This window comes from Strongylocentrotus purpuratus, unplaced genomic scaffold (assembly GCF_000002235.5).
Source record: "Strongylocentrotus purpuratus isolate Spur 01 unplaced genomic scaffold, Spur_5.0 spur5_contig_839, whole genome shotgun sequence".
NCBI classification, from domain to species: domain Eukaryota; kingdom Metazoa; phylum Echinodermata; class Echinoidea; order Camarodonta; family Strongylocentrotidae; genus Strongylocentrotus; species Strongylocentrotus purpuratus.
Window position 1 is genome coordinate 556,382 of NW_022145545.1, and position 72,089 is coordinate 628,470.

Below are 72,089 nucleotides of genomic sequence, written 5' to 3' on the forward strand. Positions count from 1 at the left end.
ACATGTAATTTTCTTTGCTTGTTACTGGCGAGAAATAAAACACCTTGCATACCTGTTCAAGGTTGTTTCATGGTCTGTCTGAAAACATTGATTGCTTACTTCATTGCTCCAAGTTTCTACATGATGTTTGATAGTACTTTTTAAGAGGTAGCATCTTTTTTTATTAATGCTTTTCTGTTTTTAAATGTAACCAGTCAGACAGAAACAGAAGTAATTGAAATTACTTTAAAAAAGTAAAAGCACTAAAAACTAAGGCATGAATATCTACAGTTATTCAATTTGCGTCACTCCTACATAATTATATATATCATATACTTTTCAAATCTAAATCGATAGCATGATTGTATATGATGATGAAATGTTTAATCATCTCTGTTAAAAGTATAACCAGCCTTTTAGAATGTATATATATCAAGTTATAAATGTGATCATTTACTTATTTATTGATGTATTGTAAATTTATTTGTCCTTTTCTAGGTCCTTCCACTGAGAATGAGAATTTTCATTATACCATGTGTGCACGTATGTTAATAAATAAGTTATTGTGGCCTTTTACCTGCAAATCAACTCAACCCTTTAAAAAATTTATATCTATGAATGTAGTTTATGATGGCTTTGCCGGTTGGTTGAAAGGGAGGCATTTTGATGTACAAGGAAAATATCTAAAAAGTTATGCTTTGTAGATTATACATGTCTGGGGTTTACTCACCAAAATAAGTATGCATGGCCTACAGATTCTGAAGAAAATGGGATCTTTAAAAAAAAAATCTGCATTTTGCATTTTGTGATATCAATTAATTGTTATTTATTGTAAAAAATTAATGTAGGTATGGTTTGGGTGGGTAGTATGGGTTTTTAAAATTTTGTTATAACGGGTTTGAATGCAAGATGGCAAGCGCATGACCCTTGACCTATACCAATTGTTGCTCCATCCTCCAGCCCACCCTCCTCCAACCCACCCTCCTCCAAAACCTTGTTCAGTTAGTTTGGTTATATTACTCTATATCCAGGTTTTGCAAGAGCAACATATATTGTAAGCATGAATGATTTAATGAATGGTGGTGATGGTAATACAATTTGGGTATCTATATATCTCAAATTTGTCATGATTTTGCCAGGAAATTGCTGTGGAGTTAAGTAATATTTTGTGTGCTTCTTTTGCAAATTTAATTGTATGTGTTTGTATGGTGTAGGCAACTCTTTTGATGCTCCAGTTTTAAAATCACCATGTCATTTTTGTTTCTGTACAGAAGGTTACATATTGTTTGCTGAGAGCAAGAAGAGCATTAATTGACAAACTATTACATGGAGTTAATGCACTTCTGACTCTCACCAGATAATGATATGGTTTTATTATTCATCCATAAATTGTGAAGACTTATTCTTGAGAAAATTGTTAATGCATGTAGATTTGTTTTCCTTTTTGGTAAACTTCCTTTAAAAAAAATTAATCATATTTTACCTTCTAACTTTCAACTATATTATCTAATTGTGCTTCCTTCATCCTAAATCTACATTAAACATTCTTTGTTGGCAGAACAGTATCAAATGTCTTGTTAAGCTGATTTGGGTGTAAATTGAAAGTTATTAAGTGTCAAGTTATCAGAATATTTACCCTGAATCTGTTCTTTCCTTTTTTCTACATCCAGGTGTTATGGGTGTGCAAGCTTTGCCGTAAGAAGCAGGAATACCTGACCAAGACAGGACAATGGTATCACGGTGGGACAAAGACACCCCCTTCTACTCCAGGAGACAAACTCAAGAAATTGGCCATGTCAACAGAATCCCTCTCTGCTGTCTTATCATCGGCACCAAGCACTCCTGGGGCAGGAGGTCCTCCAAGCACTCCATCTTCATCGACTACGGCAAGAGCCGGAACAAGGACGACAACGACAAGCCCAGCAACAACGACAACGGTGACAACGACAAGCAAGACAGTATCACCAGCATCATCGACATCATCAAGTCTGAACCTTAGGGACAGAGAAAGACTGAGTGATAGCAAAGCGCCTTCCTTACGTGGACAACTTGGTAAAGATGGGACACCTCCTAGTGGAGGCCAGTCCAAGGGTTTGACGAGAGGTGGTAGCCAACATGCGCCTTTAACACGCCAGCTTTCAAAGGATGATGACTCTGGACCAGGCACTACTAGACCGGTGCATAGACCACACGGTAGAGACAGTCTGAGACATGTGGATGATAGGGATATACGAGGGAATAGAGGGGCAAGGCGTGAGCCTCTCTATGGCTCTAGTGGGGACTTGAACCACAGGGATCAAGATAGACATAGGGATAGGTACCCTCGCAGGGACCGACCAGGCGACCGTGACCGGTCGATTAGTGGTGATAGATATGGACCCAGGCAGGCTGGGGATCGTGCCAACTATGCAGGAAGGGGAAAGCTTCCAGGGCCCGAACAAGAGCCCGACAGTCGCAAGTACCCTGAACCAGATCAATACAGAGATCGTCGGGAACGTTACCCCGAGAATGACAGGTACCCTCCCAGATACCATGAAGGCGATAGGCCAGGAAGGGGCTTTCCTCCTGAAGAACGATTCTACTCTGATGATCCAGAGAGGGATAGGCATAATTACCACAAGGAGCCTGTGTCCAGGACAGCAAGTGGACGTTCCCTGGACCGACAAAGACGGATGTACGACGATCCTCCGCAGGATTTCCTGCCGGATGGATACCCTGACTCTTCTAGTGTTGTAGGTAAACGAGATTCACTCAATAGAATAGAAGGAATGGAACCCCCTTCAGGACCTAGTGAGATTGAGCCTCATATAGAGAGGAGACCTCGTGAGCGAGATAGGAGAGACCACATAACTCATACAGTGCCATCAAATGTTCGCGAGAAAGAGCGTATCCCAAGTGACTTTGGGCCACCACCTGTGCAATATGGAATGCAACGATCCTCTAACTACGGCAGCTCGGCCGGGAAGCGGGGAAACCACGGTCATAGACACGCAAACGCAGGGGAGGACATTCCCGACGCACTATCGCAGGATTTATATGGAGTACGGACTGATGTGACGCCGAAGCAACATCTAGACCCCAGTTCCGCGGCGGGGAAAGCGAGCGCAAAAGATTCGCGCAAGACGGACTCCATGATACGCAATGACTCTCTTAGTTCTGACCAAAGCGAGTGTGTACGCCCGCCGCCGCCTAAGCCGCACAAAGGAAAGGGGATGAGGAAGAGACGTGATTACTCATTGAGCAGTTCCGAGGAGGAAATAAGATCAACGCCAGACTATACCAGCTGTGACGAGGGAGAGATAGAAAGTGGCAGCATCAGTGAAAGAGGTGAGTACAATTATCATAGTCATGCACACATCAATGAGACATCCTCCCTTTGGAGCCAGGAGGGTTTAAACTCTTATACTTTAAAACAAAGTTTATCAATACCCTTCTGGCTCTCACAGACAATATTGCCATCTTTTCTTGTACTTGAAACCAATTGACATCAGTTCACACAAGAATAGATGAGTTTTATTCTAAACTTAATTTAGTATTCATTAAATAATTTCTACAAACTGATTATATGAACAAAGTCATATACTGTTCTTTAAAATAATTCATATTAAAGATTTTTTTTCTTCATGTTACCTCACATAGCAACATTCAAGTAAAGGTTGCATGATATTTTCATATTACTGCATGCGAGTAAAACACTATTGTATTTCATATTGCAGTATAAAATATGTAATTGGAAAACATTTGTCTTTTATGTCAGAAATTGCAAAATTATCTCTTTTTTCTTGCATACAATTGTTATACGCTAATGACAGAAATAAAAACAGAAAGAGAAGCTAGGTGAGAAAAGGGAGAAGGGAAATGAGAAAAGGAAGGGAGACTTTTATTTAAATAACGACACAGATCGGGAAAGAGACAGATCGAGAGCTAGAAAAAAGAAAAGGATGAAAGAAATGAATGAAAGACAGACAAAAGTGATGAGGGAGGAAAGGAGACATCCAACATAAAAATGTAAAATGGAGAAGTTAATAAAGAAAACTAAGAGAAAGGGAGAAGGAAAAAAAAGAGAGAGAAAGAGTACATGCATAGAGGAGGAAAACTATATAAGGTCACCAAAATATATGTAATGAGTATCATGTAGAGTACATCTTCCAAGCCAATCGATTGTACCTGCGCTCTGACATTAATGGCCCCCTAACTAAATCATGTTGGATGCTGTATGTATACTATGTGCATGTAAGCATGCAGCGTCCGGGCCAGCGCAGTGACATGTTTTTACAATATTTGAGAGACTAGGCATCACTCCAAATTAGATTTATTCAGATGTAGAAAATTGCTTGGACCTCGCATGTTTACCGGAATAGGCAGGTAAATACAAAGCCCCAGCAAATACCAATGAGATCGACTCTCTCTCTCTCTCTCTCTCTCTCTCTCTAACCTGTCCACTCTCTCTCTCCCATACTTCTTCATTTCATCAAGACCCAATTTATTGCGGAGTCTAAAATTAGCACAGGGCAAGGTAATGCTTCCTCTTTGTACATTGGATGCAGGCAGCATCGGACTGATTAGTTAGGAGGCCCTCGTGTGTCGAGATGGGGAGAGCGATGACAGGATGGTGGGGCGGGAAAGTCCTCAGGAATACGGGCGTCTGAAAGTGTGTTTAATGATTAATGTCGGGAATAAAAATGTTGAAAGCTAGGGAATCAAGTCACGTAAAAGGTCACTCTCGGAGGGCTCATAAAGGCTTATTCATTTGACCTCAGGCTGTATGATGGAGAGAACAAACAAGAAGTAGGTTACATTTGGGGGATATCAGAATATTCATCCAATTATGATAGCCTGATTAAGACGAATGACATTCAAAGAAGTTTCAGTCCAATGGAGCAGTTCAAATTAAAGTGAATAAACACTATTAGCTAAAAACAAAGGGGTAATATATAATAATTTTCTAAAATTGGAAATGCATGTAGGAATAAAATAGAAACACATTACATGGAAGATTTTTTTCTCTCAAGAATTCCCATATTTTTAAACACAATTACATGTTATTAATGTTCATCTTTCGAAACAATAAATGTGTTAAGTAACGTCTTTTATTTATTTTTTAACAAGAAATGTGATTTTTCTCACATGAGAGAAATGGTACTAAGGTAGTAACTTAAATGCTAGATGTACAATTAAAGAAAGTTTAAGTGATAACAAACCATTATTAATAACAAAAATCAGGGAAAACTGATCTGATCAATCCTTAATTCTCCCAATTACAATTTAATTACATTTTAGGTGAATGTAAATCATAACAGAGCAATGGATTGGCTCTATGGGACTGGTCAGAAGAGATTGATTTATCTAAAAGGGAAAAAACAGTGCTGCGTGACCAGGCACATAACTATGACCAAGTTGTGTGTTGCCCTTCTAAAGCTTCTGGAGCTTTCAAAGCTAAGAAAAACAGTCATAAATTTTGACCAGAACCAAGAAAAGCACATTTTCAACAAAATATGTAACCTTGAGCAGCAAATGGGTTACACCTGTAAATTAGCTGTATCTGGCGCTTTCTTTCATTATTAACAAACTTTAGATTTTATAAAGGTCAATAAAGATGTTTGATTGCAAACAGTAAACGGCGGTTTGAAAAAATATAGATGTGGAATAAAATATGGTAATAAAATTTAGGCATTGTAATGCGGGTTATCAGAGAAATCTTAGTCATGAACTTTTCACCCTCTACATCAATTAGATCAGGTGACAGGACAAAAAAAAGAGGAAAGGAAATTTGAGGAGGGGATCTTGCTGGCCGGATCTGCAGTCTCGTTTCGCCCGTCCCTAGGGATTCTAACACTGACTATTTTCAAACCTCATTAAAAAAGAATCGCTCTCGTGCAGTAGCCGGCAGTCTTGAGCCATATATACCAACTTATCAGCCAGTAATGAATGATTAATGGGTTTTTATCACTTAAAAAGGGCAACAGAATTAATTTGGTATTGATGAATGTGTGTTGAGATCCGTTACAAACTACAAATTTATAAAAGACCTCTGGTTTGAAGCTACAGAGGAATCATGTTTAAATTGAAATCTTCTTTTAAAAATGAGGACAGATGAAGCTATCAATTGCATTATTGTGCCATAATGAATTAAAAAATTGCCCCATTGTATATTAATGGTATTGAATTTCAATTTTTCTTTCTTAGCCGTGGATAAGCATTGTATCTTAATTATCTTTTGCAAGGTTCTGTCAAAAATTGTCATCGTTCTGCATGAAACAATTTCCACTGTAATCATAAAGCTTTCCTTTTACAACCTTTTAGACTACCTAGAACATTCCAGGCACACGTCTAATTTTAGAAGGCTTCTTTTGATTCTCAAACCAGAAGACAGTTCTGCCTATCTTTTTAGAAAAAATCCCTCTTCTATCTTACATTGCAAGCAATAGCCCGAGGTTCTTCCATATCTACCCAAGATCGTTATGCAGGCGTGACGGCAATAAAACCAACCCTGTCATGCGTACCCTGCTCTAACCCAAGATGGATCTCAAAAACCATCAACTATAGCCAAGTTTGGTCAAGGGTGAGGGCCATATGTGGGGCAATGCCCATATGTACTTTCTAATATTCCTATGCCAGGAGACAGAAGGGCGTGTCAGTTAACGCCCTTCTTGCATTCAGCAGGTGGTGGAAGGAATCTAAGACTGTGATGATTAATGGAGGAGGGGCAGTTATGGAAGAGGAGGGGGGGGAGCTGTAGAGTTATGTTCATGAACTTGTTAAGAAACTCCAGGGGATTCTCAGTGATTAGATGATTATGTGTATGAGTGCTGAGTAGTATGTGTGTAAGAGCAGAAAATGACCGTACTAGTATATGCACTGGGAGAAATGACCAGCATTAGTTTACAACAGAATAGCTTCCACTTATAAACTCATAAAACACAAGCTACTACAATTACTGTACCTTTACTTCCCATCAAATAAACTTGTTATTTCCATCATAAAAGACAAATGTTTTCCAGTATTAAACATAAAATGCTTGTGTGCTTTGACTTTTAAGTTGAAATTGGACATGACTTTATGAAACTTAAATTGTATTCATTATAATCGTGAGCTTTATATACTATATGTATTTTTGTGTATGTTTGTCGAGATGAATCTTTGATATAAATCATACAATTTTTTATATATTAAAGATAATACATGCCTTTTATCTGAAGCATGTTATCAAATATGATTTAATCTCTTTTCCACTTATTTTCACTCGTAGAAAATGATTACACTTGTTTATGATGTTTACATATTACTATTTGAGAAATAGTTAACTCTATGTTACTTACTTTTTTCCTATATCATTAAGAATAAATGATTGACATTTATTCTGACATCAATATATAGTTTGTTACTATAAACAGAATGCAAATTTATATGAAAACGTAGTTCTTGCGTGTAGTTGCAGATTGATAAGAAAATCCAAAAATCATGCTTAAATCATTCAAGCATTGACATTATTTGATTTAGACAAATATGGTGAAGAACTTTTCTTTTCAGATTGTACTAGAAGAATTTTGTCATCATGAAAGTATTGTTGCGTCAACTGTGAAATATACCTTTTTAAGTGCATTTTCCCTGTAAAAATGATATTATCGTCAATTTGCATTTGCCTTTAAACCATATAATATTTTCTTTTAATTCAAATTCTTGTGTAATCTATTTTTCTCATAAGCTAGTGAAAACTGATACTTTTTATTCGATGGAAACATATAATCCAGTTCAATGTCTTAAAAATGAACAGTGTTTAATTTTCCATGAAATGCATTTTATAGAAATTATGAACTGTATATAATCCTTTCATTATGATACACACTCAAAACCTTAAAGACAAACATCAGATATAGATATCCAAATATATTTCTAACCATATTTTAATATACTTTGTTGCGTATTTGAACAAACTTATATTCATTATTTTGTCATTAAGAGCAATGCACAATTGACACATTTTCTTGCTCACTGGTGACATATACTATCCAAAAACTTTAACAATTAATTTCAACTTTCATAAAGTGCAATTACAAATATTTGAGTGCATTGTAATATAATTTCCGCTATCACTTTCTTCTTTAAAGTCTTCTCTACCATGACTTAATATCAGTCTGATCCTATTTGTTGTCTTATTGGTAGAATCTTGGTTTATATATACATGAATATATGTATTAATAATGATGTGGGGTACTAAACATTGTTTGGCAGCCTGATATTAATTACACATATTAAAAGCCATTGTCATCTTTCAATCATTCTCCCCATGGCCTTTGGTTTGGTTGCGGCTGGATATAACCTTTAACCCCTAAACCAGGTGAGCTAGACTACTGGGATGAGAGGCTTGGTCCTGAATCTGCTCCTCGACACCATCGATATCATCACCATCATCATCATCTCCACAATCACCATAGCAACCATAATCATCATCCTCGAACCAACAACAACCATGGGCAGACTGCAGCGGATTCTGCCCTAACACTGGTGAGATGCTCCTAGCGGGTAGAAGTCAGCGTGATTAACCCCCACCAATGCTCACTATCTCTTTGCCAAACTATTTGATATCTACCACTTACCCTCTATCCAAAGTAGATCATGCTTTATATACTCAAATGTTTGTGTGAGTTAATCCATTGTTTTCTGTGTGTTTGTCTCTTTTCTTTTTTTATTCCTTTACAAAAATCTTGTCCAATCCCCTCTCAATCACGAAACTGCTGATTTTTTCCAAAACACAAAATTACCCTCTCTCTCAAAAAAACAACAACTTTGAAATGCACGTCTGCTGCCACCAAAATCGACTCCCAAAATGTCCGCCTATCTTGAAATGAATAATCATTTGCGGCTTGTGACCTGATTCTCGTGACCTCAGGGTCAGGGGAGTTAGACATCACATCGAGTCCCGCCACAGCAGGATCCAATAACCATCCAGGGATCCCACCGGGTCATGGGGCAAAGTCGTCCCCCACGGGGGCAGTCGCGCCCCCTTCCTCCTCCCATCACATCCGACACCACTCTGAGTCGGAGATAAACCTAGTGTCGTCCCCTAAGAAAATTGTGCACTTTGGGCGTGGTGAGGCGGGGCACTCCCTGGAGGAGGATGACAGACAGATCAAAGATTCAGGCATCGACACGTGCAGCAGCACCACGCTTAACGAGGAGCATAACCTAGGTGCCAAGGTCAGACGTCAGTTATAACAAAACAAAAATTAAACAAGTCATGTCAAAAGGTCGTTGCTTCATTATGAATCATGCATGCAAGCACGCTCAATTGTTTGTATTGCACCACCTATTCACAGCCATGTTATGCTTGTGTCATACATGTTGCCAGCACGGTAATCATTTGCATGATAAATAGCTATTATTCCAATTTTTATCATTTTTATATCTAAAGGCACCCTCCATTAAATCGACCAACCACAAACATGTTTATCTTTCATAATCTTATACTAAAAGATATTGGTCAATTTAACAAGTTTAAAATATAGCCACAAAGTATCTGCATTTTGATAGCAGTGGAAGAAATTGTTTATTTAAAAAATATATATTTAGTGTCATATTTTATGCCAGCAAGGGCAGTTTGCCGAAATAGGGATCACCTTTTTTGCACCTTTAAAGAATTGTTCAACTTTTCTTGCATTTTGGATATGCACAGATTGATGCAAAATCTTTGTCTTTTCCAATTTCATCTTTTCCAGTAATCTTGACAAATAAATTTGCTTGAATTTGAAAGAAGATTAATACTATTTTGCATACAAAAGAATATACATAGTACTTAAATTTTGATGATGAAATAACCACAATTTTGTCATTATCACTGAATGCACTAATGCATGACGGAGGATTTCTCACAAGATGAAATATTGCATCATAAAATATAACATTTCCAACCAGTATCTTCTGGAACTTAATAAGGAGGAATAAGTGCTTTCCTATATATTTTGTTACTAAGTCTTGCTTGCATGTGCCTCATTCAAGATAAAAAAAAATCAAGCTTTCATGTTATATAAAGAGATACAAATCATATATCAGCTTTTTATGTATGGCTGCCTTTTCTTACGTTCATTGAAGCATGACATTTGACCTCTGACCTGTGGCACTAGGTCAGATCTTGCTGTGGTGTCGTCAAGCTGATGATTTCAAACCTGAGTTTAAAATTTCAAAAAGTTTTTAGCGATTTCAATACTTTTATTCCCGATTTTGTCCATTTCTGCCTCAAATTTTACTTTTTGTTGAAGTTTTGTTTTGACATGAGTTATTTATGATGTGTTCTATCTCTGTTTTGTTGTTTTGAGTGCTGAAGTATCGTATTTAGATAGATTTTCAACCTTTTCTGACCTCTCAATTTAACAAAAATACACACCATATAGTAGAATCACCTTTTTCTAGTTGCTATCTGTCCCCCTCCGCATTTGTCATCAGTATAAAAGATAGCTCAATCTTTTGTAATTGTCCTTTTTTTCACTTTGTAACCTTTTGACGCAAAGGCATGGATGGATATTTAGAAAATAGGTAATTTAGGTTTTTAGATTGATCTCACTATAATACAAAAATAAAAAAGAAATATAGAATCCCATCGGTTCCACCCACCTAATATGGGCTTCAATGTCCTGTCAATTAATAATTGTGGATTTAAACATAAAGCAGTACATCCAATCCTAAGCCTCTAAAGCAGTTTGCAATTGTCTTTTTTTCGCTTTGTAACCTTTTAATGCAAAGGCATGGATGGATATTTAGAAAATAGGTAATTTAGGTTTATAGATTAATCTCACTATAATACAAAAATAAAAGTAAAATATAGAATCCCATCAGTTCCACCCACCTAATCTGGGCTTCAATGTCCTGTCAATTAATAATTGTGGATTTAAACATATAGCAGTAGATCCAATCGTAAGCCTCTAAAGAAGTTTACGGATAATATTATCTTATAATGAGTACCTACGCCCTTTCAATAGTCTCTTTTCTCTTCCACATCTCAATTCTTTTCCCCTGTTATTCTTTTTATACTGTATCTATCATGCAACATCCTATTTTTACATCTCTTTTCCGTCTTTGAAAACCTCTTTGTGTGATCTCCTATATTTTATTTTTGAGATGTTGTGCTACTTTATATTTTTCATAATGATCTTTTACTTGTCCAGCTTATTTCATTTCCTTTTTCTTGATTTTGTATTCTTGTAGTAAGTTTCTAAATAAAATACAGCAAATATGTAAAAATTTACTTTATTTCTTAAACCCCATTTCTCTGCCACTTTGTTAGTGCCCTTAGGTTCATATCTCTATTTCTGCCCTCTCCCAGTCTTTGCCCCCCCCCTTCTCTCTTCATATCTCTCTATTTTTCTTATAGTTTTCTTTCATTAAAAAAGATCTTGAACTACTAAAAACATTTACTATTTCATCTTAGAATTCATGAAATTTATGACTTTCATTTTCAAACATTCATTATGTGTGTTAATCCACCTTATCCAAAATTAATTTGAGAAGCATTCTCATTAACCCATACTCATCCAAGATATAAGATTACTTTGATCAATGATGACATCGCTAAGTCAATATCATAGCTTCAATTTCAAGGTTCACTGATCCCATCAAAACGATTTGTCATAAGAATTTTTTTATTTAGATAATCATTATGAATCCCGCTTTACCACTTGACTGCCAGGAAAACTACCCAAAATGTTAGATACTAATGAAATGTAAATTAAGAATCACCTTCCCAAATTAAGATTTTCTTCCTATCAGGAAAACTACCCAAAATTTTATAGATACAAATTAAATGTAAATAAAAAGAATCTTCTTCCTAATTTAAATTTTCTTCATATTTTGGCCAACCAACCACTTGTAGGCTATGAAAGCAAATGGACTTGATGTGCTCCGCCAATCGTTACTTGATGAAGAAAGCTTGGTAATTGATTTCAAACATTTTTACCCCTTTGTATATCTCTCTAACAAGTGGCCTGTTACTCAGTAAATGGACTAAATTCCTTTATATTTAACCGGCTTGTAAAAGCAGTGTGAGAATACACAAATTGAAATCCATGAAAAAGTAGGGATATGTTAGCAGGTAAGTTCCAATGTCAGTGAATATGTGTAACAATACATTTGATCAAGATATATACTTTTATAAGAAGTTATATGTTTTACCAGCCCCTTTAACTATATAATTTTATAAGAAGTTATATGTTTTACCAGCCCCTCTATCTATATATATAGTCACCAAAACTATGTAATCATTATGATTTTAGGAAACAAGTTTATAAGTCAAGAACTCAAATCTCTCTAGATTTATTGAATGTGAATTTTAAAAAAGCATTTGAATCAAGATTTTGTAGCAGTCATTTGATGGAAAGTTTCACACACTCATCTGTAACACCTCTCTACCTCATTGGTATTGTCTTAATCCTGTGTGAGATTGTTTCATTCCATCATTAGCTATAAACCCATCCCATCTGAATGTTAAGAACATGGTGCAAACATTCAAACAAAATGTAATATCTTTTGTAGCATATTAATTTTGGAAGTCATGATGTCTAACTAATACAAAAGGCTGTTGTTTTTTGGATTATTTTGAAAAAGAAAGTTATGTGCTTTGACTATTGATACATTTTGGGATGTTTGCAACCATGTTCTGTTGTTGTTGTTGTTAAAATAAAATGAAAATAGAATGAAAATTTGTGTCCATATTGCTCCTATCTCTGTTTCATACATGTATGTCTTGAACAATCATTTTGTTATTGTAAAGTGTGCTTTCATTTCATGGCTAAGTGCATTTATCACTTTGGTAGTATTTAATATGTTGTTTGATGTGCAGAATATCATTGATTTTCTTTATTTGAAATTTAAGATGAACTGCACTAGAATAATTCAGACTTTCAGTTTTGCGGAGAAGAGCATTAATTCTATATCAAATGATATCAGATTACATGCTTCTGTCTCCAAACAGCCTATAGCCTTCATTCAAAAAAAGAAATGTAAACAGAAAAGATCTTTAAAGAATTAATGATTCTATAAAAGATACGCTCCTTGAGTATTCTGCATAAATTTGAAATGATAAGTTAACAAGTAATAACATATTTTAAAACAGTCGTGTTCCCTTTAACCATTAGCACTTTATGTTTTAACTTCTTTTAATTTAAGGTGATAGAACAGTATGCAACTTACATATATATACCAATCAAAACTCACTTATTCATTTTCTTGTGGAATTGCCAGATTTTTGTGTTTCAATTTCAAATATAATTCTGATTTGAATCAATTTATGCATGTATATGTTCCTAAATGTTTTCTTTGTGAACAATATAACTACCAAATTTTGTATCATTACTAACTATTCTAGTAATTAAATTTGTTACAAGCTGGAACAGAATATTTTGCAAACATTACTGTAGACTACAGTGTAATATTTGTGCATGCTAACAATCCTCTAAACAATGTAACCTGTATGATTTACAGTACCCTGTGAATTGGCAACCTGACATGGATAACAACGTCCTCATTGGTCAGATGGTTCTAAGAAAGAACCAATCAGAAGCTTGTACACATCAAGACTCCAGTGCCATTCTAGGGTTAAAGGTCATTGGTGGGAAGATGAAGGAGGCGGGGCGACTGGGGGCGTTTATCTCCAAGGTTAAACGAGGTAGCATAGCTGACACCGTGGGTCATCTAAGGGCAGGTCAGTTTAGTTTACAATTTTATTAAAAATGTTATCTTGTATTTTCAATGAGCTAATGATCTTTTTTAGTATTACCATCTTTATAGAATTTACCATAAACGTTTTTTATGAGGCATTTTTTCAAACATTATTTTTTTTTAAATTTGATGCAGCAGAAAGTCATAATTTCTGTAACCGAATGATGATCCAACAACTTTGTAATTTTGTTTGTTGTATTTCCCATTTTAATGTCTTATCCATATTTCTAAGAAATATTTAATTCCTTTTTTTTTACTTTGCACATTTTATTAAAGATTTTCAGATCATTTATTGTAGCCATGGTCTTATATGTCTGCTGAAAATGTGTCAGGAACAAATGACTGGGGTAGGGGGGATTTCGTTCTTGATTCACATATTCTTGCATGGTATCTAATTTTGAAATTCATGACCCTTTTTAATTCATAAAAGTAAGACAAGCTTTTCTTTCAGCACAGAAACTGAACACAACACCAGGACATCGGTGTTTTAAATGAACAGTATTGAAATGTCTGAGGGATTTTGGAAGATGCCACCCCAAGTATGTATCTCTGACATTCAGAAACTTTGGATTTGTCATATTTATGTATTTTGTTGTTGTTGCTTACCAGGTGATGAAGTTCTCTCATGGAACGGTCACAATCTTCAAGGCAAGGATCTTAACGAGGTCTACAACATCATCTTTGAATCTAAGAGCGAACCTCAGGTTGAGCTTGTGGTTGCAAGACCAATGGGGTAAGATTGTCAAGATGTAGCTTAGTCCCTTACTTACTTGCCATGGGCTGCAAATCAAGCTCAGAGAATTAATTTGAGTGTCAACCATTCTTCCTGACAGTGTAACGGATACTATAGTTGGAGTATATTTCAGTGTGATACATTTTTATATACCCAAATTAATCATGACGCAAGCTATTACAAGTTGGAACTTATCTCCTAAAATCAAATTAATGTCAACTGTTGCAAAACGTGGCAGTTCTCAAGGGATAGATATTACTCTTTCTCCTTTATATTACTACTATCAACTTCTAATGTCTTTCATATTTTCGGTATAATATATCAAGGGTGATGCTACTTATGCTCCGGTGGCACTTGCTCCATGCTTTATAACGTCAAAGATAAAAGAATTATTAGGGTTAGGGTTGTAAATGGGTTTTTTAGGTTAGGTGTATAGGTTTTGGGTTTAGGTTAGAATTGGGTACACCTGTAACATTAGGATCTAGGTTTGAGGTTAGGACTTTAGTTAGTACAGGAAAATCCACCATGGAGCTGTGAATGCCTGGGCTTGTGTCGCAGAATCGTTTTAAGGAGACTTTATATAAAAAGTTAATGCCAGGCAAAATCAAAAGATCTGTACTAAGAGGACTGATTAACAACAACACAGATCTAACTGGATGTTCCTTCTTTGAAGTATATGATCTGTGAATACAGCATGAGATAACTTGGGCTGGGTTTTATTGAAAATATGTGTATACTGCAATAAAGTCATATTCAAGGGTTTAAGTTTTGCTGCCACTGTTTCATCTGCTGAGAAGCAGGAGGCGTTAACTTCTATCGCACATTGAGAGCCTCAAGGCATTAATTCCCTGTAAAAGCATATGAGTTAATGCCCTTTTGCCTCTCTGCAGTTGATATAACAGAGTTAACATCCTTCTTATAATACTGAGACTGAGCCTTTTAACTTTAAAATTACCTCTTATGTGAGATCCCTTATGCCACATTTGGATTTCTTAAAAGGCAGTTATAGCTAAAGCTTCACAATGGTTTTGAGATTCCTTACATGATTCTAGAAATACATAATGATGGTTATATGATAGTTTTATGGCTAATTGAGACTATATGTGGCCATGGGGATCTTTTAAAATGCACTCTGCCAGCCTAGAAATAATCCATTTCCGCTTCAATCCGATCGGAAGTAGGATACCTTGGTCTCGACAATGGTTTTAAAACATTGGTATTCCCTACGATGTATGATAATATTCCTGCAAATTCACACACTTAGGACAGCATCTGAAGAAATTGTAGACATATTCTAAAGTTTATTGACTTTTTGTTCTGACTTTAATTTTCCTGCAGAAGTGAGATACCTCCTTCTTCCAGGGACAAAATAGCGCAGTTCCAGTCGCCGAGACCAGACTCTATCATGAAGAGAAGCAGTCAAAGTGAGTTACAATGTGAGCCAAGAAACAAACTACTATCATCACAATTATAATATAAGAAAAATGCACTGCGTATAACCATATTTTTGGTATTGATGGGGAAATAATCGCAGAGTCAGAAGAAACTCACACTAATTCCAGAAATTATAAGCAAATGTTTGACAACTGATTTGGTAGAATTTAAAAAATGCACTGTAACTATATTTTTGGTAATGATGGGGAAATAATAGCAGAGTCAAAAGAAACTCACACTAGTTCCAGAAATGTTAAGCAAATGTCTGACAACTGATTTGGTATACAATATCTAATGGTTAAGGGAGAAGCAAAGAATAATTCAGGAAACTTAGCTAGCAGGCCTGTGTACAACATGTGGCCGCACTGGTAAATGTGAGTTGGGTTTTGTTTCAGTGAATGTGATTTTTTTAGCAACTTTTGGTACCTTAACATCTAGCAGGTCCAAAAAATCCATCTTTTGCATAAGAAGTAACTCATACTTACATGTAGCCTTAAGCCATTTTCTTTTTAGGTTCAGGTCTTTTTCAAGATTAAGATAATTTTGAGTAAGGATGTGTGAAGTTTTTTACATGCTTCACAGTCTTCAAAAATTCATCAAGGTATTAAGAGACATTTGATCATGAAATAACAACATTTATGCCTTTCAGGTTCGAGTGGGTATGAATCCAACAAACCGAAGGAAGAGGAGGAGCCTATGCCGATCGTTAGTAGGGTCAAGCGGCCCTCAGTGACCATCACTAGCCCAGGAAGCCCTGGTCTGCCAAGAAGAAACACATCCCCTACTGCCTTGGGTGAAATTCAGGTAAAGCACCATTCATATTTTTAAACAAATTTCTAAATAACTTCCCCTTTATAGCCTTTAACATGAAGTGTGGGTATTATCAAAATCTAAACATTCTACTTCTGGATGCATCATATTATCTGTGTATATCTGTATTCTATGCAATTCAAATTTTTGACAACTACACATACATTGGTAGCAATACTATTTCATTCCTACAGTGTAAAAATCACCTAAAAAATTGATTTGTGTACAGCTAGTATGTATAAAATCAATGTCAAACACTTTACATGATATTATATGGGTAAAACAAATATGGGGTATATAGAAGAAGAAACAAAACCTCACATGTGGCATTAATATTAATTGAGACTGTAATTAAACTTGCAGTATCTCTTTATAGAAGTGTTATTTGAAGCTCATATTTGAATAGAGTATAGCCCATGGAACCCCTTAGGAACCCCCAAGATACAGAACAAAATATTCCTTGGTGATAGGTATGCTTTCACAATTGTAATAACTAGTTATAGTAACAGTAAAGACAAGTTTTGTCATTTCGAAGATGTGGGTACATATCCCACTGCTGCCATCTGACAGTAAGGACGACCCTTCAATCACTGTAGTCGTACAGCTACCTGACCATTTGTTAAGGGTATAGTTGTGCACAAGATGTAGTGCTGAGAGGGGCAAACAACAACAAACATTAAACATAAACATGCCTCAAGAGGGCAGCAACACAATGAGAAAAGAGGTAAAACAGTCTGGAGAATACATGCATAAATGCTGTTGCTGACTCTCCAGGATATACAACATTTACCACCCTTTGCATAGCAGGGTTTAAATCTGCCTTGTCATTTCTGATAAATAATAATGATAAAGCTGCATTTATAATGAGCACGTAGCCATCCCAGGGGATACTCAAGGGGCCTACCAAGTAGTATTATAATACTCTTTTATTTATGACATATACATGCATTACCCTGGGATATATGTATCTTAGAATTGAAAAGTAAATATTTTAATGCTCTTTCTATATGTTCATCTTTTTTTCCTTCAGATCAAACTTTGGTACGAAAGCAATAATTACCTGATCAACATGACAGTCTTGACAATGCATGGGGCTCAGCCAAGAGACACAGGGGATCTACGCAATCCCTATGTTAAGGTCTTCCTACTACCAGATAGAACGTAAGAAGATACATTTCACAAGAAGAGTGATTGATGTGTTGAATGTGTAAGGCTTGATATTACATGAACAACTAGACTTATAGTCTACTTCAGATTGAAAGAAATAAAAGATGTTTAATGGAAATATATTGTTTGTGTTGAGTGCACAAGACATGATACTGCAGGTACCATTCGTCATAACTTTCTCTAAGGGATTTGCAATATCAAGAAAGAGACAAGTACGTTCCCAGTCACAGCATCAAAAGAGAAAAACACCTCAACTGTTGGTTGTTAAAATACATCTGGGGATGTTTTATGACAAAAACCATTGGCGTATGACAGCCACAAGATGGCGCTCTACCTTCCTAGCAATGAAGTAAAACAAATTATCGTCGGCCTTATGCCAAAAGGGCCTTAACTGCTTTCGGCCATTCCGAGATAATCGCGTTTAAAGGTTTTGGCCTCTCTAATAATCAAAAGTTTGTGGTCGCTTTTTTGCTTTTGAAGCCAATTTCGATAAATGTGTTAAGTTATTAAGTTTTTCATGAAATGTGTTAAATTTGTTATAAAATATTCAGAATTGTACATGCTATGTGCAAAAAACATGTTAGGGCCTTTTTGGCATAAGGCTTGAATGTAGCGTATTTATGCCAGAAGGGCCGTAACCTACTCGGCATTATGCCAAAAGGGGCGTAACCTACGCGGCATTATGCCAAAAGGGCCTTAACCTGCCGTTATCGTACGCGTAACTATGCGCGTAACTATCCGCGCGTACGCGCGCATAGTTAGCGCCCTTTTGGCATAATGAAATTTTCTTGTTTCGCAACACCTTTGGTTTGCCAGAAAGGCCCTCCTAAGGCAAATGGATCATCCGTGTAGGTTAAGGCCCTTTTGGCGTAAGGAAAAAGTTGAGATACGCGTTAAGGCCCTTTTGAAATTCATAATTATCTTCATAAATAAATCGAATTTCAACAAGTGAAGCACATCATTTTAAAGAGAATGATGAAATATACAAGGTGATGTTAATAACTCAATAACCACCAAAATCGGGTTAAGGCCCTTTTGGCATAAGGCCGACATTATGTAAATGATACTAAACCTAAATACATATATGCTTCTGGTGTAATATTCATTTATATTTGTATTTATATACAAATCAAATATTAAGTTGATGTGGCAGCACTACTATTATCCACTTACTCCACATCTTCTGTAGATGTAATTTCATTTTTTATTTTTTATATTTTTTCTTCTTCAGTGAGGAGACGAGGCGACGGACCAAGACCATTCAGAACACACTCAGCCCCAAGTGGAACCAAACCTTCACCTTTGGCCCCATCAAGAGGGCAGATTTCAGGGGTCGTGACCTGGATGTCACCGTCTGGGATTTTGAACAATACGGTGCTAAAGAATTCCTGGGACAAGTAAGCATCATTTACTTTTATGAAAGAATAGCATGAATGGAACAAGTGATTTGAAGGGACTTGGTAACATTGTTCAGATGAGAGAAAATGGTGCCAAGGTAGTGACTTCAATGCTAGATGTACAATTAAAGATAATCTGAAAGTTTGAGTGGAAACAGACCATTATCAATCATACAAATTTGGAAAAACTGATCTGAACAATTCCTAAATTCTCCTAACTATGTTATTATAATTAAATTAAATTTTAGGTGAATATAAATCATCTTAAAGCAATGAATTGGCTCTTTGAAACATTTAAAGATTTTTAAAAGCCTGTTTTATGTCTTAATATTATTTCATGGAAAAATGGTTTGGAGAATTTACTGTTAGAGGGAGTTAAACATTGATGCCTTCAAAGAAAACTATAAATATCTTTGTAATTTGAGCATTTTTAAAGCATTTTTTTGCATGTTCAATAGTGGGTTAGTAAAGTAGGAGGAATGTAATGAGTAACATCTCATATAAAAATTAGGCAATTTTTGTCATCAATCTTCAACAATGTTGACGGTTCACTTTAAGAAACTAAAAAGACTGAACTAACTAATCTGAATTTGAATCGTCTTTCCAGAGTATTTAGCAAAAAATGATCATGAGTAGTGAGGAAAATGATGATAAGAGGTACTTGATTAGATTATAGATAGGTGGGGGTAGTGCCATGTGAGTAAACATTAAGGTCTATTTTGCTTGCATGATCTAAGTCAACTTTATGAAACCAACTGTGAAAGGAAAAGTTGATTTTAATTATTCAATGTGAGCTTATAATTCATTGTCAAGGTTTAATTTCATTTGCAGAACTGGGCAGAAGCTTTGAGTAATGATTCTTTAGAATGCAAAATATTTGAATGAAAAAAGTTTGGAGTTATAACAATTTTGAACAATGTTTTCCCAAACACATATTCTAGGTGACATTCTTGCTCACAATTAACAAATTACTGCCTTTAAGATTTAAATTGTAACATTGTCTTCTTTTTACCTTCCTAGATGATGCTTCCCCTAGAGGGAGCCCCATTTGACGGCCAGTCCCACTGGTACTCCCTCTACCCCCACGGCAGCTCACGCCACCAGCCGTCCTCACCACCCCAACAACCTCCTCCACCGCCTCAACCCAAGAAACAACTCCCGCTCACCACGAACAACAACGGCAACCCTAGGATGCACGACATGATCGACAAGCGCGAGATGATCGGCAAGCACGAGATGATCGGCAAGCATGATATGATCGGCAAGCGCATGGCTCAGGAGAACGGTAACATGCGAGAGAAGCTCTCGCCGAGCTCGGTTGGTCGTATCACCGATAGCGATGTCTCAGACTTTGATGATGGATTGACAGGGCTATCAGGTATATGATGCGTGATTTGAGTGGAGTTAGTAGAGGTGCTTATAGATAATGTTGATGAACCTAATTCTAACCCCTTCTGTGTCAACTTTTTTAAATTAACAAAAAATTGTCATAATGAAGTTTCAGTTATGACTTGTATTGCTTTGTTTCAATGTGGTGATTGGCATAAAGTCATATGTTTAGAGTCAGAGGGGCATTAACTCTGTTTTAAAGGGGGTGAAGCATGGCAAGTACTGGTTAACGCCATCTACGACTTCTTTTGGACGAACAGCATGTAAACGAATGGACTTGATTAATAGTCAGCGCGCTAGCGTTCAGGAAACAGACCAACGTTCTCATCACCCTTCGCGTATTTTGCACGCACGTGAATACAGCGGTCGCATCGTCTGAAATCGTATTATACCTGATTGGCCCCGAGTCAGGCCACGAGAAAGACGCGTAGTCTCATCATGCTACACCTCCTTTAAAGAGTATGGTTCCTTTCTGGCTCCAAACAGACCTAATATCTTCCAGGGGACCAAACCTCTAATGTACCTATTTCTGTTTCTGGAAGAAGAATGTAGCCATAAATTCTCGGTTCAAACACTTCTTCAAAATTCTCTGGTGGTGTTTGCCATACATGGCTCAGAAGGGGTTCGAAAGATCTACCTATGTATACTATATACAGCTTGCTTTAATACACTGCCACTGCAATATAAATACTTATGCACTCTCTACATCCATGGTATGATGCGGGAATGTAGGAACAGATACACCACCGTTTTTATTTTCTAAACTCTGAACTAATTTCGACTACCCCTTCACAACTGTTAAGTCATGAGAAAACACTGGCAAACTTTTTAGGATAAAGCACTATTCTCAACTAATGCAGTTGACGCAATTTAATGCAATAAGGACAATTTCCTGAATCTTTGTGTGTTTGATCGGTTTTTAACAAAATATGACAATGCTTTATAACTCCATAAAATACTTGTTTCTTTATAGTTTTCTGGCGACTTTGTGTTGTAAAATGAAGGGGTGTCTTTTATTGCATTCTCCTAATCTGTCCATGAATATCTATTGAATTGCTTTCATGGATGCATGCCATCTCTAAACAAAGTCACATGCTAAACTTGATTAACTTAAGACCTGATCTTTAGATTTGAAATGCACTGTAGCATTATTTCTTCTGTAAGTTCCGTAACTCCTTCTTCAAATCTCTAATGCATTGGCAAAATGTGTTTTTTCTCTTTCGACTGTTCATGTTAACTTCTCTCTTGTAAATGAAATCTAGTACCAGAAAGCCTTAACAAAGTTGTGAAAAGATTAATTTTAGCTGATTCTCTCTGAATTTTCCAGACATTTGAATTAAGTGATGATCGGTTTTGCGAAGTATATGCATCATCCATCTTTAAACAAAATTATTTTGGAAACTACTGAAGCTCTTGCATGATTTATGAAATGCCTCCCCCCTCCCAGAAAAAAAAATAAATAAAAATAAATAAAATTATAATCTATATTCTGATGCACTAAAAACTCTTTTGTAAGTTCTTGATCTTCAGAAAGATCTCAGAAATTCCTAATATATATTTTTATAATTGCAACTTGATAGCTACTACAGATTAATATGATTGTTTAACTATAATATCTGGCAAGAACTTTTGTGTACATGTTTGTTTTTCCTCTTTTTCTCGCTATCTGTCTCTCTTTCTCTTCTCTTTCTCCATTAACAAACTAAACTTTGACTCCTTTTAGGGGGCACTACCACTGGGGCGGGGGATGTAGCCAGTATCTCGTCCTTTGGCAGTAGCTGTAGCCCGCCCCCGGTCAGCGACCAGGACGACAGACCGTCTAGTCAAGATACTGACTTCCCACGTAGTCAAGCCCCGCACAGGCGTGCTGGCATAGGTACTAACACCCCTCCCCCTTCCTCCCCTCTCCCTAACCCCTCCTCAGCCTCCATCCCCTTTAGACCATCATGTAGCTCACACCAAAAGTGATATGATGTAGAGCCTATTTTGTGCATAGAACTAGGATTTGATTTCAAGTAATGGAGCTACCAGTAGACACCGCTTATTAGAAACATTAGCAAAATCATTGTTATTATTGTTATGTATATGTCAATAGGTTTCAAGTGGAAAGGAAAACATATCTGGCAAAATTCGATTCATAAAAGACATACTTAAATTTATACAACAATAAAATAAATATTTGAATTTGAATGTCACGTGCTGTTAAAACCAAAAATAGAACAGAACAAAAACCTTCATGTCCATAAAATTCATGGCAAAATCTTCTTTTGTTTTGATAGGGCCTGTCACATTCAGAGCGTCTATGTTTAAAGTCAAGTGTATCACATTCTCTCTTGTTAATTTCCTCATCAGCAGGGACAGCTGTACATTTGCCATCATATCGTTTTTATCATAAATATCAACTTTCATCACATCATCTTGCAATCATTAACATTGTTAATTTCATCAACATGAACAAATTTATAAATAGCTTCTTTTTCAGCATTGTTGTTATCTTCTCAAGTGTATAATTTTTGTTACATTATCATCAGATTTGATGATCATCATTGTCTTTTTCACCATTATCATTTTTGGTTTTCATCACATTCATCAATCTTTCATTATTTTTGTAATCAATATCCGTTTTATCAGCATCCACTTGGCAAAAGAAAGCAGAAGTAAAACACGGAAAATTCACTTTTTGTTTCTGCAAATGAATGAAATAGGGGACGCATGCTGATCAAATCTTTGCCAACTTTAAGTTCTCAATTGAGCAAGGAGTTCAGTTTTTCATGAGTTATATTCCTTTGAAATAATTCCTTCTGGTGCTCCTAAAAATTCTACACACAGATTCTTTACATGGATTATGTTAAATGCAACAAATTTATTATTTCACCTATTGAAAATGAAGGGGAATATGAACATTAACAATCACTTATCCTAATAACAAATAAAATTATTTTGTTAATTACAAAATTATCATTCTTCTTTTCATTTTTTCTCATTTTGCAGTAAACCCATTCTGTTTACAGTGTTCAATGTCACATTTGATTATTATGTGTTTTTATTTCTTTTGTTTCTTTTCCCTTATGCCATTAGCAGATACAAATCTTTCATAGCTAGCACAAACTCAAAACAGTTAATATAGCCTTGATACAGAATACAATATGTTTGCACTAAAATCATTTATCATAATATGAATTTCTTCTACAGCATGTACTATGAAAATGTTATTATATTCTTGCATGTTCTTGGAATGGATAATTGCATCATTATAATCATTTAAAGGAAATTTGTTGATTTCTCTGGTTTTGACACAATACATTTTTAACTAAATAGGATATCATTTGATGCATATGAATACAAATGCATTATTTAAAACTGGAAGTGTTCAAATTTTCAAGATAAACAGGAATATATCCATTGCTTATAATTCTACCTGCACCTAATATTTTTGTTATATTAACATTCATGCTATTTTTTAATCATGAACAATTTTTCCCAATTCAACAGTGACACCTCCAACTCAAGAGGACCTGACACCAAACGAAGAACCGATGCCCAACAAACAAAGGCGCAACTCGCAGAGCACACTGGCCGTTCCCGAAAGGGCGTCTCGCAGGCCTCGTTCCCCATCCCCCATCAGAAAAGAGAGAGGCAGGACCAGGCATTCTGAACCAGCAATAGAATATGACAGACAGGATGGGGCACAGGACTTGCAGCAGGACCCGGATCGGGAACAGGACCGTGATCGTAATCGAGACCGAGATCGTGACCGTGACCGTGATCGACCACTTGATAGAGACCGAGACAGGGATAGAAACCACACAAGAGACAGAGGACGAGAAAGAGAGCGTGATCGTGACCGACATCGTGATCCAGATCGTGATCTTGACCATGACCTCGATCGTGACCGAGACCGTGATATGTACTCATACAGGGGAACTGAGGTTGATAATATAAGGACTTCCCCTAATTCTATATCTTCCCGAGGTAACGAACAGCGCGAGTCCCCTCATCGTTTAGACAGGAGCTCACCCAGGAGCTCACCCCCACGCCGGGGGGAGCGCGAGCACCGCTCAAGAACACTCTCCCCTCCTAATGTGTACGAATATTCTGAACCCCGGAGATCACGGTCGCCAAGCCGCCGGTCTGTCGAAGGCTCGCAGTCGGACTCGAACCAGCGACGTAGCAGGTCCGAGGTCCGAGGGGAGATGGAGTACGACAGACAGTATAGAGGGCGCCACATGCTTCCTCCACCTACGTCGGGTTTAGATTCCTCAAGCTTACCAAATTCTCCAATCCATGGGGGACGTAACAGCCCCTCTTCCACCCCTTCTACGCCACGCAAGCAACAGCGAAGGCTACCCCAGATACCCCCTTCATCAAAAGCTGATAAAGGTAATCAAAAATTCCATGCAAAGATTTTATATTCAGTGGTAGCTAGGGTTGGGTGTCCATTGCTGTTACTAACCTCAACTGTAGAGGACTGGAATAATTATATCATAATCTTGTGACTAGTAGTTTCCCTTGATGGGATGAATATAAATTATCTCAAAAATGTTCTTCCACAAGATTAATTGATGTTGGGGAAATTGATTCATGGACTAGAATCATCATCTAGAGTTAGCTAATAATAATAATAATACTGAACATTTATAATGCGCCATGTCTTTTTCCCCAATACTCTTTTAAGGTGTTTGAAGCAAAGGGGTTGTGGGTTGTATAAGACCCAGAGTCTGATCTTGTGTACTTGGAGAAGTTGGCTTTTCTCCAAAAAGCCCTTAGGGATAGGGATGCTCATAAAGGATTATTCCAAGTAATCTGATGTAATTCAATCAGCTCTTCTTGGTGTTTGACCTGTGAGTTTCTGCACTTGACTTCCATTTTTGTGTTTTTATTCTAATCTTGTTGAAGCCCCCTCCCTCCCCCCCTCCCTCCCTCCCTCCCTCCCTCCCTCCCTCCCTCCCTCCCTCCCTCCCTCCCTCCTCCTCCTCCTCCTCCTCCTCCTCCTCCTCCTCCTCCTCCTTCTCCTCCTTCTCCTCCTCCTCCTCCTCCTCCTCCTAGCTCCTCCTCCTCCTCGTAGATTTTCCGGTTGTAATTCTTCTCATCAAATGTGAGGTCTGCACTCTTTCTTTGTGTCTTTCTTTTCCTCTTTCTCTCTTTTTTCTATTTCTTTCTCCTTAAGCCCCACTGCACTAGTTTTGCCAGGAGGGATTAGACCTCCCTGCCAAGTCCCTGACAAGTGGTTATCTCATCAAATCAGCTCTTAATTAACATAAGAAAAAGGGGATCATGGGGGACCAATGGTCACCGATTAGGCATCGTTTGCTATATAGAGGGCGCAAGTAGCTATAAGTAGTGCAGTGGGGCTTTAAACTTGATCTTCTATCTTCTCTTCCTATGTTCTCTTTCCCTCCTGTTTCTCTTCTTTTTCTCGCGATCTGAATTATTCTATGGCGTCTATCCCTCCCCTTTCTCTATCCCTCCCCCTTTCTCTCTCTCTCTCTCTCTTTCTCTCTCCCTATCTCTCTTTCTCATAACCTTTCTACAATGTTTAATGGTTTCTCTCTCTCTCTCTTTCTCTCTCTTCTCTATCTCTCTCTCTTTCTCTCTCTCTCTCTCCCTCTCTCTCTCTCTCCCTCTTTCTCTTCCTCTCTCTTTCTCTCTCCCTTGTTTATTATTCATCTGTAATGCATTCTTATCCTCGCTAATCTTTGGCTTTTAATCTCCATGAGCTCTTCCGGGTACCCTAATTCGTTAATATAGGGGTCAATTTCTTTGTAAACACATGTCGGCCAAATGTTAAGATTGGCACATTATTGAATTACTATCCAACGGAAATCTAATAAAGCGCTTGATTAGGAACCTGCAATGATATTGCACTAACCCCTCTCTCTCTTTGATTATCTAATTTACAAGACTTTTGACTTCAAAATTCCTTGTACGATGAATGAATAATCTAATTCTCTGAAATGCATGGTCTGTGCTTTTCGAAGTGAAGTATATTATACAACACTGAATAGGGTCAATCAAGGGATGGATTACTACTAGGACTGAATAAGTGTTGTGGAAAATAAATTATGAGAGGTATTCGGGATATAGAAAGTTTTAATAATATCCAAAAACATATCCTCTTTATAAACGATATAAAACTGCACTGTTTGCTTTTAATTTGGTCAAATGTTGGGGAAGATTTCCCTTATAGAAGAATAGATATTAACATCATTTTATTCAACATATTATATTGAATTAAAGTTTGGGCACCTCCACTAGACATTTCCCTCATCTTGTAATTTTCCAGCGGCCTCTTTGCCAGTCATTGACCCATTGACTACTGTATTATCACATTAGTCATACGGTTAATACAAGAACAGCCCAGTTCCGGTAGGCAATTGGTTTATAGCCCCTGACCACTGAATCCATCTACATGTATTATCCATGTAAGAGCATATACTTCAACTTCCATGTATTTATGTATCTGGATGAGGAGGAAGTTTGAGGCAATGAGCATGTTCATTTATGACTCAGTATAAATATGTACATGTTATGTGTGGTCATATTACTCTTCTGAGTTCCGGTTTGGCTGGGTTCTGCTTCCCTAGAGATGATCAAGGGGTATAAGATGAGTATATATGACCTAAGATGGAAGTCGCTCTTTCAGAATCTTATTTAAGACATCCGAGTTACCTTGCTGCTCTGTCATTTGTTAAAGGTATATTGTTGATATTCCTGGCAGGGGCAGATCCAGCATAGGGTCATGGGTTGAGGACCCCTTTATTGTCAGCAATTTTATTTTAGTGTCAAGCCCCGAGAATCAACAACTTCTTTTATATAAGCTTGTCAGGAGTTCTAGATAATTGGAACCCCCCTTGTGTTCATGTATAGCATTGATGGCTTCAATATCTGGTTATTAGACCTTCTTTTATGTTCATTAATTCATGAATTTGACAGCAATGTCTGTATTGGTATCTGTTCACAGTCTGTGGAGATGAATTTCTTCATGAGAGATACTTTGACTGTTGATGATTCTCTCTATCTCATCTAGGCACTGCTGACATCGAAGAGCGAGCTAGGCAGATCAAGCTGAAGATGACCCAATACAAGCAAGCTGCCTCCGCCAACACCCTCTCCCCTCACGGAGGAAGTGGGGGTATTGGTGGTAGCGGCGGCGGCGGTGGTGGAAGCCTAGAGAGGGGGTCTCACATGGGGTCACCGGGCCACGACATGACCAACCCTTTCCAGCATTCCTCACACCGACGTAAGCAGAGCCCAGACAACATTAGCATCAAGTCCTCAGACAGCAACTTGTCGAGTACCAGCGACGTTTCGGCCGTAACAGCTGCGAGTACGGCGAGTGCCTTCTCAACGCAATCGGAGCGCCCCCGGCCCACCAGAAAGTTCAGGTAGGCCACCTTTGCTTTTATGACCTTTAACCTCTGGTGTGTTTATTAAGAGAAAGCCCTCATCCTAATACACAAAATCTCAACATCTGAAGTCTCAGCTCTAAAGTTTTGTGTAGTGAACTTAGTTTTTTGTTTCTTATCTGAGTTTATTTGTTGTGTTTTCTCTATCTTGGATGTGTGTGGGACTGAGAGTTAGGGGGAAATATGAGAAGCAAAACGGGAAAAGCAACAAAGGATTCCTAAATGTTCATTAAGAGCCAGAAGGGCATTAACTCTATTAATTAATGTTAGCAGAGATTCAATGACTTCATAGCTATCAGTCTTCTTGGAGACTAGCGGATGATACGGAAAAATAGTGAAGAAAGTGCTTATCAAAAGCATGTTGAATTGACAAAGAAGAAGAGAAAGATACGAATTCTGTGATATGGGGAGATAAAGAATGGGAGAGAAAAGGAAAGAGAGGTGAAGACATGGAGGAAAAAAGAGAGGCATAAACACAGAGTGGAGAGTAGAAGGGGCTGTGCAAGAGAATTAAAGAAAGAAGAAAATTAATTTTCCTGCTGCTTTATCTTTTGTTTGTGGGTGCAGTAATGCCCTGTCTACTTGGAAATCCTTTGAAGTATGAAGCATGTGATACCTAATGACAGGTTCAATATCCTAATTGTCTTCTGGGTAGAAACCCTCTGTCAACGTAATACAAATAGAGAGAAGCGCTGGTCATTCAACCTCACTGCTAGCATGATAACATGGGGTGTTGCTATGCTGAGTTTCTTGCAGTGATTAGTTCTTGGTAGTTTCATATCTTCTGTAGATAGTGGTGAGGTCATGAGTTAAAGGTTAAAGGTTACAAGTGAAAGGTTAAAGATTAAAGACGAACAGAAAACAAAATACAGGTTTGCCAATGACTTGGGCTTGTGATATGTTTCTGGAGAGTGTGTACACCATAGTATGCATACAGTACTTGTACATTTGGAAGATGGGAACCAGAATACTCGACACTGCTTGTACTATTCATTTCCAAATGTATTACATGTGTGTTGTGATGCAGGTCGTGAGATAAATGTCCAGTAAATTGAACCTCATTTCTGGCTATTCATGTTTTTTGTCTGACTATTGTATAATGTTCCAGTATTGTTTGTTTCAGACTCATTTGTACCACATATTTTTGTATTTTGGTCCAAGTCTTGTCTAATTCTCCTTTTTGTTTGTCTTGTTTTGTTTCCCCCAATATCTTTCTTCCAATTATATGCTTTCATTCCACCCTGCTTTTCACATTCCTTCTGTATCAACATTGTAATCGAAACTATCAAAATGCCTATTATCAAACATATGAATAATCTCATCAATTGCTCTTTGCTTTCTTGAATTTGTTGTGGATTCATTCACTTTCTGCCCCTGCTTTTATTTGCTTCTTCTCATGTTCATCCTAAAATCATATGTACTCCGTTATATCCTTATATTAATCATGTTGGTGCTTATCAAATGTCATCTTTCCTCTCTAAAATTATATGTATTTTTCTCTGATCTTCTACTGAATGTATTGTCAAATGTGCTTATTCAATGTGCTGTATCGTACCTTACACTATGCTTCTTCCCAAAACTATATACTCCCAATTCATATCCTATGTTTCATTGCCTCATTTATCATATCATAATCATGGTAAAGATTATTATCATCACATGCAAATAGTACACCTTCACTTAATTCACTGGGTAGAAATCGCAGTTCTAAAAATACACACTCCAAATCGCGTAAAAAGCGTAGTTTATCAGAAGGTCAGGTCAAGAGGTCTCCGAGGAGCGGAGAACGGGGACTCTTTGTTCGTCTGATGCGCAGGAAACTTGGCAGACACCAAGAGGAGACGTTAGAAGAGGTCAGCGGCCAGACCAAGGGTCATGTCAAGGATCAGAGGTCAGAGAAGGGTCAGGCCAAAGGTCAGAGGGCAGAACTAGTCACCAGGGTTGACATTGAGCGTATCCAGAAGTCAGAGCCCAGAATGGTTGCCATTCAGATGCTGTACTATTCAGATGGTTCTGATAACGAGGAGGAGTACATCTAAAGTCCAAAAAGCAAAGAAAAATAATCTGCAATCGAATTTCCGGACCCACTAAAAGAACACTGATGTCGATAAGGACTCATTCTCTGATGCTGTGCTATTGATACATTCTTTACAAATGAGAATGAGTACAAGCTTTGCCCAGCTGGCAAACCAGATTATGCACACTTTTTATGACTATAGTATGACTGGCAGAGTAGCTTAAAAGTGTTGAAAAAGGCCTTGTCAAGCAGGCTGATTACAGAGTATTAGCCATTCAGGTGATCTGCTGTTCAGATATCCTCTGACAATGAGAATCAATATGATCTAGTAACCATGCATGTTGAGCCAGTTAGAGGTCTGGAGTGGTATTCTAGAAACTATATTAATTTTAGTTAGTACAAAAATATGTTAATTGTCATAACAAATAAAAACTAGGAATTTAGATAGGCATCTTAGCAAGCACCAATAATGAGTGTTTATTGTTGAATTTAATATGAAAATATACTTTTTTCTAACATAAAGGTTAACATAGTTTTCAGAATACTTACTCTGAGGGATTGGGAATCACCAAGGGCATACTCCTGGAATTACACAAAAATGATTTGTTTTCTTCTAAGGTCGTGTCTTTGACCTGATTAAATGATATAAAAAGACAAAGGTTAGCAAACAATGAATATAGAATGTTTTTTTAGAATAGCAAACCTTCCTGAACATGTAATCAAATTGTGCTAGCTGTAAAAGAATTACATTTTAGGGAAAATTAGATAAGCAGAGTATTAGGTGGCAAATATGAAAATTATTATCAAAAACTACATTGTCATTTATTTTGATTTTCCAGAGGATTTAGTTTTAATATTCCTCCGGCTGTGTATTCATAGGTTGAGTAGAATAGACAAAAAACCCTCTTATTTGATAGATAGACATGCCCTCTTTCTTCATTGGGTGTATTGTTTCAGTGCTCTTTTCTTATTATAAATCGAATAAAATCTGTGTATGGATATATGAGGTAGATTATTGACTAATGCTTTTGAAACATTTGTTTTTATTTCTTTAGTCAGTATTTATAGTTTACCTGTATTGAATAAGTGTATGTATTCATATCAATAAAGTTCAATGGTTTATGTTTGATTAAATGAAATCAAATGAACAAATCAAATCAGAAAAATATGAGTTGCTTTATGACTTTATTCAATTAAAAACAAAACTTTTGTTAAAATACATGTGATGAATAATCTGATATCAAATACCTAGGAGGTTATTTTCAGTCATTTCATAACAATTACATAAGTCTTTCAGAAGCATGGGTTGTTGGAATAGTCTATTTGGATGTCTCAAGTCTTTTGTTACCTGATTAAAAAGATTCTTTTCAATCTAAAGCCTTTCATTTTGAATGAAAAGATGTATTTGGCATAAAAAGAAGGTTAAAGCTAAAAAAAATTGCGGAAATGAATTGTTTATTCCATAAACTGTACCTTAATTGTACAGCTCTCCTTGCAATATTTCCATCGTAAGTTCTGAAACTCCTTAAATGTCATTCAGTTTATACTCAAACTGCCTTCTAATGAATTAAATTCTGAGAAAATTTCTCACAGCTCAATACTAATGATAGATCTGGGTCAAGTCACATGTTTTGACATGTGTTGATGCCTCGGTTGTTTTGACTTAAATAGGGCGTATCCTTCAATTATTAATATGTATGCCAAATGTATGCCTTTTAATGAGTTAAATTCTGAGAAAATTCCTCAATGATCAATACTATTAAGGTTAAAATCTGAAAATATTTTAAATTTGACGTTGTAGATCTAGGTCAAGTCACATGTTTTTCAACATGTGTTGTCGTTTCTGTTGTTTGACTTTAACTGTGCGTATCAATTAATTGTTAACATGTACACCAAATTGTGCTTTAACTGAACATGCTTTCTCAAGGTAAATAATTTTATTTGAAACATATATGCCTATTAAAGAAAGTACTGCAAAATCTTACTTATCACATGATCCTGTATAAGCCTCAGTCCCACTACCAACAGACTGAAGACCGACTGCAGAGGTGCCAACCAGTACGATTTAATAAGAGTGGAATACGATAATACGATATCACCTTTTAAAATACGATTTTTCACCCCCCCCCCCCCCCCCAAAAAAAAAAAAAAAAAAAAAAAAAAAAAAAAAAAAAAAACACGAAATCGTATAGAATCATGTACAAGTAAACCCCCACAACCCCAACAAAAACTTTGATTTTACAACTTTCTTTAAAAATTTTAATGAAAGAGCAAACATTTTAATTGACCGTACGTACCAGTATCACATTTTTCTGAAATTTTACTGGCCCAGCCAACATGTACAATTGAATATGTTTTAAAAAAACGAATTACAGCAAAAATATGGTCTTTACGGTATGCATTTGCGCTGTGTTACGACATCAATAGGTTTTTAATAGGTGAAAGGAAGGCCGGTTGAAAAATACTTATTTTGATGGTAAAATACTAATTTTGGAGGTGCTGAGTACTAATTTGTACTTCCAAAGGTTGGCAGCTCTGCGATTGTTTTTTGGCATGGGGGAAATGTACTTGTTTGTTTGGTCTGTTGTCGGTCTGGTGTCGGTCTCGTTGATTTGACCGCCGTATTACTGGAGATAGTGTCTATATCCCTTTGCTTAATTTAATACAATGATAAAATTTGAGATCAAAGCTATATGTGACTTAAAAATGAGTATGGAAGTAAGATATATAACTGCTTATTTTGTATATCTACAAATAAATAAATATTACTGGCATTTATTTACTAACAAAAGATTTGGGTGATTGGTTCACTTTATTACACTGTAGCAAGCACCATTCTACAATGAAAACTATACAACTAACCTGTTTAGATAAGACACTCACATATTGTGGAATGGACACCATACTCCATACCATGTCTCACTTCAGTGGTATTTAAAGGTCGAATCCCAATATGTTTGCATAACAGAGAGGAAGCATATTTCACATTTGCAAAATGGGAAAGTGTAATTGAAGCTGTCCCATGCAACCACCTTTCTGTGACATAAAAGAGAATATATGCTTTCGCAAGATTGAAAGTGGGATAACATGTTTGTGATGTGCCTTAAAGATGTCTGGTTATAAAGCTCTTTCTGAGAATCTGAATTTCAGTAGTAGGTTTACAACGTAACAGTATGCTTGTGACCTTCCTGGATATCTATTAGTATACACCATTGGGCTATAGTTCTTCTATCTTGTATGATTTTATCACCGAAGCGGAATGATAGATACGCACATATTAGCCTCTTTTCTATTCAAATTTAGATGATTTGTTGTAATACCACATCAGCTTGGGGTTTTAAAAAATTAGCAGTTGTTATGTTATTTTCTTCTACTTAGAAGGTCTCGCATACTTTTTGATTAATGGGTTCAATCATTATTAGAAAGGGTCATAAAAAATCAGGATCTTTTAACAATTAGGATAGCTGGTGGCTTTGAAAGACAACAGATAAGTCAGAGATGCATATTGAAAACATAAAGATAAAGACACAATTGCTTATGTGACAATGAGAAAGTTTCCTTTTTTAAATAGAGTTCGCTGAGCTTGTGAGAATCTCAAATTGACATATTTTGTAAATTCACTGTCATTTATTTTCCATATCGATATATAGACAAGTTATGATTTAAAAAAAAAAAAATTACTTTATAAAAAAATTTATTTCAAGAATACACAGGATGTTTTGTAACTGTGTTGAAGGGCATTTAACAACCATATCGGTGAAGAAATGAAGAAATACGTTATTCATCTTAGGTTTGTTATGATTAAAATTCAATGATTATAAATTGTGAAGAGGTGTAATGGTGTCTCCAAATACAAATAGCTAAGAACACCATTATAATCATACAAAGAGTTAAATGAAGGGATGAAAAAATCAAACATTTGACTATCTACTTCTAAATGTAGAACATTATAGGATTATCACTAAAAAGGACTCTGATGCAGTTAACACTGTACAAGCTATGCTCATGAGGCCTGTCTTCAATATCTCGAGATTGCCAAATATCCAGCTATTTGAACTATCCCGATCGCAAACTATCCAGCTAATTTGCGTCTTCATCAGACCGAAGTAGCAATTCGAAGGATATTTGGTCAGGATTGTCATCCCAAGATATCTTGGGATAGTTTGCAAAGTGTCCTACTATTTGGCAAAATATCCAGCTATTTGTCCCGTGCGTCTTCACTAGACCGAAGATTTGCAATACACGCTAACGCTGAGCAAAATATCTCGAGCTAATTTCTCAAGGTCGAGTTTCAAGTTTTGAGGTCGAACCTCGAGATAGTGAAGACGCGATTTGTTACTTCGGGATTATTTCCCAAATAGCGGGCTATTTGGCAATCTCGAGATATTTAGCAATCTCAAGATGATGAAGACGCGCCTATGTTGTGTCTGTTCAGATCCAGAAGGGAGATAAGCGTGTGCAAACGTAATGGGAGTAATTAACGCCCTACTGGCTCTCATTAGGTGACAAGGTGCTTGGGTGATTTGACATTTTGACATGAGGTAAGGGTAAGGGCTGCAATTTGGTTTGAGGTTGGGTTAGGTATTTAGTTAGGGGTAGGGTGTTAGGTTTGGTCCATGGTGGAACAATTTGGACTTTGGTTAAATGGTGCAGAAAATTGACTGTAGAGCGATTACCACTGGAGCATATGTTAATCAGAACTTGTAGAGTGACTTCATGCAGTAGTGCAGCAAAACTACAAAGGTCATAGACCGCAGTCAAACTGCAAATGAGTAAATTGTCTACCCATCTACATATCCAAAGTGTGAAAAACAAAGACACTGCATCTACGATACAAATGTCTTGGAGAAGTGACCTTTCACTGAGAAGGTTTTTGTTTGCCTCGTTTCACTTCTCCCCTCACGTGCTCATTAATATAGATGATTTATCGCTTTCTGTGCCATGGGGTGACATAGGCAGTTTAAATGCCTCAATTCTTCATTTCTCTTGTATTTAATATTTTTGGGCAAGGAATGGTCACTTTCAAAATGATTTCATCAAAGTTAACTATTGAATATTATTTGTATCAAGGTAACGATGAACTAATGCATCATGATAGCAAACATATGCTTTACAAAATTACTTTTTATACATGTTTGTATATAATTGATGATTGGGGAAGGGTTTAGCAAGCTAAATAATGGAGTAAGATATCGAGTTCAGAGCAGGGGGGTGAGATTCACTTTGTAGGTTGTTGTTATCCCTTGTCAGATTCAAACCAACGTTTCCTTGAATTTCTTCTTATTTTTCCTCCAAATTATCAGATTACACGTAAAGGGCAGACAATGGCCTGGAGATATTGCATTTCATATTACCTTGGTGAGGCACGCTTCCACTCGCTTACTGCTACAAAAAGCATCTCATCCATGTTTCTCAGCCCACGCAAAATGCTATACATGGTGTCTACTAAAAAAGGGATGGATTATTGAATCAAGTCACATACAGTACGTAATGCATTGAGGCAAGGAATTTGTAGTTCAATCAAGGAAATCAATAGGAAAATGAAGCCAAATCACAAATTTAATATTGGTATATGTTTCTTTATTTGACTTAAAATGGGTTACATCATTCTGGAAACTGCTGTCCTGGTATAAAATCAGTATGTGTGCACATTTTATTCTTATATTTCATCAAGAAAATCTATACAAAAAAACAAAATGGAAACAATTGTATAATTAAGTAGGATGTAAATTGTGGGTATGAGACCCTAGCAACCTTTTGATTTGTTTTGACACACTCTGTAGTCACTACACTATATATATTTTCCTCATTGACCCAACATGTTTTTCCTCCCACGTACCCACCCACCCACTCACTCACTGTGGTCCATAACAAGTAGGTTTTTCCGTCTATCTCTCTGGCTCTATTTTTTTTCTTCTCTGGGCTGAATGAATAAGTGGGTAGGAAGTTATACAACCATGCAAGCTGTGTATAAAGGATATATGTCATTGCGGAGAAAAACATGTCAATTACTTCTTGTTGTATCTCTTGGAGGATCCTTTAAATGTAAATTATGTTACTACATTTTACTCGAAATCGGTTTTCCCAAGAGGTGTTACGTGTAAATGCCGTACAGACGAAAGAGCCATGCATGTCAAATTACTCTCTTAAAGCAATGATTCAATCTTAATGACTTTTGTATTAATGCATAATATGATCTTGAAGCCGCATGGAAAACATGGACATGATTATTAAACCAGCTGGTGTGTTTGCCTTTATTTTTTAAACGAGTGATAACAGAATCTTAAATTTTTCTTTTCAAATCGTTGATGTTTTGAAACTAATTAATTTCTTGAACCCTAGGCAAGTGAGATGAATTTTAACTTTATTTATGATTTAGATTGTGAACTAAGATGCTTTATTTGATCATTTCAATATTTTTAAATCTCAAATATTGAACAGTACAGTTAATTGTATCCTATTTTCAGAAGAAATGTATGAATATACATTCACTTTGAAATTATGAAATAGCATCATTATATCTGTAAACCTTGACTCAAAGAACGAAAAGCTGTTCTTAAACATAAAAGGTATTCAATATTTGATATGATGAAACATCCAAAGACTGGAACGATGAGTACAAGCACTTAAACAAAAAATAGAGAAAGAGAGAGAGAAAGAGATAAAGAAAGAGAGAGGGGAGAGAGAGAGAGAAAAAAAAGAGATAGAGTAAACAAGAAAGAAAAGTTACGATTTGCATTTAGAGTAAGAGCAATGATTGAGAAAGATGTTTAAAACAGGAAGAGAGGGATAAATTAAAGAAGCAGATATTAGAAAAAGGAAGATGGGAGCAGAATAAAGTGGTTGTAATGAACAACAAATGAAAAGGAGAGAGAAAGAAAAAAATTGTACAAGAGAGGTTACAAGGAGGATATGTGAAATGGAAAAGAAAGTAGAACGTAAAAAGATTTGAAAATGAAAAAATAGAAAGATTAAGGAATAAATTTATGTTAAGAAGCCAAGGAGCTGAGTAGGTTTTAGCTGGAAGACATTGTCTGGTTCCCTTCAGACTCGAGCATCATGATGTCATCTGAAATAAATAACGTCATCTCAGAGTTGTTTACGTCTACTTTCTGCATATATCAGTCTTGGCTCGTTACATTGCCATTTGAATCGGGCAACCTTGTGAAAACACTGCTTTTGCCTTCCTAGATATTGAGGTGCTATTTTTAAGAAACCTTCTATTTTAGGGATTATTGGTAAAGGTTGTATTTCACGAACCATTTGGTTGACATTTTTAGCTTTAGGCTCTAATTCGGAACAAATGGAGATTTCAATTTCACAGTAGTTTAAAGCCTGTGGAGAACCTAACAGAGATCAGAGAATACGCAAGATGCCTGATAATTGATGTCTTAAGTACACACTCTGGGAGTCATTTATTCAACCACCTGAAAATTACCTTCTGTAAATGTTTGTTTCTCACTTTATTTCTTTCCTAAGCTGAACTCTCTTGGATTTTTATTTAAAATTACTTTCTGTTTAATATATTTGAAGGGTTCAGGATTCCTGAATTGATGGCATGCCCCTCATGTGTGAAGGTCAAAGTATCGTTGCAGCTTAACATGGTATTTGTAAGTCTATGGTCCTTTGGAGAGAAAAAAATAGAAATAAAATAATCTCCACATTGATCTCTGAAATAAGGCATTATTTTATGTTTTGGCATGACTGTGAAAATAGGTGAATTGGTGATGACTTTTGCTTAGATTGCCAAAAAGAGCACACCAGTACTCAAAAGTTTCATGAAAAACTGTTTAAAAATTGAAGTGAGACTTACAGCAAATAAAAATCGAAAAATAATTGAAGAATAATAACAATCATTGAGGTATTAATTGCAAAGAAATTCATAATAACTGTTGTCATCAATGAAATATTGCTATCCTGAAAAAAAATTGACAAATTTTGCATCATTTTTTAGTAATTGCCAATAAATAGAAGTTTTTAGTGATTGGGTATTTCATTTTTTTCAATCTCAGTTCTTTATGGTCATGTTTTATCTGTGAAGCTAGGTGCACTCATTTCTCTCAGGGGTTTATGGTGTACTTTTAAGATAGGGAATAAACGTGGGCAAATATATTAATTTGAGAAGTGCAGCTAGGATGAACTGCTCATAGTCTGATGGGTTGATTCTTGAGGGAAAACCTACATCTCTGATCGGATTATTAAAGGGATCCGGTAACTTTGTCTCAGATTCTGAAACAAAATTCCTGATTTAGCTCATGATGCAATGATAATTATAAACATTTAGGTCAGTCAGGAACCCCATGACTTTTACAAGCCGATCGCCTGTCTGATTATCAAAATATTTATGATTGGAATTAAAAATTTTGAAAACCGTTTGCCTGACGGGTTTCATAACACTACAGTCTATTAGGGAAACCGGTCACTCAAAGATTTTTACTTTTTTGAGGCACTTCTTGATCATTTTGAAGCGCAATTTTTTTTAGGGCTTCAATATCACACCATCTCACAGACACTGATAACACGTAGGGCCGTGTATCTCAGATTTAACATTGTTAAACGATCCATTTAAATAATATGGTGCTGATGATGAGCAATGTCATATTGCCTGTTTATAATTATAGCCAGGAGGGCGTTAACCATGTGTTAAAAATACATGGTTTGGCTTGTTTTTCATTTTAACCCGCTCAGTATTTTTGTTTTCATATGAGGTCAAGTATGCCCATGCAAGCTAGTTTCTTTCTGGAGTTCTGGATACCGGTTTCACCTACTTTGTGCTACTCACAGTGATATCTCATATCAACACCTTTTCTGATTAATATAATTGAAATGAATTCTAGGGCAAGTCTGAACCTAATTATTTTGCTTCGGCTCTGTTGACAAAAAAAAACCTGCATTGTCCTGGTGACTAATGTTGTAACATTTGTCAAGGTGTTGTTCCTATTCATTCAATTTATTGGATTCACCTCATTTTGACAGAGTCACGTCGTGTTGTGTTTTTAAGTTGTCATTTTCTCACAATTTGTGATGGCATCATTTATCAAATGCCTGATGGTTGAGACACGAATTATAAAAGTACTCTCGCTAAGGTGGTTATAGGAATTATTACAATTTCATGGTTGTATTCCAGTAGTAATAGCCCGGCAGATTTGTATGTCTTCACACACTCCCTCGAGAGATTGCATATTACCGGTACTATATCTTTTAATCTCATCATTAGAAACTCTGAACCCGCTAATAGACTTCATGAATAGGGCTTGCAATCCAAACCTCACAGCAAGTTTTTTTAAGGAAATCTCCAACAGGCAGAAAATATTAACATATAATTTGTCAAAGTTTATGACTGAATATAGTCTGTATACAGCTCCAAGAGAAAAAGGTGCTACAGGAAAACCTTGAATATTATGAAAATTTAGTTCACAAGAAATTGGAGAGCTATACATCACTTCTAAATATTTTGTTCCAAAATTCCTGTTTTCACCCAATATAGATTTTTACTTGCAGAGAGAGAGAGAGAGAGAGGGGGGGGGGTGTTTTTCCCATTTCATCAGTATGATTTACTTTGATTCTCAAAAAATGAATTTTGAAAAGAAAGAGAATCTATAAAGACATCTTAACAAAAGATGTTTTACTTTGATTATTTAACTAGTTTGGTAGTCTCCCCTCCCTTGTATTCAAACTATATCATCAATCTCTAACAAAGAATGTTTCTTGACAATTTTAACCCCTCTTTATAATTTGGAAAGACGGATGGTTTCAAACAGTGAGAGGAAGCAAGAATAGACAAGATTAAGTCTCTATAATATAGAGCTGTGCTTTTAAAGGTTGGGCTTATATATCCCATAATCCTTTGCTCGCAGTCCAGGATAAAAGGAAATGATTTCTCCATAACCCAGAAAATTGTGAGGTTAATCTATATCTATGTTTTAAGTGTTAAATCGTGTATCATTTCCAGTAGCTTCAAAAATGTTCAAGTCTCCCCGGCCCGATCTTTCTTGATGATACATGAATTTAAGTGAGGTGCATGTGTAGAAAATGCAGGCAAAATCCCCCAAGTCCCCCTCCCCAACCCCCACCCCAATTATTCTTCCGGAACCACACCTGATCATTTCCACACAAAAATCCTGTTTAAAGGGAAATATCTGTGAACGATTATTCATCGTAAACAGAACTAGACACAATTCAGGAAACGTGGGAGTTTCAATCATGATATTTGTTTATTGTTAAAAAGTGCTCACATGCTCGCAAATTCATGTAGTACGTGATTTTCACAAATTGAAAAACCATAGTTTTCTTATCTTATCTAAGATTTTTTTCTTCTTCAAACTCTCACATCCATTTCTTTAAAAATGCCCGGTCTGCTTTTATTCAAATCTGCTTGATGGTGGGATGACCCAATGGATTGAGAAAGTGAGCTACAACTATGCTACTCGATCGACTCTTTTACGAACCCTGTTTGTCAAATTTGAAACTTGTCTTGCTCTTTGAAAGAAATGTAGGAATCGTCATGTCTGCAATCTAAATCATGTTGTAACATCTTGATGAAAGAAGAGGTGAAAATAGATGCAGAATTCCACATAAAAGTGGAATGATATTGAAGCAGCTAGCTTAAAAACCATCATTAGAAAAGGCTTCCATGCCAGGTACATGTCTTCTATGTGTTATGTTTTATTACAATATCCAAACCAGCCTGATGAAAGTGTTCAGCAAGATAGCTGCATGATAACCATAAGTTTTTATGATAGATTTTCAATGTGATTGATGTGTTTGTTATGATTATTTTACAAGTAGCTTTGAACAATCCAACATATGCTCACTCTTTATGTAAGAGCGGGTTTTGTGCCACGTAAAATATCATTATCTACCCCGGAGCTGTAATTCCGTCATTGTACATTTCTCTGTTAGAACCGAGCCAGTAGACAGCTAGGTTGATTTTAAAAAGCGGTCTACATTTAGCCAAGGTTTAGGTGTCAATTTTGGTCAGGGAGTGGAGATAGTAAACATGTTCGTGTCCGGGTACTTTAGAAGCAGAGAGAGGCGCAGGGCGGAACTGCGCAAGCTCAGAAATTGGAAGGGGGAATCTGAACATAAATGATGTTGAGAGGTGAGATCTATATATATATATACCTACCATTACAATTAGATAACCATTGATTACAATGGTATATGCAGATGTATAGAGGTATCATAGTCCATGCAGTACGTGGTTTAAATGTTCCTTCAGAATAGATCACTTAATGATTATGTTTATAGTGATACATAGAATGCAGGCACCATCATGAGAATAGTATTATACTTCAGTACGAACTGAAATAGAGTATTGTCGAATAGCATTAATTGTTCGGCAAGAACTGATTATACAGATCCTCATTCCTCTGTTTTACCCAATTACAATCGCACCCATTTACTATTGCACTTCAAAGATGTGGTAACACATATGGTTAAAGGGATCCGGTAACTTTGTCTCAGATTCTGAAATAAAATTCTGGATTTAGCTCATGATGCAATGATAATTATTAAACTTTAGGTCAGTCAGGAACCCCATGACTTTTACAAGCCAATCGCCTGTCTGATCATCAAGATATTTATGATTGGAAATACAAATTTTGAAAAACGTTTGCCTGACGGTTTTCATAACACTACAGTCTATTGGGGAAAACGAGTATGGTAAAACCGGTCACTCAAAGATTTTTACTTTTTCGAGGCACTTCTTGATCATTTTGAAGCGCAATTTTTTTAGGGCTTCAATATTACACCATATCATAGACACTGATAACATGTACGGCCGTGTATCTCAGATTTAACATTGTTAAACGATCCCTTTAAGACGAGATAACCGCTGAATATTACTTAATTCATCCTGGATCCTTACAACCTCTAAGGGTGTTATAAAGATATGCCATCCTTTGTCCTCCTTATCTTTAATTCATCCTCCATGCCAAGGAGAATTATTCAAACTGAAGCAAGATGAGCCATTAGACAAGGTCTAGAGTTTAATCGACGACGCCAGTGTATGATTTCCATTCCATTTCATCCCATTATTATTTAACCCAAGAATTATTCATGAAAGGGGATCTGTGCATGGGGAAGTCGTCATGCATAGTGAAGCCCGGGAGCTTAGCAAAGCCGCCAGAGTTGATCAATTTTTGTTGGCATTGTGTATCTTTTGATGATTCTGTGTGAAATCAGGTTTTAGATGCATCAGGATTGAACCTGGAAGCATGTTTTCATTTCAGTGTATGCTCTGTTGTCTCATATTTTTTAATTCAGCTTTTTTCAATTGATTATTTCTGAAGTATTTTTGCAAAATATATTATACCTTGAAAGAGTGATATATATATATATATATATATACCAGTATATATATATATATATATATATATATATATATATATACACACACATATGCAAAACAATATTACATCAAAGATAAACGACTAGGTTTAAGATTTTAAATTACGTTCAGGATTATAGGCCCGAATTCACAAAGCAAGGTTTGAGCTCAAACCTCCTTTTGTTCTTTACAAACCAGGTTTGTAAAAATCGCGTAAAACGCGTCATATGACGTACGAAAACCAAGGTTTGTCGACAAACCTCCTTTGTGAATTCGGGCCAAAGTGTTTGGTTTAGGATTGAATTATGAAAGTTATGTATTCAGCCATTATAAGAAAATCGACCCTGAATACGTGTTATACAACCTCCCATCCTTTCATAATATGTGACTATAGAAAAGGATGCCCCACTGAGAAAATCATTATGTCAGGTATTCATCTTTCTCTTTCAAGACCAAACGAGTGCGAGTAGATCTTTTCAAAACTGATTAAATTATAAATTCTATAGACCTAATGGTTGTTGTCAAGGAATTAATTGATCCTTATATAAAGATGATAACAAGGCTTTGAGATTATGTCATGTTTTTGCGCTCAGCATGCTCGAAGTGATGTAATGTTGAGAATTGAAAAGGTATGATTTAATGCATTAATCATCAATAAATGCTTATAAATGTTTAAAAGTTCCTCAATTCTGGAACCGTGTGGATCTGGGGGAGAATCTTCTCAAACAAGTAACATATGAGCAGAAATATATACCGGTACACTAATAATTTTGAATTAATTTTTAGAATTACAATAATGTCTATCAGATATCCAATAAAATTGCACATTTCAATAGATTTGTTTTAACTTGTGCCCCCCCCCCTCCCCAACAGTATCCTGACTCCGCCCCTGCTTTCAAGCAAAGTGACAGTATATAATTACGCTGGTTGTCTGTCTCGAAAAGAGAAAATACCATTTAAGATTGAAATCTGACTTAATACATTTTGTACTAAAACTTAAAACACAATTTACCTTTCTTGAGCCTTTAGAAGGACTTGAACTCACTAAAGTACTGTCCTGATTTCTTAATGAATGGGGCTAATGAGCTGGGTTTTAAGGGATTGGAAGTGGAGGTGTCTGATTAGGCATGTTCACAAAGTGTATACTCATCAGTGACAGAAGGCCGTTAACTCTATGCATAGTGGTATGTTTTAATGCCCTTCTAGTACCAGGTAGACAAAGTATGGTTCTTTGTAGCAAATTAGTATCTAATGGAGCTTTGGTTATCAGAGAAATATGTGGGAAATTTGAGAAATAATAACAAGGAAGAGAGAGAGAGAGAGAGAGAGAGAAGGAATTGGGCTAGCTGACTTCAGGTATATGTTCGAAAAAAATGGGGGAAACAAAGGGTGCATTGACAAAGATAAAGAGAAGAGAAAAGAAGAGAGAGAAATTTAAATAAAAGGCATATACTGACAATAAAATTGATAAGATTTAAGATATTTTGGCAGATGGAGCTTGGAAAAGAAGCGGAGAGAGAGAGAGACAGGAAGAAGAAGGGAGATTTTTTTTATTTTTAGGAAGAGTTTAAGAAGTAGAATCAAGGAAATACCTAGGTTCCTATTAAAATTATTATTATTACCCATTTTGAAGAGAAAAAAAAAAGTATCCTAGATGGATTAAAGGTTTTGTGGAAAAAGGTTCACATCCTGCTACAGTAGTGAACCACACCCAGCCATGTGTTTACCTTTTCAAGAAATTATATAGAAGAGAAAGGATATTAAAACTAAATAAAGCTTAGTTTTCTTCTTTATTCATTCCTGTTAGTTTCTTCTTTATCATTATCAAGAACAAAGCAGAAGAAGTGGGTTCTTCCGCTTCCCAGCTTAAGTTTCTTAACTTCCTGTTTACATGTTTCAGAACTTTTTTTAAATAGTTTATATGAAACGTGAGTTGAAACCTCATATGTCGTCATCTAAGGAGATGCTTGTATCAGCAGCTATCCAATTACATCCGGATTTACCACGATTATTGCAGGATTTCAGTAATAGATGCTACTTGAAGCCCTAAAAGAGACGAGGCTTGTGCGGCATTAGAAGAATCAATGAACCTAGTTGAGAATGCAGATATTGATCGTAGGATATGTGAAAATCACAGAAGGCCTGTCCTCATCAGCTTAATTGAGATTGCCAAATAGCCCGCTATTTTAAATATCCCGAACGGTCCTCATCAGCCTGCAGTTGCTATTAGCTGGATATTTGGTCGAGATAATCATCCAAAGATATCTTGGGCTAGTTTGCAAAATATCTTGCTATTTGGTAAAATATCCCGCTAATTGACCCATGCGTCTTTACCAGCCCGAAGACTCGCACTATGCGCAAACGCTGAGCAAAATATCTCGAGCTAACTTCTTGAGCTTGAGTTTCGAGTTTCGAGGTCGAATCTTGAGCTGATGAAGACGCGATTTGTAACTTCAGAAATAGCAGGCTATTTGGCAATCTCGAGCTGATGAGGACATACCTAGAGAGACAAAATTAGGAACATGGATGGAGCTCAAATCGAGAGAACAAATTAATAATAATGATACCCCATCAAGAGTTATTCTTGTAGAACTCTTTAGCAGCTCTCAAACCTGAAAATCTTCTTGATGCCTTTTTTAACCACTTTCTAACCACTTTCTAAAGATCAATTTGAAATTTTGCTATAAGAATGAAATCTCTTTTGATCTTGTTCCTTTTTACATGTTGCCATAACTTGAGATGTAAGTGATGAGTGTAATCTCCCAGGGATAAGGAGGGGCCTGTACTATTTTCTTTGTCATTGCTTTGGGTCTTTGTTGAAATGGATGTTTGGGATTCAAAGTTAGCTGCTAATAGTCCAGTCACACTGATGGGACTGATGCTTGAGTAACAAAAGATTAAACTTTAAAAATGACATTACCGCGGATGGCCAAGAGTCGATCAGTTTAAAGTCAGTTTGGTGGTGTGAATGAATGATTAAGGAGAGAGAGAGAGAGAGAGGGGGGGGGGGAGAGAGAGAGAGAGAGAGAGAGGGGGAGAGAGAGAGAGAGAGAGAAATAAAGAAAAAGAGAAAGAAATAGTGCAGAGAGAGGGGAGAGGGAGACCGAGACCGAGACAAGACAAAATTATACAAATTGATTAAAAAGGAAATGAGAAAGAAAGACAGATGGAGGGGAAGACAGGGAGACAGAGACAGACTTAGAAAGACAAACAGAGACAGGATGAAATAATACTAAGAGCTCAAGGAAATTGTAGAGGAAGATGAGAGGTGAAGGACAAGAGAGTTTGATTTTTAAAAATGAGCCAAAGAGCAGGAACAGGGAAAATAGTTAAAACTACAAATTTAGATGCAAAGTGAGATACTAATGACAATGAATAGTGCTAGAGAAAAGCAAAGAACACACTGTCAGTGATGTTACCAAAAATAATCATCCAAGCTCTTGGCTTTCAATAGATGTAGCAAAATCTAATTAATAGAATAATTCAAAATGATTCTAAGATGGGCAGATTCAAGAGCATCAGATAAACAACTTCATTAATTTCTTGTCAAGAATTAATTAAGAGGTCTCCCAGCCTTACCTGGGAATCTATATAGCATGTAATAACTCTGGAGCACAGCAACCATGTCAGTTTTCAATGCCTGACAGAATGTGAATTCTTGAAACACTAAACCTTGGCTATATTTATCATCAGGCACTAAAAATATCTTGACAAGTCTTTAAATGAAGTCTGATGGCAAATTTTCTCTGAGATGGGTTACTTTGGTTTTTAATGAGAAATTTATATGTGGCTTGTTGCAATTATTCATTTTCTGCACATGTTCTATGACGTGTGGAAAAAAAATTAAACCTCAGGGGGGGTATTCTGAGCACTATTTTAATCTCTGAAATATTTTGTTACAACTTTCTAGAATCATTTTTATTCTGAGATCACGTATATTTCAGATTTTATCTTTTATTTATCTCAATCTTTTACTATTTACGAGTTAATTACAGTAATTTGCATGATAGGCACGGCTTAACGCTAACGTTCTTCTTATTATACATGAAATAGGTTAGGTGCTATTTCGTACTCATGGCAAGTGCAAAAGTTATTTTAAAGTATGCTGCTTGTTGTGTGATGAAAATTACAGACTATATTTCTCAAGCAACATAAGGTTATCAAGTTGTATTTCAAAAATTTTGCTGACTAATATCATACTTAAAATAATGCTTGTAATGGTGTTCAAAAGCCTCTACAACTATCTCTGTCATTTTTCAAGGAAATCCTAGCAAAAGCGCATTTGCGTGGTAAGAATTATGCATTTGTGCTCCTTGTCCAAGATCGAGTGACAGAATGTGATTATATTGGCTGATCATGAAAAGAGTGAAATCTAACACCATTTTGTTATTGGTCATTGATTCACGAATGGGTGTATCTTAGTTAGAAAAAATTGCGATAACATGGTTCTCAGAATATTGATTTATAACTGATTTCAAGGGTATCTAGTTTATCTGAGATCAAATGAATCTCAGAATACCGCCCCTGGACCTTGTTTTTAGGCATTTGGGATGAAGAATTTTCAATTAAAAAAAATACATTTTCTTAGAAATTGGAATGTAATAGGAATGGTAAATGACTTTGAAGGGATATGATAAAACAATTAGAAAAGCTCTTCCCTTTCCTTATGTTAGTCTATTTTAGGAATTATTGTAGCTTATAGGATATTACATTTTCCTTGAAGTTTGACAAAGGGAGTAGTTATACAAGGGTTTCCTTATAGAGCAAACAATAGATGATGTGAAAATAAATAGCACTGGATAATACAAATGATTGTAATTATAAAGCAGACAACATATATTAACTTTTGTCTACAATATGTCATCAAAGGACATGTTAACACAGACTTGTTTGTGATTATCTAATTGCTATCCAAATGGTAAAACCTAGTTATGCCTAACATTTTTCCCCAAGCTGAAATGGAGAGATGGAAGACAACATGCTAATTTAAAAACATGAAGGGAGATGATCAATATAGATGGACAAACAGAATTGCGTATAACGCAGACAGAGGAGGGGGGGGGGTAGAGGAAAAGGGAGAGAGATAGAGAGAGAGAGAGAGAGAGAGAGAGATAGAGGGGGTAGAGAAAAATAGAGAGAAGTAGAGAGAGAGAGAGAGAGAGATTATAAAATGCAGCACTCCTTATTAAAATATGTCAGTTCAAAATTTGCTTTGATAGATAAAGGCTTTAAAGATATTCCATAAACAAGTAAAATAGGGTCCAAAGGTAAGAGAAAAAGAGATCGGAGGGGGAGGGGGATGGGCACTACAAAGTGCTTATTATGTAGAAACTGTAGAAACAAGCCATGGATATTTGAAACCAAAAGCAGAGTGAGAGTGAGAGTCAGGGAATGAAGAGAGAGATATAAAGAAAATGGGGAGAAAAGGAGAGTGAGATAAACATTAAAATAGAAAAATAGAGAGAGAGAGAAAGAAAGAAAAGGGGGAAAGAACAAAAAAAGTCACCTACATGTCTGTTCAAACACAACCATACTTATAGCAGCACCCCACGCATAAAGCATAAACTCACCAGAGAATCCCTATCACAACATCACCAGCCAATCAGCACGCAGCTAGTGTCTCACCAACGTATAACCGTGACCACTGAACACTCTGCTGATGTTTTATTATAAATTGGAAGGCTTCCCGCTATCTCAGTTCACTCTCGCTCAAACACTCGTCGTCGCAATTCATTTGCTGCCTTTGCAGGTTGAAGGCCCCAATCCACAGCTGGTTCTGTGGTGTGTTTATTTTTTCAATTTTCACATTTTCAACGCTAGCCGTGCCTTCTTTTTTGTGTATTTGAAGATCAGAAGACTTTATTTTTTTGCAAGGAAACAAGTTGAATTGTATTGATACTGATTGACCATTGAGCTGTGTATAGCTGGTTCTATTCTGCTCTAGAGTAAAGTGGGAAAAAGACAATATATATCAAGATGCCAGCATTTATCTCATCCATTTTGTAAGTATAAAATCTTTCATAGAGTTGTTGGTTTTAAATGTGATGAACTCTTTCATTCTTCATTCTTGCCACTTCTCTTGATTTGCAGAGTAATGCAGCTGTACAAGGCTAGGCTGGTGTGTTTTTCCCTATTGAGCAGTGCATGAAGAATTTGATTGGTCATGTTTATTGTTGATACATGTACTATTTATCTACTGTAAGATTATTCGAGCAGTGATGGTAAAAAGAAACAGGAGAGGTAGAGAGAGAGAGAGAGAGAGAGAGAGAGAGAGAGAGAAAGAAGATGTAAACAAGAGAGAAAAGAGAAAGAGAAGCATAATATATTAGATGAAAAGTATAAGAGAAAGAAAGAAGGGATAAAAGGAGAGAAGTTAGGATAAGAAAAGGAGAGAAGTCAGGATAAGAGAAGAAGAGAAGGAGTTGGAGAGAGGGAAAGAGAGACGCAGAAGAAGAAGAAGAAGAAGAAGAAGAAGAAGGATGATTGAGCCCTTATGACTGTCTTCAGTAGATATGGAACTATAGAAACTCGATGCCCAATCAAACCTTTTGGGGCGCTTCTGGTTAATGGAGCTGTTGATCCCCAGAACTTTCCTATTATTTTGTTCACCAGTATTACGTGACTCTACTCTCAGGAAATTATTAAGTTCCATTCTTTTATATTCAATTAAAAGATTATTCTTAATTGCACCAACTCGGTAGTAAATGCTATGCTGAGAACATAGGCTATTCCCATAATTGATTTAAGTTATGCATTCTTGTAGTCATGGTGATTCTTGGTAAAAGCTTGTTTAAGACTTGGTTGATGTAGGCTTTCATGCAGTAACAGTTATTCCATTGTGTGGAGCAGCTCTATACAGTAGTTAGCACTAGATTTGTGGAGGTAAACATTTTATGCTTGAATAATTACCAAACGAGCTAGTAAAATATGCAGTAGACTGAAAACTGCCTGCACCTGTGACATCAAGGTGAAGCTCAGACAAGCTGAATAGCCTGGTTTACTAACTTATTCAAATTGTATGCATTCTTCACAACTTGTAGTCTTGACAAGGCTTGCCCAACATAGCAACACATAGTGTATGCAGACTGGATTCCAAGTATTGTAGTTCATTCATTTATAACAGGTTGATTGAAAATCTCATCACTAAATCCCCAGGAAAGAAATATCCATTAATTTGAAGTGTTAGTAATCCAGTATATTGACAAGATTTACTATTGTTAGAGAGGAATGCAGACAATGTTGGTTAGATAGTGACAATGATTGCTCATAGAACATTTCATTCAAACATGTACTTGTGAGCTTATAGGTTTTTGGATTACCATAACAAAGAAGTGTCCTTTTCATCTCTGTTCTATGAGCTAATTCATAGTTACAGGCTGCGCATTTAAGCAGATAAAGCAGATTACAATGTTGTGAAAACCTGATTTCCTGCTCATGAAAGGTACATGTCTGCTATCAGTATCCATGTATGCACCATGCATGCACTATACAGGTGTTTGTGTTCTTGTTGCAAGGGAAAACAAATGCTTTTCATGGGGTACCCTGTAGACATGGGGGTGATTATTCTAAAAGGCATTGTGGACTGATCCATTATCAAGGCTTCTGAATATTTAGGGCACTTGGACATGCTCTGCCAGTATATCAAAACTGGTTTATGGGCAAGCACTGAAATTTCTATGTGAGGAAAGCCGCAGACAGATTTAAGCAAATCTACAAGGGTAATATATGCCACCAGTTTTCTGAATGTTTCTGTTCTATCTTTTCTAAATGATGTGCACTAATTTTTCCTTATCTAATCTGCCATCTTATGTAGCTTAGCATTCATAATCATATAGTGATTTTTACAATGCGATGCAAAACATTACAACATCTTCTGTTTTGCCAAGTAATCAAATATAATTTGGAATCAACAATAAATGACTCTTTTGTCATCGTCATCGTCATATATGGATTTATCTTTTAAAGAGTGCAAAAGCTATGTATAGACTCTTTGATCCTGATACTAGGTCTGATCAAAGGCAGTCAGACCGAGGTCTAAGTTTTCCCTGTGTTTAGCGTCAATTTAGTACTCGTATCAGATTTAACTGAAAACCATTTTTGTAATGTAATCAACTTTAAGTCATTAATCTTTGTTAAGAGTGCCTCTTTGCAAATTATTTCATTCAATTGTTATGCAGAGTTGTATTTTCAATAGTCGGAATGCAAATTGCATACATTAGTTGTTGCTAGGTAGGACAAACATTTTCCCTTGTCCTACCTAACAATACGTAATGTATGCAATTCGCATTCTGACTATTGAAATACAATTAGGTCTATTCATTGTCATGAATAATTGTAATGAGGCACTTGACAAAGAGTTATGCATTCATTTTGATAACATTATGAAAATGAGTTGATAAGCAATTGTCTAGCTGCCAAAGTACCCATTTTGATTGATGAAAACAACAGATTTTCAGCAATCACTTAGCAAATAAAAGAAGCATATTCATGTGGCTGTAGGTTGTACGTTTAATGCTTTTTATTTTATAGTTGCATAATACGCTAGTAAAGCAAGCAACCATCAATTCGGTTTTGCTATTCTAGACTGATCGCTTCATCTCCAATGCTATTTTCTCTCCATTGAATTAAATAGGATGCTATTTTTAGAAGCTTGATCGTTTGGAAATCCAAATTGGAGACAAACGAGCCAGTCTGGGCGAGGTCAGGGTTATCCTGATTGACTTTACCTTCATATCTCCATCTTGAAATGGGTAAATGATGCAAATTCATAGAATCAGCTCATAGAGTGTAAATATTCCTGTTACAAAAACGTGATTATCATTCTGAAAATGTTGATGTTATATACGATCGTTATTCCTTTCATTTCATTCGTTGGTGTTTTATGTTTGTTTTTTCTTCTAAGCTAACTCCTTCCGTGCTGATAGGTTAACAAGCATAATTGAATGTCAAAGAGTCAAATGTATGGATCGTCGCTCTGTTTATGTCAGCATGAGGTATCTCACCTAGCAGCAGTCGATCTTCACGCTGTACATGTATTACCAATGCAATTAGGACGAGAAAACAATTTTTTTTCGACCGAAACTTTTAGTAGGTCATTGATACTGAGCAAAGTCTTTTGCGTACAACACACAACGGGGTATTAAAACAGCGTTAAAACTTAATTCATACAACTGATGTACTGTAATAGACAAACATGACCACTCTATTACTTGTTGGTTCCAGTGTGCAGTTTAAAACAAAGGCTTGAGGCAGCAGACAATGGGAAAATTACGAGCATATGATAATCACTTATTTATGCCTTGGTGTGTAATAGTACACCCACTTGTATTAGTAAGAGCCCTTTTCTGCGAACAACATAGTTTCAATTCACACTAGGTGTAGGTGTTTATTTCTATAAATTATGACATCACTAGACCCCAACCACATCCTCCCACCCGTGAATTCTAGACCCTTGAAAACGCCCACATCCTATGACTAAAACACAAACAAATAAATAAATAAATAAATAAATAATTGATCCCCAGGTTTAGCTCAAATGGGAGTTTCATTTATAATATTGTGGAGGCTTAAAGTGGGAATTCCGTTTATCGTATTGTGGAGGCTTAAAATGGGAATTCTGTTTATCATATTGTGGAGGCTTAAAATTGGAATTCTGTTTATCATATTGTGGAGGCTTAAAATTGGAATTCCATTAATCATTTTGTGGAGGCTTAACGTATTTCTAGAGTGTTTGTGAATCATGCTTTCCCCTTCAATGTATTTTCCATGAATTTTGATTACCGGTATCGGTCCAGGGGAGAATTTTCATCAGTAATGATTAACTGTGCATCCATGCATCACGTAGACCGCTTGCTGCAATATTTGAAAGTAGTCAACCATCGGAAGTTGGTTTATCCATGCCGCAAAGACTGTATTGAATATATTTTGGATAGAACATCCATTATCCTGTACCAGCAATGAAAGGCAAGCAATTGATTTCTATCACAACATTTCACAAATGTTTTCAATGATTTTGATGCCATATGCCTCCAATTCAAATTAATCTGAAAATACAGAAGTGCGCTTGTCAACAGAAATTTCCAGGAAACAAAATGAATCTCAAAATCTAATCAGAATCTGTCTCATTATTTCAATAATGACCCATTAACCTTGTCCTTAATTGGTTAACCCCTTCTCTCACATCACAGGAGCATCCTGGATAATGTACTTGGCTTTTCAGAGAATTCTGCGATATTGAATATTGAATTTTTTTTCTGCTTGCATCATACATGGCATGCATTATGAGATGAAACCACCTGGGGACACTAATCAAATTAGAGGACAAATCAGTCATCGGGAAACTTGATTTACTTTTTCCTAGCATTTGCAAATTCATTAAATCAGATATGATCTCCAAATAGTTTTTCTCAGATTCCCTTTTTTTGGAGGGGGAGGTGCACAAGGGGTATTTAATTCATCTTGATATTTGGTGGAAAACGGAAGAGTAGGGTACAAATGAGTTGGTCCAAAATGGCTACCGGTATGTTCCTGAAAATGGGTAAATAGATATTGAATCTAGACTAAAATATTGTGTACAGATATAAAAAAAAAATTAGAAGGGGCATTAATTAGAAGGCTATTCATTGCATTTGAAGGGGTGGATTTAATGAGTGCTATTGCTTTTTCTTGCCCTAGACCAACAGAGTTAAAAGATGTGGGAGGATCGTAGATTTGATTAGTGATATACTGAAAGGAGACAGGTGGGCTTAATGACATTGGTGTCAAGGGGGAGAGAGGTATGATGAGAGACAGAGAGAAGGGGAGAGAGAGAGATAGAAGAGATAAAGATAGAAGAGAGAAAAAGAGAGGATAGAGAGAGACAGATATATATATATATATAAAGAGAGAGAGAGAGAGAGAGAGAGAGAGAGAGATGAAGGGGAGGGTTGTTGGGAGAATGGGAAAGATAAAGAGCTCTCTCTCTGTATATTTCTCTTTCTCTACATCCCTTAATGTTGTCTATGTAATAAGGGTAAGTTTTAGGGGAACATTTTATTAATTTAAACATTCATGAAAGACAAACAAGCATTCAGCATAATATAAAAAAGAAAAACCTAAGGAACAGAGATTATAGGCATTCATTCTCTCCACCTTCCCATTTTAAGCCAGAAATAGAATGCGTGTATGACCAAGTAGAGATGAAAATGGAGATATGAATCCTTCATTGGCATGACCATTAAAAGCATCAGAGGTCATCATTTCTAGACTATTGCCCATGAAAAGAAAGCGGAACATGGGTATATTATGTTTCTGTTCAAAAACCCTCTCATCGATTTTAGGATTAGTTGTCTTCATATATTTGAGGAGTATCTTCAAATACCCAGTCAAACAACTTAATTTAATTCCCAATCACATATGTGCATCAATTGTGTTTTTTGTTGAACAAAATTTTCCACAATATTCAGTAATGTTGTTGCATATTTTGTGATCCAAATTAAAGAAAAATCCCATGATCCACAATTATACCTATCTGTTACAATTCAAAATGACTGGCAGACATACTGATAGCAAGCATTTCCACCTTTAACTTTGGTTTCATAACTCAGCAGAGGTTTATATGAGGTTTGTAACAAATCCCGGTTGAGAGTGGAAGCGGTCGTCCTCATCTAACATCTGTTGTTGAATCAAACAATGGATGAGATGGGCGGGATTCGGGGAACCTCACCGATGATTTTGACAGCTGCGGAGGAAAACACGTGTCACGCTCCAGTGTGTGGGTTGCTAGCTGTGGTGAACGCCCGCCCATGCCCTGATATTATTGATCTGCTGGAGGGGTTGTCACGTCTCTCTGTGCAAATATTTGTGATGCGTTGGCATGAGATGTGAGATTTATCGTACGTTAGGATCGGTGTAACCCCTCTGAATTCAGGTCAGGTAGAAAGGGAAAAACTGTAACTTCAACAAATATTTGTTATGGACAAGCTTGTGTGATATGTCCAGTTTGACGAGATATACATGCAATACATGTATTTTTGTTGACATAGCCTTTCTATTTTTTAGATTGTACATGTAGTGATATATCAGTATTCCATCAATGTGTTTACTTATCCAAATTCTCCTGGATGCAAACTGATACATCATATACTAGATCAATTACTTTAAAGAAACCCATGATACTAGATTTGATTGTTTTTCAATATGCAACTTCTCATTTATTTTGTTGTTTCTCACTCTCTCTCTCTTTCTCTCTCTCCCTCTTGCTCTCCCTTGCATTCTACTGTTTCACTTTCTCTTCTTTATTCTTTTTGTGAGCCCCTAAAGTCTTTGTCCCCTCTTTCTCCCTCTTATCTTTCCTCCTTTCCTTCTCTTATCTTTCCTCCTTTCCTTCTCTTATCTTTCCTCCTTTCCTTCTCTTATCTTTCCTCCTTTTCTTCTCTTTTCTTCTCTTTTCTACTTTTCTTCTCTTTTCTCCTTTTCTTCTCTTTTGATCTCTCTATCTCTTTCCCTATCTGCTCACCTTTTTTTCTATCTCAACAAACATCTTTCAAGGAGCTTCTTTACCATCTTAAATATTCCTTGTTTTGAACTATATATATCGTCCCTGTTTTCACAAAGTGATGGTAGTGAGGAAAATCGTCAGGCAAAGTGAATGCAATTTTTTTCACTACCATCACTTCGTGAAAACAGCGACGATATTATGAATCATATAAATGGGTTAACTATACCTAAGAACTAACAAGTGAATGCACATACAATAACCTATCTCCCTATTTGCTTTTGTCCTCCACCCCACCCCCCAATCTTACGCAGTGCCTTCACAGCCAAGATGCAGGAACACCATCCCGCCCCCACGCGCAAGCCCCTTAACCGCAGCACCAGCAGCACAGACATGTACATGTACGAGAAGAACGAGGGCAGTATCTCAGACTCTGCGGCCGAGCAGGGAAGCGTGGAGGGCAAGAAGAGACGTGGTTCCATCGCCAAGGTTGCCTCTCTAGTCGGTCTCTCCAAGAAGAGCAACAGCACCTCCAATTTGGCAGGTAAGAATCATCGTCTAGTGTTCTGATAGGTACCCCTTTTAATCAGTTTGAGGGGTAGGTTAACCGTTAATTTCTTTTTTTCTAAATAATGGAATTCTTCAATATGCTTTTTGATAATTTTCCCTTTTTTAGTGATATTAAATTTAATGTATCCATTTAAAAGCTTCCTTCCTTCATCCACTTCAAATATGATTACCGATAATCCCTTGAATATCTTTCTTTTATCATACAGGAAGTAAATGCATTCTTATTTTCAGACAGACTAGCCTGATTGCTTATACTTGTACAAGATTTTCATGGCAGAGCATTAAATATTCCTGTCTTACCTTGGTAGAAAACATTTTTTGTTGGAAATTGTTTTCTGAAAGTATGGAATAAGAGACCTAAAACGGAAAAAAGTTAATATTAAAAGACTTTCTTTGAATAATTTAAAAAAAAAAAAAATTTAAATTAATTTTTTACATTGAACTGGTTATTTCTTGGATAAACTTTTTGATTTGATTTGAAACAAAATCTACTTTGTATGTTTGGAAATTATGATCCATTCAATGCCATAAAATTGTGTTTTTCAGGTAAGAAACCTCGGGCAAGCATACAACGAAGTGAGGAAGTGTTGCCAATGGAAATGAGAGATCGATTGCAGAAGCAGGCTAGTCGAGAGAGCAACGACGGCAGCATCTGTAGCTTTGGCAGTGATAGCTCTAGTAGGTGAGTACTCATCCACAAAAGGTTTGGTTTGTAGAGGTGTCATGGTCTACCGTAGTGGATATGTGGATATTAAGTGCTATACAAATGAGGCTATTATTTTTATAATTATTACCACACAATACACTATATGTGGGACTAGCTTCTTTTTTCTTAAAATAAATGCCCTACATTTTAATCTGACAATAGAAGAAAGCATAGGATGAATATTTAACTCCACTGGTAGTCTTACAGAAGGTCCATTTTCTCTTTAGATACATGCAGATTATTTCAATATGTTTATATCTCATCTAGATAGCATAATCAAGTGCAAATCTTTCTCCTCTCTCTCTCTCTCTCTCTCTCTCTCTCTCTCTCTCTCACTCTCTCTCTCTCTCTCTCTCTCTCTTTCTCTCTTCCTCTTTTGTACTCTTTTGAGTACACTCTGTCAATACCATAGCTTTGTTTGAACATATATGTTTTTGAATATATATATATATCTGAAGGCCATTGAAGATATTGCCTGTTTAGAGCCAAGAGGCCGGTTGTTATCCCAAATCTCTGAACACAGCGTTAGTGTTGGTCAAACAGTTTTGAGCATCTAGTAAATCCTGGCTGGAATGCTCCCCAGGGAGTGGAGATTGTGCAAGTATTGAATCCAATGACTGGGGTAATATGTAGAGGGCTTAGAGACATCATAGATGTATTAAGCTCTATATAAAAGCGGAATAATTATTAGTGCCCTTCTCGTCCTCAGCAGACCATTTATCTGTATTAATATGTTTCCTTTTTAATATCTCTTTTAATATAGCTTATTCATTATATCCCCTTCATAAAGTCTGTTTGAAGCAAGAAGGGTGTTTTCTCTGTAAAACTATACGGGTTAAAATCCTTCTGGCTCCAAAAGGATAATATGTTTCTCAATAAGCATCAATCTGTTATTCTGAATTTCTCCCTCCAGCTTTATGCTCCCAGCCAACTTCCGCTTCGGTGGGGAGAGCCAGTTCAACGACTTCCTGGACGGACTCGGGCCCTCTCAGTTGGTGGGACGCCAAGCTCTAGGGTCTCCCTGGATGGGGGACATTCAACTTAGTCTGGAGGACAAGCGGGGTAACCTGGAGGTGGAAGTCATCAGGGCAAGGAGTCTGGTTGCCAAGCCAGGGGTCAAAGTTCCCCCAGGTAAGGAGAAGATATACTTTCCTCCAGGTCATGTGGTCAGCAGGTCCATTGTCTCTTAAGATATGTGCAGATTATTTCAATATGTTCATATCTCATCCAGATAGCATAATTAAGTGCAAATCTTTTGCCTCTCTCATTTTTCTACTCTTTGGAATATACTCAGGCCTACAGATTTGCATTAACATTTGTTAGAAAATGTGGTGTAATTTGTTTCAATTTGAGCTAGATTTTATAAGTGAAAGTCAGTATTGCTAAAGCCTTTAGTGTTTAATTTTTTATAGGTAAGTGTAATAGGTCAGGGGTCATTAGATGGAAAATAAAAAATTATGAAATGGGGTATTATATTTGAATCCTCATTTCATTTTTGATTTTGGAATTGTTTTAAGTTAAGGTTGAAAATTTCTGCTAATATTCAAAACGATAATAAGAACCAATGTATGACCTTCTGGCTCTCAACAGATGAACTGTTCTTTCTTCTCTGCTTGAACTGTTCAACCAGCTCTCTTTGAAACTGTGTAACTAATCACAAGCATCTCATTACGTGATGGTTCCTTTACAAGTTCGTTGATTTTAATACATTTCATTTCTCCTTTTTGTCTCCTCTTGTATTCCATCCCCATGCAGCTCCCTATGTAAAGGTGTATCTGATGGACGGAAAGCACTGCGTGGCCAAGCTGAAGACAAAGATTGCCCGTAAGACGCTGGATCCGCTTTACCAGCAGACACTCAAGTTCATAGAGGATGACCACAGCAACAAGGTACTGCAGATCACCGTCTGGGGCGACTACGGCCGTCTGGAGCGCAAGATATTCATGGGGGTCGCGCAGATCCTGCTTTCCGAGCTCGATCTCTCACACCCTGTCATGGGGTGGTACAAACTCTTTAACACGTCGTCCGTAGCGGACATTCACCAGCGGGGCTCCATCTCTTCTCTGGAGGGGTCAATGGTATCGCTGGCCAGTACAAAATGAGCACCCTGACCTGACATAGCTTTTTAGTTGTCATCTTATCTTATCTTAATCTCTTGTGAGCTAGGAAGGGGTGACAGGATGCTGCATTTGTTGCCGAGGTTGCAGACATTGATCGATTTGCTGCAGGTGCCTGAGGATGGTTTCTAGAGAAGTCTGAGTTTGTCTGAAGATGAAACACCATGCACTATGTGGATCTTCAGGACCAAGTTGTAGCATACAAGATCATCTTGGACTCGTTTAGACTTCTATTTGCAGGTGACAATGCCCTAACTCACCTAGTTTCAAAGCAAGGGTGTAATTCTTTGGAAATGGGCACTGCATGTGAGGTTGAGTAAAAGACTTCTTAGGATAACTATCTTTAGTTGTTCTACAGGACTCCTGGTTACTATGAGGTTATCATAAAATGCAAGATAAGGTCTTGATTGAGTTTGCTAGTCTGGAATCAAAGAAAAAGATGTGAAGATTACTCTGAAGCCCGCAAAATGTGGAGGTTCAAAGTTGAGGTTGTGGATACCAATGTATGCCTATTTTATTTAGCACTGTTGCCACCCCTGGTGTCATGCAGGCATTCTGGAGCACATTCCTATAGCAATGCTCTTTTAGTAAATCCACTTACAGAGCCAGAAGACACATTTTGCACTTTGAAATGAAAATTCTTTAATGAAAAGCCTTTAAAATCTGGAAACTGAAGTTTAAAATCTGACTGAGCTACTGCCCCGAGTTGTGTATCAAACAAATAAGTTTAAAAACGATTTTACTTTCAGCCCAAATATGAATAGAAGTGTCCATGGTCATAATCATGAATGAGTTGTAACTTTTTCCAATGCGATCAGAATACCTTTATCTCAACTTTTACGTAGAAATTATGTCGCCCAATGTAACATCATGCTTGCGTTGTTAAATAGAAATGTAATGCCTGATGCACACAAAATGTCATTGCGATAGCATTGTAAAAGCAATTAAGCCATACACAATCTGTGCACTGGTCACTTTCCAATTGCTTTTTATTTTGTAAGATGTGGCACTCACATAGCATATTGAAGACAACGACAGCCACAGTATCAGAAAAAAGACACATGTTGTGTAACAGGTCTTCAAGATACTGTCCTAAACTTTGACAACAATAACGTGATTGCCAGTATTACTTAGTGTGTGGGGGTAATGTTTGCATGACACTGAATAGGCAAATCATTGATATGTAAGTTGCAGCCCTCTGGCTCTCCCTCCCACTAAATCCAATGAAGGGTCATTCCACAAGGTGCTAAATCCACAATGATCATTTTGAATGTAGAGGCGTTTCAACCCCATTCTTTTCTATGCACCTCAAACTATTTGGAATATGCCTGCATGCTTCGGCTTTACGGTTCATCCTCCCTGCAAATTGGCAACAATTTTCTGTAGACGAGGGAGGCACCTCTGTCATTTTTTCCTTTTAGCCCCGTCGCTGCTGATAGTAGTATCACCATATATTTAATTGATCATATTTTGGGCTTGTGGTATCGAAAGAATTATGTATGTGAGAAGAAGACCGACTTACTTACCCATTTTCATGTTTGTATGAAATTATACTGTGTTTTGAATAAGCATCCCTTCTGTATCTTGAAGACAAATATTGACATGATCAAAATTCCAAGCCTTCTTTTCCTGAATAAAAAGGAAAAGAAAACACTTGTGCCTACGATGTGCTAATAGGAGAAGAAAGGAAGCAGATGATACAGAAGACTAATAGTATGTTGGAAGTTTATGTACGTCAAGGGGTGAAGATGTTCTAATCTCCATTCTTTCAAATGTTTATTAATTGCTAAGAGGAACTTCCATACAAGTCTTAGATGTTGACTTGCTTTTGCACGTGGTTGCAAAATCAGTTTGTTTGTTGTTTTATTAGCTGGTTTTGTTCCAGAGGAGTGATTTGTTTATTTCAGTAATTTGGGCAAAAGTAATATTGTCATAGATTAAGTTGTATCTTGTTAGTGGACAAAAGAGACAACTATTTGTTTTCTCCAGAAATAAACAGGATTTTCTCAAAACTAACAGTTTCAAGTTGGAATAGAAAGACACCAATCATATTGTGTGATAAAAGAACAGTAGCTTGTAACGTGGATTGATTGTTTTTTTTAAATTAATTTGTGCTAGACATATGTGCTATAATATTACATGTATCAACATCGTTATAGGATGTAATAGTTGACATTTTCGCTTGTATTTTCTTGATAAACACTATTCATATATTCCCTTCAATAATTGATTGGAAAAAATAGGAAAGAAGAAAAAAAATATTGAGATAATATATATCTCGTTCACCTAAATAGGGTATTTTTCTATTGTTGGTATATGCAAGTACTATAATCATACACTACATTTGTAGGAATGTAAGTTCTGTTTTGATTGGTCGGCTGGTAAGATACTGAGTATTTTTCAACCAGTCACAGAAGCTGTTCAATAGGATGGGTGCTGGGAACCCTGGACAAACAGAACATGGAGGCCTAGAGGTTATAGAAAGAAAAAAAAAACGAAAAGGAGGAAAGATGAATTTACATCAATTTTTGATATTTTGTTACATGAATCATTATAAACACGGTAGGACATTATAGATTGGGTGCATACATACATTTCATTGACTTCAGAGAAAAACAGAATGCAAACTAGATGATTTGAACTTCATAGTAATAGTTAAAATATATTGTTGTGCCCTCCATACATAGGCTTACATATCTGTGAAAACCTACTGGCGTTGAGTACAAGTCTAACCTCACATTTTAACGAACCTAGATAATAGAGATACATGCTTAGTCCTTCATAGTCCGGTAGATATAGATTTTAAATGGTACAAATTAAATTGAGTAGACTTTTGTGTTATGATTATCTCCACATACAATTTTTGTCATTTCAAATGCAATAACATCATGGGAAAAAATATATGTACATATGATAATCAATATCGTGTAAATACATAAACGCTTTGAAAGGTTGTACAGTCTGAATACAGACTGGCTTATAGTGCTTCGAATGAAAGAATTTCTTGGTTTAAGAGACGCAGGAAGGATTGTTTTCTGTAAAACGCTCTATCACTTAATGTCTGTTCTGTTGACTTTGTGCGTAATTGATATTGGACGATGTTTATTGTTATAACTGCAGATCATTATATTTATTGATATAGGGAAATTTTAAAATTCTATTGGATCTTCAGCTTTATCTGTATATTGAATGGGTGGTGAGATATAGATATATGAATATATATATTCTCTGGAAAGTATCTTGTATAGATGTTGTAGATGTAGTGGAAAACATGCCTGTTACCAAAGAAACAAAGATTGTTAATATGATGGATTCTGGATTTAATGCTCCAAACAGCAGCACAAAATTGCATTCCAGTCAGAAGTGTCAAGAAAATTTTATTCCATATATTGCCGTTATTTGTTTGTTTTTGTTTTTGTTCATCAGACAGTCCCAAAGGCCACATTCCAAGAGACATTTTTTGGGGGTTCAAATAAATTTGGGTCTTGAAGCAGTTGTGGAAGTGCTTTAAAAAAAAGTGTGATCTGCATACAAATAGGACTGAAAATACTTACAATATTAAAATATCTGTCTCTTCCTTTTGATCAGTGGAAGAGAGAGTAAACAGAAAAATGGGCAATGCAAAGGGTGAAATGCTTGTATTTTGAATGTAGAAATAACGAACATTTATTGATAGTAATGAAAGGCAGATATTGAGGCATCTCTAAATTATGATATAAATAAAAAAACATCTTTGCTCTGATCATTCCTCTTTCTTAGTTACACAATAGTTTTATATGACTCTCATTTCATATGATATTCATCATACTATAAATATATATTCATAGATATTGATAACATTGTGAGATATACAATATAAAGAGTATGATATGAGAGACAAATTGATAGTGGATATGGTTGGATGTATAGAAAGTAGCGCTATGGTGGAATATAGAATATTATGTAAATGCAAGCATTTCTTTATTCTATATGTTTAAATGTTGTTATTTATGAATAAATGTTCAATACACATTATATTGCTGTTATATAATGTAAATAGGAGAAAGACACATTATAATATGATAAACATATAATTATTGAAGATATATATATATTAAGTAATCTTTCATGCTCATTATGTATATCTGTATACTGCTCATTTTGGAGAAAACAAACAAAGATAGATGTCTTAAACCAGTAGTAATCAAAATACCACATACGGTATGTAGTCATTTTAGTGGAAATATGTTAACCTTATTAAGCTGAGAAAATAGATAAATGTTCTTGTATTTGGTTTCTTTCATTCTAGATAAGATTGTTTTGTTGATTAGTTTGATTTTTAGATGTAGAAAAGTCAATTTTCATCACATGCCCAATGTATACATGTAATTTCTAATTCTGTACAAGATTATACTGATATTTACAAGTATTATATACCAATAATATGCAAATACGTAATGGACATTTATGGACTATTTACTACTTTTTAACGATTATATTTAGTGGATTTGATTTACGAATTGGAAACAAACGAAGAATTTGTTGTGGACCTCTTAATAGACGAAGAAAAAAATCCACGATACAGTCAATAAATAAATATATGTTATATGAATATGAATGTTGTTTATGTATCTACACGTATTTATATGTATCAGGTATATTGTACTTATGTATTTATATTCTATTCTGTATGAAACGTGACATTAGAACATATTTAGTTGAGCATAATCTATACTTTTGGTTTAGATGTTTATATGTTTCCCTTCTCAGTTCTTTGCAAATTATCATTCCCGATTCAACAATTTTGTCCAAATATTTGCCATTGCCTGCCATGGTGTAGACTGAAGCCCGCTCTAATATTTTTAAACATCATATTTTCCATGTTTGCTTCTTGAAAACTGATGTAACACATGAAAAAAACAAATGTATCATTTGCTGACTTGATCAGCTGTTAATTCTTTTTCACCTTTCTTCCAAAATTACTTATGGCACAAATCCCTTTCTTGTTTTATTGTAGAATGTAAGAGTCAAGTGTTGGGTATTTTCATGACCTTTTCCATAATTGTATCAGCCTCGTTCCTGGAAAATTGGCTTGAACAGAGAGGTGAATTTGTTTTCAAAAATAGTAAAGAGAGTAGAGTGTTGGTAGTTTCTATGCTTTCTTGAAAATATTTTGAGAAGGCTAAATTTATTATACAAAATAAGCAACGAGACCACTTTTTCTGCGCCATTTGTGATTATTACTTTTATCATGCTCTATAAGTAAAGAACATGATTGTTTTGTCCAATGCAATGAAATGTCAGAATTACAGAATTTATTTTTTCTTTTGTTAAAATCTTATGAAGAATAACTTGACATAAAAAGGTGGTTATCAATTATAGGCTACCACACCCCTTTTACAAAGCAATAAAATATTTTTGAATATTTAAATATAGAGAAGGGTATGGTTGAAGGGTAACATATCAAGCTTAATTGTTTTCATGAAATGTTTCTGTCAAGGACAAGGGGAGCATATGATCAGAGGATGCATTGATAAGTTTCAGTGATATCTTTTTTAGTTGAACAAGGAGAGGTTTTAAATATTTCATAACATTCCTTTGTTGCATCAGAGAAACATTGTTAATCACTCATGAACTCATTACTGATGGAAGTTAAGCGGTTCTTGTATTAAGCTTGCTTGCGGGAATGACAGAATTCAGTAGGCGACGACTGTTCAAGAAAACGATTAAAGAATTTGTGCAATTCATGACTCTGTAACTTATTGGTGGACCATGAAAAGGGCATTTACAAGAAAATTCGATCTGCCATGCAATTACAGGAAGACAAAAAATAGTTCTCTTTCTCATTAAATTTTAATATACAAATCAGGTTTTGTTTGCATCATTATACTGTTTGCTACACGAGTGATCATGTGTATTTGATAATGGGAAAAGTTGCAATATGTGAACAGAAGACTGAAGTTATTCGTGTTTCTAAACCATGATTACTGCCCTTTTTTTAAGACTGCACTATTTCCTTGCAATAGACATTCCCTCTTTTTCATACCAATCAAAATTGAACATTCATATGCCGATATCATTTCTACTTTTTCTGTTACCTTCTGAATGTTGTTGTGTATTGATGTAGAACAGAAAAAACCATGGCATAGAATTTAAATTGTGATATATCTTTTTGAAAAAAATATGTGGCTCTTTAATATAGTTAATGTAGGCAGAGTATTGACTTCATATAACCTTTCTGTGGGACCAAATCGTATAGTCTGTTTTTGAGCAATGTCTCACGTACAATGTGAAACATTGTTTTTGTTATCATATAAAAGCAGTTGAATAAAAAAAAAAGCAGTCAATGAATAGTCTCCTCCCAGTAGTTGATATTTGTTTTTGAGTAGTTATCTGATGATATATTTGCGATATACTTGCTATTAGTCACAAGGTATCCAAAAATTGATAAACATTATGATTCTTATGAATTTTGTTTGGACTTGTACTCATATAATATTATTATCATATTGATTTATGTCTCAGCATCTGAAAATGAATGGAACTTGTGATGATGAAGCAACGACTTTATTCAACGATTTCATTTATGTACTGTCTGCACATCGGACTGTGATGTGTTTGATTTATGTATTATTATATTGTTTGCCATTATTTTCGAGTTATCCCGGTTTTCGTTCTTTATCAATATGATATGGATTATTAAAATGTTTCAATCCCTATAATGACAAATCAGTCTGAACAATTTATCTTTTAATGTGTCCTGAGTCATGATGTGAATTTGCAATGTGATGTAATGTTTGAGATCTGAGTGATGAATCTTTGAAAAGGGGCAGGTATAAAATAATAATAGGTGATGAACTGTAATGATCTGCTAAACATGACTGGTCAAATTCTACAATTGGCAAAATTTCATCCAGAAATGCATATTACAAGTGAATTCAAAAAGTCGGTACTAAATAGACTATTTGCCAACAAAATATGGGGGAAATGTGGTATGTTAAGAATACTCACCGATGTCAAATACGGAGAGAGAGAGAGAGAGAGAGAGAGAGAGAGAGAGAGAGAGAGAGAGAGAGATGTTCCTTTTTAGACTTGTATGCCAGTTATCAAAGTCGCACGACCAATAATCACAATAATCTGAGTTTGTAGTCTGGTGGTTAGATCCTTGCAAAAGAATAACGACATAAATGTGCAGAGAAGGAAATACCCTTTTTATGCATAATAATACTGTGACGATGATGATGATGTTGATAATAATGATTATCATGATGGTGGTGATGGTTATGAGGATAAAACATAATGATGATGATTATGTTGATATGATGATGCCAATGATTGTGATGGTGATGATGAATGTTGACGTTGCTTATTGAAAAAAAGTTTTGAAAGATATTATGTCGGCGTATAGTATATAGTTTAAAGAAGATACAAGAGGGGAAAGATGGGATAGCTGACCAAGCTAGGAGTCAGTTCTCTGATCTACCAATATACCGGACTCGTGTGTTTGAATGGAGACAGGTCGGATATTGTTGGATGCTGCCCAGACAGAGGAACAGATAGACGAGCTGGATAGTTTTGTTTTCTTCTTTCTTTCTGAGTGTGACTGTTTTATGAGCCTTCAAACTGGGGCGGGCAGAATGGGGGCAGAGTAGGCCTCGCTCTGTATACAAGCTGACAAAAGAGAGGTCGAATCACTATTTACTTTTTTTTTAAAGTTCAAGAGCCGAAACTAATAACGCAGCCTGCGCGCCACCATCACATTCCCCCGTTGTAAAAAGATGACGGTTGGATGATGTCGGCAATAATATTATTATGATTTTGTCATTGACTATAGATGGCTGTCAGAATATTTGTATAACTACATAAATATTTTGATAACTGCATCGGCTCTTAAAAAAATATAATACGAACAAGAAAAAAACCCGCCTACGTCTTTGATTATCAATTGATCTTGGGAACTACAAGTAAAGGTGGAAAATAAATGTTTAGAATTTCTATGCTGAAAAGTGTTTTTATGCTCATTATGTGTTAAGTGCATGTTTATGCCAATGTATTGACAATTTTCTTCTTCTTCTTCTTCCGGTTAAGTACAGACCGTCGTTGGCGTATTATCTTACTTGGGCTTATCGAGTGCCCAGATGAACAGTGCAAGTAAAAAATATTTTGATCATTCTCTTGTCTAAAAAAATTAATGTACGATAATCCATGAAACAAGGCGACAACTTTGTAAAAAAAAGGGTTCACGAAAACAAAGAGAGTGATTGAGAGGGAATGAAAGATAAGAGGAGAGGGGAGAAGATGAGAGAGAGAGAGAGAGGAAGAGAGAGAAAGAGAGAGAGAGAGAGAGAGGGGGGGGGGGAATAACAAACCCTGAGTTCAATTTCTAAAATTCGTACGTGATAATCGAACGAACTGGTCCAAACTGGAGGAAGCAGAAGCAAAACATAATTATGAAAAAATAAGATTGTCAATAGAAATTTTGTTTCATAGCAAATAACGTCAGTCTATTAAAGTTGCGGGAAGGAAACGGGACTCCTTTTCCGCATTGATCAGTCACAGAGCGTCGTTTAGGTAACACTTTTGGATTTTGGGCCAATGTATGTCTTTTCTAGGGCTATAGGGTTCTAGGGACGTTCATAAAAGTGGCGTAGACTCTAAACCCATACCTTTTGATCCACAGTCCGGTGAGTGACTTATCCACTCAGCCAAATTAAGCACCTCTTTTCTTTGGCACTTTTGGTTTCGCTTGATCGAACGTGGTGGTGGTGGTGGTGGGGGGGGGGGGTGGGTATACAATCCCACTAATACCCAAACCAAAGGAGGAAAACACACAATAAAAACGATTACATAACGGAACAAAAGGAAAAGGCACCACAATAGTCCACCATCCTTTGTTGAATAACCTCTATACGAAAATTGTCCGAAATGTAGGGTGCGGTCATGTACGTCTTCTACGCTGTATATAGCCCAACACACTGACAGTCTCTGGTATTATTTACGCGGAATGCAAATGATAATTAGGCAAATATACTTGTGTATCAAATCGTTATGATCCACTATATTATGTTTACAACCTGTTTATGATTTGAGAAACGGAGGAAACAATGGCGTCTGCCCTGGGCGATTTGAGATTTCTGGTCGGGTTGTTGATCCTGCTCGAAGTTGAAGTGTTTGCGCAAGGTAAGGGTCGTTTTTCTATAAATCCATTCAAAGGAACTAGCTATAAGTTAATAGCAAATTTGATAATTGTTTTCTTATTTTCCCAGATAACAATTGCTGTTGTCGATTTGATAGGGACGTTTATGATTATCACTTATAATGTATACATGTTTATTATATATGTAATATTGTAAAGTATGTAATACTATAGTGTACATATACACCCTGTTTTGCCATGCTATACATTCAGCAGAAAAAATAAAAATAAAGAAAGTGGACACTCTTTATTTTTCAAAATGTTCATAAAATTATAAACCGTCAATAACATGAAATAAAGTATATATCAAACTAAAGTCAACATTAGAGGAGATGGTATAGAGCAGTGATCTCGTAATTCGGCGATCCGAGTTTGAAACCAAGGCGATGCGCTATAGTACCCTTTGGTAAGGCTCCTCATAATAATATTACCAGGTCTTTCGGAGAGGACCTAAAGCCGTCGGTCCTCCATCTGGTTGCTTAATTACTAACAAGCATTTTATGTTTTCTTAGCAGTCAGGTAAAATAACCACCACTTCACTTCAATTAAGATCAAGTTTTGAACTTTTACGCTTGGATTGGTAAATTAATTTAAGAAAATTCAAAAATAGATCAAAGTAGCCATTCGAAAGTTAATGAACATTGTATATTAGGGAAGACATGCTTATCTGTTCTTACGAGTTACGACAACAAACAATGAGAAACAATCAACTTTAGTCTCGAGACTGCATGGTTTTGACAGATCCGGTTTTGACAAGCACTGTCAAAATGTATCCAATGCCCATCAACATTTGAATGGACAGATGCCCCAATTTTTACAGTTTTCTTTTAGACTCATTTAATGTTAAATGGCTATCCTCACTCCTGCATGGCTGCATGAATGGTATAATTCCAATTGCAACTGAGAGGATTGGTTCACGTTTATTTTGATATATGAAAGATAATTTATGTAATTTTTTTTTGAAAATCTTAACTATCACTGTAATATCCTTGTGTTTTGAATGTGTCATTGCAAATTGGCATCAGTGCCACGAAACGTGATCTCTTTTAGTAACCTATGAATTAATGAATTCAACTTTATATGAACGAATAACACAGTTTAGCAACCATAATGATTTATTCAGACTGACAGTATTTGATGCCATCATGAGGCATGTAATACAAGAAAGGAATCATTGTCTTACTGCTATCTTGGTGTATGTGTAATTTATATCAGTTCCTTTATCATTACAATAGAAAGGTCTTGGCTCTGGTATTTTTACCTGTGCATTTTCTTGACATCGAACACCGAAGGTTTAGGGGGGGGGGGTACTCACCTTATAAGGTTTAAACGGTGATGTGCCGCTCTTAGACTAATGGATTACTTTTTTTCAAAAAATCCCCAAACATGGGATATGATTTTGTGCTGCAAAATCCCTCAAACTGACCCCACTTTTCAGATCTTGGCCTTAAACATGGGTTACTATTTTCTTCAGGATAATATCTCACCCATAATCTCGTTAAAATGAAAATTCCAGATGCAAAATCCCACAAAAATATTGTAAATCATTTCGCCTTTTCATCCAAAGTCCCACAAGTTATTTTCCAAATTAATTGCTACATTATTGTTACAAACGGATGGGTTTTAAATTTTATAAAAGCTAAAGAGGCTGGAATACAAGAGCAAAATGAGAAAGTACAAGAAAGCGTGCATGCAACGTTTAAACGAAATTAGAGGAAAAACAAACGGCTGAAACTGGGAAAGCTATTACTAAATACATTCAGGGATTAAGGGATGTGAAAGTGTAAATCATTCATGCAAAGTCCCAAATAATGGGTACCATTTTCTGCCCAAAATCACCCTTAAAATGTGTATTGTTTTGGACGCTCCAGCCGCACACCCCCGTCCAAAGCAAATCTGAGTATCCCCCCCCCCCCACCCCCTAGCTGTGATATGGTTTGTTTCATACCGTATGTGAATTCACAAAGGCATGAATATGAGGACGGACAAATAAGACCATTTTATTTTAAATGAGGAGGAAAGTGTTCCATTTTATTTGATAATTGACATTTTTGTTTACATACCATAATTATATACCGTTGAGTCAATTTTAATTAATACAACTGTTGTTTATTGTGTTTTATTTGTATATGCACTAAAGAGTCGAGGGTAAAAATAAGTCAAACGGTAATTACAAGATATTAATGATGTTCGTTTACCCCATTGCCCAGATGTCCTCGGCTTCTCATTTATTTTAATTTTTTTTTGGCATCCCCGAGGTTGAAGGGGTGCCTTCAGAGGATGTAATAGTTGATCTGGTGAACACCTCCCTTGGCGTTCACCTCCAGAAGGGGGACATAGACCATATTCAACGGGTGAATTCCGCTATTAAGCCTGGTCCAAAGGGTCCAAGCACCATAATTGTCAAGTTCCTGTCGTTCAAGAAGAGGAACGAGGTCCTCGGGAGTCGACGCAAGCTCGCGGGTACGAGAAAATCCATCCAGGAGGACCTCACGCGCGATAACGCCAAGCTCCTCAAGATGACCCGTGACCATCAACGGGTGAAAGCTGCTTGGACACGGGATGGTCGAGTCATTGCCTTGTTGCCAGCAACCGATGGCAAAGAAGTGAAGAAAACCATCTTTTCTGAAGCGGACTTGGCCAGGCTCTAAATTCAACCTTTGTCTATAAATAACTTGATAGTTCTTGCCACATGATATTTAAAACATCTCTTTTTATTTACTACACTATTGGTACTGTTGTTGTTTTGTTTTTTACTTCATATGAATTGTCTTTTTACTTATCTGCGCAATGTATCCTGTGCGCAGTTATATATATGTTTTCCATTCTGTTCTTTTTTGTCTTCCTTTCCCTGTTTATACCTTCCTTTTTCCTCTCCAACTTGCTGTCTCATATTCTATATGTCTCAAGTGTTTATCTTTCTAGTTGTATTTAAGTTAGCTAGCCGTTTCCTTATGTCTATGTTATCAGTACTCGTGTTTATCCTGTCACCTATCTTGACCGATCATGGCTCAAATAGATGACCATAATATTTGCAATTTTCTTGAAGCTAGCTTGAGTGATATCAGTGACAGCATTGAAAATATTTCTTTAAGATGTAATTATTCTACAGAACAACAGTTCTTTGAGTCAGTTAAAAATGCCACAGATAAAGAGCTTTCCCTTCTTCATTTTAATATCCGCAGCATGAGTAGAAATTTTGAACATGTGACATCATTTGTGAACAAAATCAGCTCAGGCTTAACTGCCATTGGTGTCACTGAAACTTGGTTCACCAATGAAAATGATGCAAATTTGTTTGTTATTCCAGGTTATAACTTGTTAAGCAATAGTAGAGTAGACAGACGTGGTGGTGGTGTTGCCCTTTATGTTCCGTCTGGGCTCGATTATCGAGTATGTCACGAGCTTAATGTTATGACTGAAAATCTAGAAGCTTTATTTGTTGAAGTCTTTATTTCTGGTAAAAATAATATCGTAATTGGAGTCGTGTACAGACCTCCCAATGGTATTTTGAACATTTTTTTGGACGAAATGCAGAGAGTTTTGGAAAGCCAGTCACTTAACGGTAAATCCTTATTTTTGGTTGGAGATTATAATATAAACCTTTTACAGCACAATGTTGATGCTCATGTTGATGATTTCCTGAATTTGATGTTGTCGTTTTCTTTGTTGCCCTTGATAACAAAACCAACAAGAGTAACTGAATCCTCTGCTACTCTTATTGACAATATCTTTAGTAACTTACAACCTTTTCCCTTATCTACTATTGTTGTGTCGGACTTGTCTGACCATTTTCCTGTGTATACTGTAATTCCTTTGGGAAAAAAACTTGTAGTCACCCATAAGAACATTTATGTTAGAAGAAACACCCCAGAAAATATTAATCAGTTTAGAGAGGCGTTATTGTCGACAAACTGGAGTGATGTTCTTTTGAATCAGTGTGATGAGAGTGCCTTCGATATTTTCATGAATAGGTTTTTATTGTTGTATGATGCTAATATTCCAGTAGTAAAGAGTAAAAACAACCGTAGAAGAACTCCACGTATGCCGTGGGTCACCAATGCTATGCTGAAATCAATAAATAAGAAAAATGAGCTGTTTTATAAGTATAAGAAAGCAGGGACGGTAGCTCTAAAAAGGAAATATTCCGTTTACAGAAATACTCTGACTTCTGTGCTGCGTGCAGCCAAAAAACAATACTATTTAGCACAGTTTAAAGTAACTTACAATAATATCAAGGGCACGTGGAAGGTGATAAGAAATGTATTTCAAAAAGCATCTAAAGTAACAAGTATAATACAAATGAATATAGATGACCAAATGGTTGAAGATAAAAATATTATAGTGGAAAAGTTTAATGAATATTTTTGTAATATTGGTCCGAATCTGAAAAAAAATATTCCTAACAGTCAAACTGATTTTCATGATTACTTAGTAGAACCTAACATGCAAAGTTTATTTTTGGTGCCCACAAATGAAGAAGAATTGCTTGGTATTGTTAGAGCCCTCAAGAACAAGAAAAGTCCTGGGTATGATCATAATGGGAACGAACTTATTAAGCAAGTTATTGTCGGTATCCTTCAACCACTACAGTAGTTCATATTTTTAATTTGTCTATGTCAAGCGGAGTTGTACCGATAAACATGAAGATCGCAAAAGTTGTACCAATTTTTAAA

General features: G+C 36.2%; 2 protein-coding genes across 6 annotated transcripts in view; both read left to right on the top strand.

Moving 5' to 3' along the window:
• Window positions 1–1,676: 1,676 nt before the first annotated feature.
• On the top strand, window positions 1,677–60,633 carry LOC115918707 (regulating synaptic membrane exocytosis protein 2-like). 4 transcript variants are annotated; one of them, XM_030987616.1, is made up of 17 exons: window positions 1,677–3,306; window positions 8,318–8,484; window positions 11,843–11,902; window positions 13,450–13,669; window positions 14,296–14,419; window positions 15,758–15,855; window positions 16,503–16,657; window positions 17,694–17,824; window positions 19,062–19,227; window positions 20,248–20,605; window positions 22,340–22,492; window positions 24,109–24,996; window positions 27,644–28,001; window positions 55,160–55,389; window positions 55,962–56,097; window positions 57,035–57,252; window positions 57,877–60,633. In XM_030987616.1, exons 1-17 carry the CDS (start codon window positions 1,773–1,775, stop codon window positions 58,221–58,223), a joined length of 5,343 nt encoding a protein of 1,780 aa, XP_030843476.1. In that variant the 5' UTR covers window positions 1,677–1,772; the 3' UTR covers window positions 58,224–60,633. The 4 variants fall into 4 exon arrangements, with proteins under 4 accessions (XP_030843476.1, XP_030843466.1, XP_030843479.1 ...); XM_030987606.1 differs by lacking the exon at window positions 8,318–8,484 and adding an exon at window positions 8,870–9,177 and having other exon boundaries at window positions 15,758–15,843; XM_030987619.1 differs by lacking the exon at window positions 11,843–11,902.
• Window positions 60,634–67,120: 6,487 nt separating this feature from the next.
• Window positions 67,121–72,089, top strand: part of LOC584329 (hyalin) — a 31,927-nt gene continuing 26,958 nt past the window's right edge. Inside the window, exon 1 of one of the 2 annotated variants that reach the window (XM_030987629.1) lies at window positions 67,121–67,397. In XM_030987629.1, coding sequence (XP_030843489.1) covers window positions 67,322–67,397 — 76 coding nt within the window. In that variant the 5' untranslated portion in view covers window positions 67,121–67,321. The remainder of the gene's footprint in view (window positions 67,398–72,089) is intronic. The other variant, XM_030987622.1, reaches the window with a different exon arrangement.

Coding starts and splice junctions, on each gene's coding strand:
- LOC115918707 (XM_030987606.1), top strand. CDS start 1,773: ATGTCAACAGAATCCCTCTCTGCTGTCTTATCATCGGCACCAAGCACT. Junction 9,178..11,842: donor AGCATAACCTAGGTGCCAAG/GTCAGACGTCAG, acceptor AACCACTTGTAG/GCTATGAAAGCAAATGGACT. Junction 11,903..13,449: donor TACTTGATGAAGAAAGCTTG/GTAATTGATTTC, acceptor TATGATTTACAG/TACCCTGTGAATTGGCAACC.